The sequence below is a fragment of the Asterias rubens genome, chromosome 2, assembly GCF_902459465.1.
Source record: "Asterias rubens chromosome 2, eAstRub1.3, whole genome shotgun sequence".
Classification (NCBI taxonomy): domain Eukaryota; kingdom Metazoa; phylum Echinodermata; class Asteroidea; order Forcipulatida; family Asteriidae; genus Asterias; species Asterias rubens.
Genome location: NC_047063.1, coordinates 6,833,345 through 6,905,433, shown reverse-complemented (window position 1 = coordinate 6,905,433; position 72,089 = coordinate 6,833,345). Strand labels below are relative to the sequence as shown.

At 38.1% G+C, this 72,089-nt stretch overlaps 2 protein-coding genes and 1 long non-coding RNA gene across 4 annotated transcripts; 1 reads left to right on the top strand and 2 right to left on the bottom strand.

Moving 5' to 3' along the window:
• Positions 1–571: 571 nt before the first annotated feature.
• Positions 572–1,895, bottom strand: LOC117307331. The gene is made up of 2 exons (XM_033792052.1): positions 1,576–1,895; positions 572–1,229 (listed from the first exon to the last, which is right to left on the bottom strand). Exon 2 carries the CDS (start codon positions 1,202–1,204, stop codon positions 611–613), a length of 594 nt encoding a protein of 197 aa, XP_033647943.1. The 5' UTR covers positions 1,205–1,229; positions 1,576–1,895; the 3' UTR covers positions 572–610.
• A 3,909-nt stretch (positions 1,896–5,804) lies between these two features.
• Positions 5,805–7,580, bottom strand: LOC117303024. Its single transcript, XR_004520482.1, has 2 exons — positions 7,185–7,580; positions 5,805–6,309 (listed from the first exon to the last, which is right to left on the bottom strand). It is a non-coding gene; the product is annotated as an uncharacterized LOC117303024 (long non-coding RNA).
• A 13,733-nt stretch (positions 7,581–21,313) lies between these two features.
• On the top strand, positions 21,314–62,862 carry LOC117303658 (slowpoke-binding protein-like). 2 transcript variants are annotated; one of them, XM_033787904.1, is made up of 14 exons: positions 21,314–21,503; positions 29,751–29,821; positions 33,121–33,218; positions 36,096–36,176; positions 38,676–38,827; positions 39,208–39,318; positions 39,913–40,008; positions 41,033–41,118; positions 42,986–43,092; positions 44,209–44,312; positions 53,785–53,835; positions 56,124–56,189; positions 57,010–57,110; positions 62,007–62,862. In XM_033787904.1, the coding sequence occupies exons 1-14, from the start codon at positions 21,474–21,476 to the stop codon at positions 62,302–62,304; spliced, it is 1,452 nt and encodes a 483-aa protein (XP_033643795.1). In that variant the 5' UTR covers positions 21,314–21,473; the 3' UTR covers positions 62,305–62,862. The 2 variants fall into 2 exon arrangements, with proteins under 2 accessions (XP_033643795.1, XP_033643805.1); XM_033787914.1 differs by lacking the exon at positions 53,785–53,835.
• Positions 62,863–72,089: the final 9,227 nt, after the last annotated feature.

Here is a 72,089-nt window from a genome sequence, read left to right as displayed (position 1 = left end):
TACAACCGCACCCCACATAAACCACAGACTATCTTGGCAAGTACATGGATGAAAACAGGGTTCTCAAATGGTTAACCATTTTACACAATGTCCATTTGTAGGTAATTGCTGTCCAGGATAGCCATAAATTCACTTCGTAGATCTGGATAAGAAGTGTATGTAGAAGGGAGTTCAAGCAAGGGCCACATGTATGCACCTGTGGTGCCCTCCCAAGACCTCGCTGTTGGTTGAAGGACACTTCAATTTGTTGGATGCAGATCATTTCAGCAGATGTCACGTACCTTAGGAATTTCTTGAGCATTGCTTGATCCAATCCCTTTATGAACTCTTTCAGGTATGACAGAGATGCAGACTGATCTTGGTTTACTGGATTTGCATGTATCAGTTTGATGACCTTGCATGCAGTAGGAGTTTTACTTTCATACATTTCCTTTATGGCTGCAACATTTGGAAGAACAGCTTGTAGACCCTGTCTGGCAGTACTTGCCATGCAATCAAGAGCATATTATTTTGGCTCCTGGATGAGTTCTTTATGAGCAATGCTTATCATGATGTGTCTCAATTCATCATCACTGGGGATTGCGTGGCATTTCACTCTAGACAGTACGTGTTAGAAATCCTCTTTGTCTTCTTCATCTAGTCGCTCCCCGAGAAGAGCCTTGTCAAGTATTTGTGTATCTGTGTTGCAAAGATATTTCCTCAGCGACTGTAAGAGGATGTCTGGTGTCACTGTTGAGACCCCATTGATGAGACCTACAGAAAATGCGTATGACAGCTGAAGTGGAAATACTCCAGTATCCTGGTAGCCTTTCAACAATATTCGTCCGACTGCTTCCCACTCGTCTTGACCATAGTCGGGAAATATTGCAGGCACTCTTTCATTTTCCCCGCAAGATGCTGTTAAAAAAAAATCCCTCCAAAACGCTGAATAGGCCTCACGTGACAGTCCTCGAGCATCCGCACCTTTCTCATCGACAAATTGAACTTTGATTGGTGCATGCAGTATGTTTGGGTCCATGAATACAGCAAGAAGTTCTGGTTGAATTCGTGACCGATGGAGTGTTATGAGGTTTGCACCAGTCTCTGAAGTTTGGTTTGATAAATGTGGTGAATAAGGCGGAGGGGGTGTTGGTGAACGAGGCGATGAGTCTGGTTGTTCCCTGATTGAAACTTTAATCGCCACATCCATTTCATCCTGATCCATTATGGGTAAACCTACGGCGCAGACTCTAATGGAATAAAAGAACAAAAGAAGTTTGATAAAAAACAACCGCGGTTGCCCTCTAGAACGGACTGAAATGTTTACAAAACGCTTTGATGGAAATTATTTGTACATGAGAGAATTTCTTGTCCTGTTTCTGAATGGGTACCTTTTGACATTGCAATCATCTAATTCATTGTTCAAAGTAGGCTTTCTGAGAACAAGAAATCTTTAGAAATTTTCTCAAATTCAGTGTTTACAAGCTCTAGAAAACAACGGTTTCAGTTGCATTCGCGTGAACTGTAGCAATCAAGTGATATTTACCTTTTATAAACATTTCAGATAAAATTGCAATACAACTATGAAATACTTACGAATCGAATTCTATCCAGATTATCTTAAAAGTAGATTAATGACATGTAGCCTACATGTAACCACACTGAGTACCTGCAGGCAAGAGTAAAATGGACACCAGTCACTATTCATCAAGTAACAACCATATCAGACACATGTTGAACAGTGCATAAAATAGAAAAACGTTAATGTCAGGAAACCGTTAATGTTACCTTCAAAGCATTTTTGTGAAGTATGCCAACTTGTTTCCTAAAAATGACAAACAAATCTACAAGTATAGTACATGTACACACTAAATGTATGCACTGATGGTTGATGGCGCCCTTCCGGAGCGAAAACAGGGGGGAAAAACAACAACAAACTGAGTTTTTTACATCAAAACATTTGATACATGGAGGAGATATACATTGCCAACAAGTTACTGTCTTTGCCCCCCCCCCACCATATTTCCCAAAGGCACAAACATCGAAATAATCCCAAACAGCGCCCTATAAGTAGTGGTTAAACTCCGGTCGGCCCACACCATCCTAAGAGTATTTTGTGTCGCATATTTATACCCAATTACCACAGTGTTCTTAATAATAGGCTAAAGTAAGTTGTGAAACTGCATGTGTAACATTTGGTGGTCATGAAGACGGGCCACGAAGGCGGAAAGTTTAACTATCTTAATTCATCAACAATACCCATAAGAAAATTATTCCACAATCATACATAATTCGTTTTTGTCAATCATTTGAGCCTACCAAACAATAATAAAACAATGTAATACCTGCAGTCACTGCAATGATCCGGCCAGTACTCAGTAGTCTGCACACACGAATGACAATGCACGTACACGAGGGACGTCACGTGCACGAGGGAACGAAATATTATTTCGAGGGAACGAAATATTATTTCGAGGGAACGAAATATTATTTCGAGGGAACGAAATATTATTTCGAGGGAACGAAATATTAATTCGAGGGGACGAAATATTAATTCGAGGGAACGAAATATTATTTCGAGGGAACGAAATATTAATTTGTTCCCTCGAATTAATATTTCGAGGGAACGAAATATTATTTCGAGGGAACGAAAAAAGAAAAAAAAAAAGTATGTCCCCTTAGGGGCTCCGTAGTAATACATACAAACAAGAGAAGCAAAAGGACATAAGACAAACTTCTTTTTGAGTGTGCGATGTCATGCATGTGTACGTGAATGTACAGTACACGAGTGTGTGTGGTGTATCCTCTGCTTACCAGTTTTCACGCTATTATGCCTTTTTCTTTGAATTTGGAAAAAAATAATGATGCCATTATATCAACCGATGCCCTAATTATCTTCATTTGTTAATATGAAGTATGCAAACATGTATTAAAACTTGATGGACATTGAAATGTTCACACCACACACCGATCTTCAATGACTTCAACTGGCCCCATTTGTTTTGAGTTTTTCCTGTTTTCACGGCAAACGAGAAAGTATGATTTCCCGGTGAAGCCATACATGGAAGAAACATCTGCAGTGACAAGTGTTCTTTGAGACTCTATGTATGACTGTATAGCCAGCAGTTGCCTTCATTTTATTAAAAATATTTTTTTTTTTTTTTTTAAATTACCATGGTAACTTGCAAAAAATAAAAAAAATAAAAAATATATAAAAAGTGTGAATAATTACTGGCTTCCAAATCTGATTTTTATAAAAAATTGTCATATGTTTTTTTCTTAATATTTATAATAAAGCGTATAAATAAACAGTGATAATTGAATCAACGAGCTGATATTTAAATTTTTATATTAATAATAGTATTGATACCAGGGTTACAAAATAAAAATCTCTAAAAATATTAGAAAATGATATAAGGCACATGGCTTCTTTAAGCCTCGGTATTTTTTTTCAAGAATGCTCAGCAAAACAGTGACTCGTGTACTGTACATTCACGTAGATCAGACATAGTGTGTTAGAGTCGAGCATACTATTATGTACATACAGTGTACAAAACACACGCGCGTAAGCTTGTATGCAACAACTTTTCAATGAATAATTCATAAGCAAGACTCAGCCAATGAGAGCGAGGTATGCAAATCTTGGCCTTTACCATCCTGGAAAAAAAAAAGTCGCCTCTGGCTCCGCCGTCGGCAGGAGGGTTACGTTATCGCAACTGGTGTGTGCCCTGCGATGCGCTATAGACCTTTCTTTTGTTTACAAACATTGGGGCGAAACCAGCGCATGCGCAGTTTCTGGTTGGCAAGTTACTTTATAAAATGTCGCCTGACAGTACATAGACTTGTGGACAAGTCGTTAAATCGGCCCCACGTGCTGAGATAGTGCTCCCCCGACAACACTGCTCTCGCGCGAACTCACTGCTCTCGCGCGAACTGATGGCTCCCCGATTTTGACTCCTCATTAACGACTTGTACAAGTTGTCAGCGGTACGTATTCATGTATTCATGTATTCAAGTACAAACGCGGTATACCTTCACTGTTGCCGCGGAGACAATCGTGCAGACGAGTCCATTTTTATAAGAGGGTAGTAATAGTTTCTAATACTGTAAAGCTTGAACCGGAGGGCATCTGTGAATCTTTTTTATTTTGATTTAACTGCTTTATTAGTTGATTAGGGCCTAACTTTACAAAGTCATCTTCAAATGCATTACTATTTATCTGTTTAATATCCGTGAGCTGCCTCATGCAAATAAATAATGCCCACGGTCAATGGTAATGGTCCAATGCAATCCTTTAACCCGATGTGTTCTGCTCGGACTGTGTACACTGGACAAGTTGCAACATAAAATATAGTTTGTATTAATACTACCAGTCCCAAAATTCATTATTTGTTTACTGACAAATGTTTTTTTATTTTAAGTTTTCATCTAAAAAGTGATTTTGAAAATCATGGTCGACATGTGGAAGTTTGATATGTGAGTCTTGTGGACAAGTTTCACAGGGCAGTCGTGTGCGGATCGCAGGGATTCCGGAAAATTTCAGTAACTCTTTTCAGATGTCGATGTATTTTAAAGGTATTATAGCTAATCATCGACATACACTCTACTTGCCCAAGATATTGCAAGACAAGGTTTCATATAGCAGCTGTACTTTTGTTTTGTTTTAAGCAACTGTAACCACGAAAAATACTTCTCACTTCCAAGCAATCATAACAATTAATATAAGGCTCAAATAGGGTAAAGACACCGTGAAATGCAAAAAAGGAACAGTGACTCAAATTGTAGTTTGCCTCAAACAAAAAACAAGAAACAAATTTATTGATAAATCGATCAACAAATGCAAACCAGTGGTTGAAATAAATTAAATTGAGCAATAAACAATGAAAATACCTTCAGACTAATGGATATTGATGGTAGAAACTGTAAATAAAGAAAATGTGGAGTGTTTCCCTTGCACTTCCAGGTTGCTATATAAACATAGTGAGTAGTTGACTTTTGCAAAACCTGTTCATTACAAAACACTTTAAACAATTTACAAACTAGGCGAGTGCTAGAAGGGTTACAGCTCGATGGCCGAAGGTTCAATAGTCTGAATGTTCGATAGTCCAAATTGACAATAAGGTCCGATAGTCCGAATTGACAATAAGTCCGATAGTCCGAATTGACAATAAGGTTTGATTCGGACTATCGGACCTTATTTGGACCAGTGAACCTTCAGATCAATGAACCTTCGGACTATCGTATCAAATGTACGGGTTAATGAAACCTACTTCATTTTGGGACTAATGAACCCCCTGTTATGGGAAATTTGTGCGTTCGGACAATCAAACCTTCGGACTAACGGACCTTCGGGTGGACACCGCTAGAAGACCGTACAGAAATGTAAACAGTGGTGGATATGGGAAAACTAACTTGAATGAACATTTTAAATGGGTCTTCTACCTATGTTGCACAACCGCCTAGCCTTTATACATTATCAAACCCTCTCAGTCTGTGCTTTGGATATTTAAGTATTTGGATTGGAAAGAATAAATTTTAACTAAAATGAGCAAAATAATTGTTGGTAATTGCACAGTATAAATGTCATTCTTACATTTGGAACCATTCAGAATGCACCATCCACATCAGTCAAGAACTTTGGTGCATATTTTGATTGAATTGTCTATGACTGATCAAATAGACCTGCTTTCGTTTACACCAAACTCTTTCCAACTTGTGTTAATCTTACGACTTGAGTTGAGTCCCAGCCTTGCAACGTAACATGCAAACCCTAAGATTAACGTTTCGTGAAAACGGCTCCAGCTTTGCAAGTCTGTTCGATTTCATGTGTCACAGATTAGGAAGTATGTATCTGACGATTCATAACATCATGTGATTCGCAGCCATGTTCTTTCTCGGTTAGATTGTTGTAATGGGCTGCTTACAGAAAACCCACATGCATATTTTAAAAGAGACTTCACAGTTTGCAGAACTGGGCTGCTCGTGTTATATTTAGGTTAAATCGCCGTTGTGATGCCATGCTCCTTCTAAGATCGCTTCATTGGTTACCAATTAAACAGAGGATTGCAATTAAGATTATTTTATTTGTATGAACATTTCTTTATAAATCAGGCACCAGAGTAATTTAATGAGTGTCTAGAGTTGTATCAGTTTTTGCGTACACATCTTCACTCCAATGCAGATCCATCTCGGCTAACTTTTCCCATGACTCGCAGTAAGGCAGGAGATCAAACTTTCACAGTTTTTACAGCAGCTTAGGGGTAGGGGTGGAACGAACTTCCTTCTTAAACGAGGAGTGTTTCCCTTGCACTGTCAGGCTGCCATGTGACCCTGTGGAGAAAAGAAAGAAACACACAATGTTGACCTGAAGTTATGTTGATTGTGTAATACTATCCGTAGTATGATAGGCTAATACTTATTGCAAGCAAATAAGTTAACGTAAATGTCAGAAAATTGTGTTGTTAAAATCACACATGAAGATACCATTTTTCACGTCAGGTACCTCTCTGTGCAGACGTCTTACGTGAGCATGAATTAAGCCCAAAGTGGTGACGTCACCTAACAACACAATGTTTTGACCTTCACGTTCACGTGTTTGCTGGCATAACATGCAGCTCATAAAACCTACCTAATACTTACGGGCTAAAGTGAGGTTCGAGGCAACACCATCACAAATAAAGACTCTCATGTAATTTCAAATCTTATTTAAGTTTTAGTGTTTAAATTTTTTAAACATTTTGTTATTATGTTTTATTATTGTTTCTAAAAAAAACAACAATTATGTTTAATTATAAAAACCAACAACAACAAAAACAGTGAATTTGGTACTTTTTGCATTGCTTGAGACTCTACTCTCTAGATACAAAAGTTCCAACAACAATGCAAAACAAGTAACCTTGTGTAGAACTAGAACTTTAGAAGTAGGGGCTCAATTTTAATAACCTGTGTGTGTCGGTGCAACCGCCACTGACGACAGTGCTTTTTGTGGAACCATGGAGGTAGAAACTACCTCCATGGTGGAACAGTGAGTTATATGAATAATAACACATGTTTTGTTAAGTTTTACTTCAAAACAAAACTTGTTCTTTTAAGTAAGAAGCCCCAAACCAAGTTACCGGTAACTCCATGGAGGTAGATTTTTGCAATATTATTTGTCAACGCAAATTTATTAGTAGTTTAATTAAGAAACTTAACAGCAAGCTCACCTGTTTTGATTTCATGATGCCAACACAGTATGCACCAACCATCACCACTGCCTTGAGCAAGGCTACTGATTTCATCGAATATTCGGCCGGTGCAAATCATTTGTTTACAAAAGTGTCATTGCCTTTCATCAATCAATACACGCTGTGTGCAGTGTGTGTGTGTTGGCATGATGCATATAAATGGCGGCTTCTTCTTCTTTTTCCTTGCGACCTGTCGTCGACGTGAGCAGATCTCTTGCATGTTGCATGCCTTGAGAAAACTGGCTACTTGACAGCTGCTTCTATATCTTGTTCTTCAAGTTTATCAACCAAGTCAGACCAAGTTAAGACGAAGTTATTTATTTAATATGCACGTCAAAGTTCCCGATGAAAATCCGTACTCAAAAGTACAACCATACACACACTACGTCTAGTGTGTAGGCATAATAAATACACGCTGACAGGTTTGTTGATCGTTCATTCATACATATACATGTGACTTCCCGAACCCATCCAATACAGGGTGTACTGTTTGATAGCATATACATGTTGAATATTCATTGATTTAACGACATCGACCAATCAGATGCGTCCGTACGATTTCGGCTGAAGTGCCCATAGGCTGTGCACAAACTGATGACAACTTGTACAAGTCGTTAATGAGGAGTCAAAATCGGGGAGCCATCAGTTCGCGCGAGAGCAGTGAGTTCGCGCGAGAGCAGTGTTGTCGGGGGAGCACTATCTCAGCACGTGGGGCCGATTTAACGACTTGTCCACAAGTCTAGACAGTACATGGAGACTTTGGGCTTACAACTTAACAAGTCGCTATAGAATCGTACAGTAATTTCGTGAAGAATTTCAGATTCAGTATGTAGTCAGCGATGACAGTTGTGAGTGCTTGGGTTGTGATTAAAACAACTGGATATGTGGTTCTGCGCAACTGTGTGTATGCATGGCAGGTAAGCCCCTATCACGTTGACCTTGTTGACGTTCTTTATTAAACTTTTAACTTAGGCAAGCGGGCATTTTAAATTTGTATTTTCATTTGAATTGTTTTTAATTTCAAACTAGGCATAGGGCCATCTCTGTTATTTTGGGGAACAGCGTGAAAAATACGTAGGGACCTACACATATTTATACCGGACCACTGTTACTGTTACTTAGTGTTACTTTGGCCTAGTTGAGTATAGTTACTTTAGTACGTTGTTATTTTTGTTATATTCGAGAGCCATTGCGGTTTTTATTATGAAATATAATTGCAGTTGAATTGCAAATTGATACTGATAGTGGTCCAAATGTAGATCAGGGGAATGGTAATTTGTTCAGTTCACAATCACATATTTTGGTAATTCAATTCAGTAACATTTATTGCTGTCATTCATAAAAATAAAAAAAAAAATAAAAAAGTTTCCTCAAGCAAACTCGCCCCACCGGCCAAACTATACATACTGTGGACAATCACTCCATATCCGGATGTACTCCTAGAACTATTGCGGTTTCGTCTGCTATCGTCTCCCATATTGCGGTTTCGTCTGCTATCGTCTCCCGTTACTGGAGACGATAGCAGATGAAACCGAAATAGTTCTAGGAGTAATCCGGATGATGGTAATCTAGCTTACTTGCCCACGAAAATGTCATCCTCGGGCAAGGTCACCCCAATAAATAACATATAAACAGATCATCTCCCAACACCTGCCTATTCACAATTATTTATTTTCAATTTCATCTATGAATGAAAATAATGTGTGTAAGCAAAATAACGCTTTTCATCCATGAACCCTTTAGTATTAAGCCATTTGACTCACACCACTTCCCAGTCATGATCTTTCCGAGTTTTCATTGTAAAAAAACAAATGTTTTAAGTTTGCTTCAGTGACCATGGCGACTTGAGAAATAATTTACAGTTAATCCAAGCCAGGGGGCGACTTTGCCGGGGTCGACAATGCTAGGGGCGAGCTTGCCAGGGGGCGCCTTTGTTGAGGGTACATTTTTCGGGGCGGTCTTGTTTCCTAGGTTGAGAGTTGTCAATAGATGTAGATTTGGGCACGTAACCTATAGGCTACCAAATTAATAACAAGTCCTGCTTTTTCTTTTTGCTTTTTAATCAGCCTTGGAGAAGCGTGTAGTCTATATTGCGGCAATACTGTTCAAGTTGGAGGCAGCAAATCGGCTGGAACCAAGATTTTCTCAAAGGAACAGGGCTCAAACCATGTACTGTCAAAGATCTTCATTTTGTTAGGATTCGAGTACTTTTTCAAAATTATTTTTGTGACATTGTTCTACTCATTTCTCAAAAACTACAGCACCTCAGTAAGTAATATTTTAAGGTAGGCTTTCTATTATCATTATCTTCAAACTGTGGAAGTGTAATGTAAATTTGTGGACATTGTGTTTTGTGTTAGAAAAAGAGTACATAGACCCTTTAAACCACGTTAGACAGGTGTGGACAGATCAGGTCAGTAAAAATTAACGTGGATGTCACTTTAAAAGCCACTCTAGAAAGTCTTGATCTGTACACACTTCGACAAATTAACCCAGACGCTTGTATATTTTCTCTCCTTCCAAAAGAAGATGATAAGGAAACAGTCACCTTCAGAAAACGAAAATAACATGAAAATTAGGCGGGAACAACAATAAAGAAGGTCCAACAATGAGATCAAGCTGTGTGCACAAAAATATTAATTTCATTTATTGAAACAGTTCAAATAAATGTACAGTTTTTTAGCAAAATTTGTTTCTCAGAGAGGTTAAAGGCACTGGACACTATTGGTAGTTACTCAAACTAATTGTTAGCATAAAACTAACTTGGTAACAAGCAATTTCGTATTAAATTTTGATGGCGAAGAACCATTCAATGATCAATGTATCATATGAAAGTTGATAACTTTACCAAACAGCAATGTACCACATTGAGAGGGGCTATCTCGCCTGTCCTGCAGTTGTGCATGGAACTATAAACTAATGATGAACCCACCACTCAGTGACCTACACCCTGGGCACCCTCGCATCTACATCCTGGAAGGGCATGTCCATGCCTAGTAGGTTATCATGTGGTGGGTTCATCAGTTAATATTTCCATGCACAGCCGCAGGACAGATGAGATAGCCCCTTTAATTTGTGACCTTACTTTTTGACCAAACTATGGCAATGCATCTTTAAAAACAAATTTATTAGTGTATTACTTGCACATTTTTTTTAACAAAGATAATTTATTCCACCTTTTATCTTGAAGTCTAAATATGTATAATTTTAACAAATTATATTTTACATAATTTATAATAAATAAATTTGGATAATATGAATAAATAATTTAAAACGAATACAACCGTGTTTGTATCCTGATTTGATTTGGTTTGTGAATGTGCATGCATGATCAATTACTGTAGGGCCCTTTTAGACATCATAGAAACAAATTGAAATCCACAAATATTTGATTTATTGTGTTGTAGCTGCAGCTGAATATCAAAATCAAACCTGCATCAACCCATAATAGTAATAACCAGTTTTTATGGAGTGCTTTTCACACCCATAGGGCGTCTCAAAGCACTTCCAACATTATTCCCCCTGGTCATCACTGTGCATTAATTCAGTTCTCAAACCATCTCAGCTCCATGAGAAGTATACAGCATGTGAAACAATAACAAATAATTGTATGTGCTACTCAGCTAAATCAATCGCAAGAACCATCTCTGCTATCACAGGTATCGATTTACCCTGGGTGGAGAGAAGCAATTAAAGTTAAGTGTCTTGCTCAGGGAAACAAGTGTCACGACAAGGATTCGAACCCACACTGCTGAACAGAAGCACCAGAGCTAGTCTATTTAAACCTTGTTTCCTCTTTACCCACATAATTCTATTCGACAAGTGTTGTGATGTAGAGTAGCTGTCTGTTTGTGCTCGAAGTTTGAGATCTGATGTGTGTTGTGTAAACAATTCAAAACAGTTGATTATTACTGTAGCTTTCCTCAATTTAATTTATTTCTTGAAAGCTTTGGGAAGATATCTTCTTGCTGTGTCTGTTAGGCCATGTAATCAATGGATTCAAGCAAGACGACATGTTTTTTATCCACAAATTAAATATTTAAGAAGCACTCGATCTCATCGTAAGTCTCCTTCTCCCGACTAGGCCATCCGTCGCATTGTCTTGACCCCAAGTCGAGTTGTCCGATGGTTGAATAAATCATCCGTCGAGTTGTCCGAACCGTTGAGTTGTCTGAACCATCGAGTTGTCCGAACGGACGAGTTGTCCGGCGGACGAGTTGTCTGGTCTCCGCTCTCCTGGTCACAAGGCGGACATGGGTTCGGGTTATTACAATGGATCTTTAACAGGCTGACTAAATAATGGTGGTGATGAAGCTTTCCTGTCTAGTTTCTTCTTAGAGGGCTCTTGTGTTGTTGTTCCTGGTATTACTTCATTGCTGTATATAACAAATTAAAGAAGAAAACAAAATAAAAGGTTGTGATACCCTCTGTAGTAAAGCCTCAAAGTAGTATACAGGAAAAAAGTCTTATTCCATACATACCTATAAATTAATTATTATAATGGAAGTGTAGGAATAATAACCTAAGGAATTTAGACCCTTTGTTCATTGTTTCCACCAGGTGTAGAACCAACCGATAACTAAACTAGCCTAATCCCTTCCTTAATTAATTACCTGAACAAAATTTTGAACATGTAAAAACTAAACGTTAAATAAAGTAGGCCCCTTCCATTCTGACTTTTAAAACGAACAGTTCATTGGCAAGTGACGGTAACCCTTCTTTATACTTTGTGAGCAAAATGTGGATACATGAAAATGTGTGATACTCGTGTTGTGGGACTCTGTGTGAAAATGAAAGAAAAATGCACTATTCTCTATATAATTATCTAAAACCATTTTTGCGAGGTAGATGGAACAGGAAGAAAATGTGTGATGTCTCAAATTTATTATTATGAGAAAACTGGCAGTTCTATGTGACATTGTTTCCAATATGAATAATCCAACCATCGAGGGAAACGCTAACTAACAACATAGACTAGAGTCTGTACTTGCTAACAATAACACGGAAATAATGAATGATTTACCAGACACAAAGTGGTCACACCATGCGTGGGGGACCAGGCTGAACTCAGCACTAAATTTAGTGCTAGCACCAAATTTGGTGCTGGCGAGAAATTTGGTGCTGGCACCAAATTTCAAAAAACCTGTCAATACACCGTCATGACGAAGCAACGGCGGCGCGATAACAACCGTTACAGGCAGTAAGAGGTACTACGGTATGTTACATGTTAAAATCAATAAATCTTAAGATTTTTTTTCACAGATATCTTCCTTAGATCCCAAACCATCATACCTAGGCGCCCCTAATGAATACTTTGGCTAATTAGCTCAGCCCAACTAATTAAACATTTGCATAATATAGCCCGTATAACGCACATTCTACATACGAAAAAGCGCGCAAGTATCGAATAGTACCAATTTTAATTTGAAATGTTTTCAAAGTAAACTCAATAAATCTTAAGATTTTTTTTCGCAAATGTCTTCCTTAGATCCCAAACCATCATACCTAGGCGCCCCTAATGAATAGATTGGCTAATTAGCTCAGCCCAACTATTTAAACATTTGCATAATATAGCCCGTATAACGCACATTCTACATACGAAAAAGCGCGCAAGTATCGACTAGTACCAATTTTAATTTGAAATGTTTTCAAAGTAAAATCGATAAATCTTCAGATTTTTCTTCACAGATATCTTCCTTAGATCCCAAACCATCATACCTAGGCGCCTCTAATGAATTTATTGCCTAATTAGCTCAGCCCAACTAATTAAACATTTGCATAATATAGCCCGTGTAACGCACATTCTATATACGAAAAAGCGCGCAAGTATCGAATAGTACCAATTTTAATTTGAAATGTTTTCAAAGTAAAATCAATAAATCTTAAGATTTTTCTTCACAGATATCTTCCTTAGATCCCAAACCATCATACCTAGGCGCCCCTAATGAATTTATTGGCTAATTAGCTCAGCCCAACTAATTAAACATTTGCATAATATAGCCCGTGTAACGCACATTCTATATACGAAAAAGCGCGCAAGTATCGAATAGTTCCAATTTTAATTTGAAATGTTTTCAAAGTAAAATCGATAAATCGTCAGATTTTTCTTCACAGATATCTTCCTTAGATCCCAAACCATCATACCTGGGCGCCCCTAATGAATACTTTGGCTAATTAGCTCAGCCAAACTAATTAAACATTTGCATAATATAGCCCGTATAACGCACATTCTATATACGAAACAAGCGCAAGTATCGAATAGTACCAATTTTAATTTGAAATGTTTTCAAAGTAAAATCGATAAATCTTCAGATTTTTCTTCACAGATATCTTCCTTAGATCCCAAACCATCATACCTAGGTGCCCCTAATGAATTTATTGGCTAATTAGCTCAGCCCAACTAATTAAACATTTGCATAATATAGCCCGTGTAACGCACATTCTATATACGAAAAAGCGCGCAAGTATCGAATAGTACCAATTTTAATTTGAAATGTTTTCAAAGTAAAATCGATAAATCGTCAGATTTTTCTTCACAGATATCTTCCTTAGATCCCAAACCATCATACCTAGGCGCCCCTAATGAATTTATTGGCTAATTAGCTCAGCCCAACTAATTAAACATTTGCATAATATAGCCCGTGTAACGCACATTCTATATACGAAAAAGCGCGCAAGTATCGAATAGTACCAATTTTAATTTGAAATGTTTTCAAAGTAAACTCAATAAATCTTAAGATTTTTTTTCGCAAATGTCTTCCTTAGATCCCAAACCATCATACCTAGGCGCCCCTAATGAATAGATTGGCTAATTAGCTCAGCCCAACTATTTAAACATTTGCATAATATAGCCCGTATAACGCACATTCTATATACGAAAAAAGCGCAAGTATCGAATAGTACCAATTTTAATTTGAAATGTTTTCAAAGTAAAATCGATAAATCTTAAGATTTTTCTTCACAGATATCTTCCTTAGATCCCAAACCATCATACCTAGGCGCCCCTAATGAATTTATTGGCTAATTAGCTCAGCCCAACTAATTAAACATTTGCATAATATAGCCCGTATAACGCACATTCTATATACGAAAAAAGCGCAAGTATCGAATAGTACCAATTTTAATTTGAAATGTTTTCAACGTAAAATCAATAAATCTTCAGATTTTTCTTCGCAGATGTCTTCCCTAGATCCCAAACCATCATACCTAGGCGCCCCTAATGAATAGATTGGCTAATTAGCTCAGCCCAACTAATTAAACATTTGCATAATATAGGCCGTATACGCATTTTCTAAAATACGAAAAAAACGCATGTATCGAATAGTACCAATTTTAATTTAAAATGTTTTCAAAGTAAAATCAATAAATCTTAAGATTTTTTTCGCAGATGTCTTTCTTAGATCCCAAACCATCATACCTAGGCGCCCCTAATGAATAGATTGGCTACTTAGTTCAGCCCAACTAATTAAACATTTGCGTAATATAGCCCGTATAACGCACATTCTACATACGAAAAAGCGCAAGTATCGAATAGTACAAATTTTAATTTGAAATGTTTTCGAAGTAAAATCGATAAATCTGAAGATTTTTCTTCACAGATGTCTTCCCTAGATCCCAAACCATTATACCTAGGCGCGCCTAAGAACTTAATTGGCTAATTAGCTCAGCCCAACTATTTAAACATTTGCATAATATAGCCCGTATAACGCACATTCTACATACGAAAAAGCGCGCAAGTATCGACTAGTACCAATTTTAATTTGAAATGTTTTCAAAGTTAAATCATTAAATCTTAAGATTTTTCTTCACAGATATCTTCCTTAGATCCCAAACCATCATACCTGGGCGCCCCTAATGAATACTTTGGCTAATTAGCTCAGCCAAACTAATTAAACATTTGCATAATATAGCCCGTATAACGCACATTCTATATACGAAAAAAGCGCAAGTATCGACTAGTACCAATTTTAATTTGAATTGTTTTCAAAGTAAAATCAATAAATCTTAAGATTTTTTTTCACAGATGTCTTCCTTAGATCCCAAACCATCATACCTAGGCGCCCCTAATGAATAGATTGGCTACTTAGCTCAGCCCAACTATTTAAACATTTGCATAATATAGCCCGTATAACGCACATTCTACATACGAAAAAGCGCGCAAGTATCGAATAGTACCAATTTTAATTTGAAATGTTTTCAAAGTAAACTCAATAAATCTTAAGATTTTTTTTCGCAAATGTCTTCCTTAGATCCCAAACCATCATACCTAGGCGCCCCTAATGAATAGATTGGCTAATTAGCTCAGCCCAACTATTTAAACATTTGCATAATATAGCCCGTATAACGCACATTCTACATACGAAAAAGCGCGCAAGTATCGACTAGTACCAATTTTAATTTGAAATGTTTTCAAAGTTAAATCATTAAATCTTAAGATTTTTCTTCACAGATGTCTTCCTTAGATCACAAACCATTATACCTAGGCGCCCCTTAATGAATAGATTGGCTTATTAGCTCAGCCCAAATTTGTAAACATTTCCATAATACAGCCCGTTTGCGCATTTTGCGTCCAAAAAGCAAGTGTACGAAATCAAAATGTACATAATAAAGACCCATAACTATAAGAGTGATTAACAAACGTCAACCGCTATAGAAACAACAATAAACACTTCGATTTATCTCAGTGGCATATGAATTGCCTTTTATTTAAACTTTTTCTGTAATTTTACATAAATTGTAATAGCTTTAACTGTTATCCCAATTGCAAAGTTACTCAAAACCATGTGTCTCTTCACTCTATGTTATCCCCGTGCCAGCTATATCTTGGCAGTATGAGACTTAGAGTCACTATGCAAGCAGTTTATGAACAAAGGAGTCATAATGAACTTGAAAAACAATACCACAGTTTTAACATAAAAATCTACAGAAAAGGGACTTAACAAAACATTGTATGGCACATTGAAATATATTTCTTTCTCTTTGGAACCAAGTTCAACACTGATTTTTTACATAGATATTAAGCTGATCAGAAATTCAAAAGCATTTCACGGTGACATCATTATAAACGTTACTAATCCAGTGTCTGCTCACTATGTTGTGTTGACTATTAGACTATTATGAAGAACTAAAAGCCCGGTCCCACAGGCCCCGATAACGAGAACGACAACAAGAACGATAAAAATACACGCACTCGATTGGTTGAAATGCTCCACGCAGAATACGCCCACGCGCATTCAACCAATCGAGCGCGTGCATTTTTATCGTTCTGGTTGTCTTTCTCTTTGTCGGGGCCTGTGTGACCGGGCCTTTAGTCCATCCTTTATATTTTAGTAAATACTTAAAGTACCGGGGTAAGGCTAGACGTGGATGCAACATGCTTCGCTGAACCATTTCTCATTGGAGAAAGTCCGAACATCTCGCCTGTCATAGAATACGATACGAATGAGTCCATGTCACACACCACGGGTCTGTGGTGTAAAGTCGCTCAAATACAAAGAAATAAAACAAAGGGCGTTATTATCACAAAATAGTTTTCAACAAAGCACGCTGAAACTGGCCAAAGAGTCGTACGTTTGTTTTATCAAGATCATTTTCTATACAAAAAATGGTCAGCCTCTCTATGATGAAAGATGTTTTAACGCACACACGGTGCCCTTACTTGTTTTCTACTAATGTATATATAGTGTGTAACAGTTTGGTCACTCATAATGCTTCAATATAAAGTCAAAACTAAATGTAATTGTATAATAATTTGCAATGTATTAAAGCTTTTGAAAAACAAATAATTTTGATTTAGTTCGTATTAAATATAGGAAGATACTGTTTCTTCTTTTTTCTTTTCTTTTTTAAATCATGCGTTGTATAGCAAAACTGCTACTGTATCGGTATTTTTTTGTGTGTTTGTTTACACATTACTCTGTTCAAAAAGTTTACGTAACCCGATGTCTATTATGTGACTTCTTCGAATGACAGAGAGTGTAAGATACATTCGAAGCGTTTCATTTCGATCGTGTTGTGTAACCTTTCTTTTTGTAAGGGAAACTTGTTCAGCAACAGCACAGCAATACAGCCCACATGAGTCAGAGTCATCTTGGGTAATAAATGATTTATCGCTGACGAAGATACGATCCACCTCATTGCTGCTGCGTATGAATGTTGGCAAAACTCCCCAGTATTTTGATTTTTTCCCATAATGAAAAAAAAAACCAAAACATTTAGCGATTTGACGCAATAGTGTATCTGAGAAGGGCGACATTGAATCGTAACAACATACACATCGTTTAATCTTATCGATGACAAGAAGCCTGAAATGTGAGTTTCTAAGAAAAGGGCATAATATGATGTCGCACCAATGACCGCTGACGAAACATTTTCTCTGCACCGAACGGTATGTCGCGGCTGTCACATCTCCCGTGAGAATTGCACTTGTTTCACAGCACAATAGTGCAGCATATGTTTGACTTACTTCCTCACTTTCAGCCAATTGTTGCGTGTAGAAATCTACAAAGAAATCACTAATCCATCCCCGGTTGAAGTTTGGTGACAGTTTTATGAAGGATTGATACACAGCGGCCGGTATGTGTACATTTAGCATGGCAATATGGGCGAATGTCAAAATTTCGTTCGAAGACTTCAACTTTACTGCCTGTTTGTTTATTAGGCTCTCATCTATGTAACCCCAAACATTTTTTACGAAGATCTTCTCATTTTTGTTTACTGTGAAAGTATTACTTTGATCGAAAGGGTCCTCTTTGTTTGGGGAAACGTAACTATCGTCAAAATTGTAGAAGAAATTGGGATCTCCTCTCAACTCAGAGCTCTCTGCTGTTATTGGAGACAATCTGGATTGTGTTTTTGTGTGCCCCTCTGATGAATTGTTGTGCTTTTGGTATATCAGTATGTATGCTCCCTCATCGACAGCTTTGTTATATTCTTCGTCAGTTACTTGACGAACTATGTGATCATCGAACAACAGCTTTCTTTTGTAGCTTCTGTCATTCACATATGTCACGTAGTGGCCACCTTCAACAGTTCCCCCAACATGTACAACTACTGAGATAAGGCGATATTTAGTTGGTTCGTTTTAATTTTAGTCATGCACATTAATTGTGTGAGGTCCACAGTGTCGGGAACCTGGATTGTGGTCGTAACTTTTTCGGCTCTTGAATCTCTCCAACGAAAACGCATTAGTTGAATGAGTAACACTGAAGGTGCGTGTAATATTTTGGTAGTTACCGTTTTCACTCCAATATTTACACAATGCGTACACAACTCGTCGGGCAGACGCACGCATCTGAAAAAACTGTTGATGTTATTATCCAAACGTGAATTTGTTGCAGGAATGGTCAAGACAGTTGATTTAGTTGTGTCTACCGTTGACGCTTTTTTTCGTATAGAATGTGCGTTATATGGGCTATATTATGTAAATGTTTAATTAGTTGGGCTGAGCTAATTAGCCGAAGTATTCATTAGGGGCGCCTAGGTATGATGGTTTGGGATCTAAGGAAGACATCTGCGAAAAAGGAATCTTAAGATTTATTGATTTTACTTTGAAAACATTTCAAATTAAAATTAGTACTATTAGATACTTGCGCTTTTTTCGTATATAGAATGTGCGTTATACGGGCTATATTATGCAAATGTTTAATTAGTTGGGCTGAGCTAATTAGCCAAAGTATTCATTAGGGGCGCCTAGGTATGATGGTTTGGGATCTAAGGAAGACATCTGCGAAAAAAAATCTTAAGATTTATTGATTTTACTTTGAAAACATTTCAAATTAAAATTGGTACTATTCGATACTTGTGCTTTTTTCGATATGTAGAATGTGCGTTATATGGGCTAGATTATGCAAATGTTTAATTAGTTGGGCTGAGCTAATTAGCCAATCTATTCATTAGGGGCGCCTAGGTATGATGGTTTGGGATCTACGAAAGACATCTGTGAAGAAAAATCTGAAGATTTATTGATTTTACTTTGAAAACATTTCAAATTAAAATTGGTACTGTTCGATACATGCGTTTTTTTTCGTATTTTAGAATGTGCGTATACGGCCTATATTATGCAAATATGTAAATAGCTGGGCTGAGCTAATTAGCCAATTAAGTTCTTAGGGGCGCCTAGGTATGATGGCTTGGGATCTAAGGAAGACATCTGCGAAAAAGAATCTTAAGATTTATTGATTTTACTTTGAAAACATTTCAAATTAAAATTAGTACTACTAGATACTTGCGCTTTTTTCGTATATAGAATGTGCGTTATACGGGCTATATTATGCAAATGTTTAATAAGTTGGGCTGAGCTAATTAGCCAAAGTATTCATTAGGGGCACCTAGGTATGATGGTTTGGGATCTAGGGAAGACATTTGTGAAGAAAAATCTGAAGACTTAGTGATTTTACTTTGAAAACATTTCAAATAATAATTAGTACTATTAGATACTTGCGCTTTTTTTCGTATATAGAATGTGCGTTATATGGGCTATATTATGCAAATGTTTAATTAGTTGGGCTGAGCTAATTAGCCAAAGTATTCATTAGGGGCGCCTAGGTATGATGGTTTGGGATCTAAGGAAGACATTTGCGAAAAAGAATCTTAAGATTTATTGATTTTACTTTAAAAACATTTCAAATTAAAATTGGTACTATTCGATACTTGTGCTTTTTTCGTATGTAGAATGTGCGTTATATGGGCTAGATTATGCAAATGTTTAATTAGTTGGGCTGAGCTAATTAGCCAATCTATTCATTAGGGGCGCCTAGGTATGATGGTTTGGGATCTACGAAAGACATCTGTGAAGAAAAATCTGAAGGTTTATTGATTTTACTTTGAAAACATTTAACATACCGTAGTACCTGTTACTGCCTGTAACGGTTGTTATCGCGCCGCCGCACAGTGGGCCAGAATGGGATGAAAGTGCGCCAAAAATAAAAATCATTAAGTTTTGTGCAGGAAGATTCACCTACTTAGCTTTTCCGACCCGTAGAATCCAATGGTGATAATTAGATCGGAGTATGACGTTAGCAAAATACTGATTTTTGATTGGTCCTGATGTAATGGACTGTTTATCGCGGTAAAATTGTGACTAATTGCTTGCATCTGTGAATAATTCTAAGCAACCACGACAAGAGTTTTCAATGTTTGATGCATCATCAACAGAACTAACAACTTCAAATAATCGCTTTCTTGGTAAAGACGCCATTGTGCACTGTGGTACAGCTGACAGATACATTTAAAGACAACTAGCGGCAGTATCCCTCATCACAACATATGAGACACCAAGTACATTGAAATTTCCACTGCGCAATCAGACATGTATCATATTGCACCTTTCCGGCGAGCGCAGCCTTGCTCGGGTGTCGTGTTTCTCAGTGTAGCGCGCCATATGTAATACTCAGAAAAGGGGCGAAAACGTACAGTGATCGCTTCAGAAAAACTGCTCTAAAATCGTGTATCGCAGGTTGTCGCAGCTAAATTTGGTACCAAAATGATGCAAACAAGTTGCTCTATTAGAAATGAGTAGACTTTAGGCAGCAATCGACGGCAATCTTTAGTTTCCGTATTGCTGAACACAGAAAACGTAAATTTCATGTCAATGTTGACACAATTGTCAGTATTTATTCATAGAAAACTTCAACAAAAATAAAAACTGATTTAATTTCCATCAAATATGAACCCTAAACTAGGGCCAAGTGAAAGTTTAGCTCCGTAACTCAATGCAAGGTGTGTAATTTTGCTTTATGAAGATTTCTGCAACTATTTTCATTTTATGGCCAATTTCTGTGGATTTGCATACCTTTAAGAGGTCATGACAAGTCAATATATATATTTTTTGCTTAATTTCCCCATAAAATGGTCCCATGGGGTATAAGCAACCTTAAAAATGTTGAAAAAATTAAAACTAGCAGGGTCACGTTTCACCCTTTTTGGCGCACTTTGGTTTCGGCCTGGCCCACTGTGCGCCGTTGCTTCGTCATGACGGTTTGTTGACAGGTTGTTTTGAAATTTGGTGCCAGCACCAAATTTCTCGCCAGCACCAAATTTGGTGCTAGCACTAAATTTAGTGCTGAGTTCAGCCTGGTTACCGTACACACACCGTACCGTGGCACAGTTTGTGATTGTGTGTGTGGTGTGATGAGTCAAGGAGGGAAATCCCGCATCAACTAAGTAATACTAAATGGGCGCTCAAGTCAAGTCAAGAAGTGTCCAGTGTGTTCGGCAAGACCTCTAGCCCCTTGAAACCTGTCATAGGATGTCATACTTTTCTGCAAAATGAACGAATTTTGGAGAGATAACTATTGGGTAATGTAATGTGCGGAATGTTGTATTAATTTCATTGCTAACAAAAGACAAGGCGAAAATTGCATTCCCATCACAGTGATCAAAAAAAATGTGTCCAAATCGTACCATACCACTAGCTAGTCTTGGTTCCAAGACTATTGTAGCCTTTAGTCAAGGCGCACGCGGCACACCGGATGGCACGCACAACCCAAAAAATTTAGCGCACGAAAAAAGACTATCACCGCGAGCGGCGAAGCCGCGAAGCGCCTTTACCAACTCGTTTTGGGGCCTTATGTTTTTCTTTACATTTGCCAACGATTTTGGTGGGAGAAAATGTAATGCATAATGCATTAGCGTGGTGAGTTGCTGGCCAATATTGCAATAAGAAGCCACAATTACTTGCATGACATCGCAAGAACGTTCCATGCAAATTCGTCACATTTTCTCCCACCAAAATCGTTGGCAAATGTAAAGAAAAACATAAGGCCCCAAAACGAGTTGGTAAAGGCGCTTCGCGGCTTCGCCGCTCGCGGTGATAGTCTTTTTTCGTGCAATACATTTTTGGGCCTGTGCGTGCTATCCGGTGTGCCGCGTGTGCTTTGACTAAAGGCTAAGACCATTGGTGTTGCGCGGTCACACACAACCAACGTTCCGATTATGCACGGCAAAAACTGTACACGCTTGTAATGAACGAACGCTAGCGGGTGCTCTGTGTCTCTGATTTCCGGATCTCACCATGTCTGTGCTCACCAAGGTCTTGGACATTTGCAAATTGAAGGCGTGGCCAGACTATGTAAATGACTTTTAATGTATGCAATATTCATATCATGTGACGAATTGAAGATGACTATTCAAACTAGATCGAGTCAAAGGTCAATATGATCGGCGCTCTATTTTTAATAATCTTTGCTCAAAGTGGTTCCGTGGTCATTAGGCCTATTAAAAGGAAAACAGTGAAATTTTAAGTATAAACTACCTATTCAGATTATGTATACGTGACGATTTGAAATCGTAAATAATGGTCAAAAATCGAACGTAAGACTAGCATTCAGAGAGTCCGTGTAACGGACGCTTGTATGGCCCCACGGTGTGATGGAGCAATCGGAACGTAAGCCATTGTGGAATATCACGTACCGCCCATGCTGTGTCTCGTGGGGGTTGGAGGTGTTAAATCCTGGGCGCTATGAACTCCCAGCTTGCGGGTGTCGAATCCGTTGTTTCTTATGATCACAACGTTCCAATATGCTTCATTTTGATTCATGGCCCCCTAATTTCTTTTTGTTATGAGTTTTCAGGTAATTTTGATGATGTCAAAACGTAGGAATACCGCATTTTGTTATATTGACAGTGTTATTGTGTGAGTAGCTTAAACAAATTATGAGAGTTCATTATACGTGAATTTTAGAATTTTCAACCTCGATTTTGAACCGGAAGACAAGATCAAAATGGGCTCATGTCTGCGAGTCGTTTAACGGAGTTTTTAACGACCTTTCCGATGATGTATCGATTGTAAAAATCCATCATGTAGATCAAAAGTTATGATTTTTTGAAATAATAAACTTTGAATATTTATAACTCAAGAACGGATGACGTCATCATGACGTAACTAAAACAGTACTCCACTCCTAATGCAACTATGTGCGAAGTTTCAAATTCATACGAGTTTGGGAATAGTGCTTGTGTTAGTTCTTGTCATACTGCCGTGAGTTCCGCGGGAGTAGTCGATCGATGTCACGTCTCTGTTTCTCGGTGTTTGATCAAAACATGACCAATGTCGTCTTTTTCTGCAGTTATTTTCTCACATAATTAACAGTCCCATGAATCACTGAAGTAGGTGGCCATCTCAGCGAAACTTCGCCTTCAATTCCACATTGACCACTAAGCCATCAGAAGTGCAAAATTTGAACAATTCGACGCCGAAGATTGAGAGTAAATCGTTTTCGCAGCGTTCTGCCATGTGCCCAGCCAGCTCTATGCATATATGACGCATGGCACAGAACTTGGCACCGCGCCACCAATGCAGGCCTATATAATGCACATGTCCATACACCAAAAAAAACGTGTGACTGCATCGCATACAATGTACACATAAAATCTTTACGCGCAACCATTGGGGGAATTTCGTAGTTCTTTATACATGAATTTTTGAATTTTCAACCTCGATTTTGAACTGGAAGACAAGAACAAAATGGGGTCATGTCTGCGAGGCGTTTACAGAGTTTTTTAACGACCTTGCCGATGATGCATCGATCCATTGTAAGAATCCATCATGTGGATCAAACGTTATGATTTTTTGAAATAATAAACTTTGAATTTCTATAACTCAAGAATGGATGATGTCATCATGACGTAACCAACACAGTATTCCACTCATAATGCATATCTAACTATGTGCAAAGTTTCAAGTTCATACGAGTTTTGAAAGTGTGCTTTTGTTAGAGGACAAGGGACGGAGAGAAGAAGATGAAGAAGTAAAAAAAAAAAATAAAAAAAAAATAGAAATTAAGTTTTTGTTAATTACAAAAACAAGGTGTTCGAGAGTAATGTCTTAGTGATAAATGAAATAATTGGTGAAGACATTTCAATTGAAGAATGATCGAATTGGTGAGGATGTTTGGTTCAGGAGTTGAATTTTTTCGAGTATGAAAGTTCAATATTTGGTCAAGCTCAACTAGGGTAAAGATCTGTTTAGGCTTTAAGTTATTGAAGATGTTTCCGATTAGCAAAAAAGCAATGTATGGTTCAGGAGTTATGATTTGTTCAAATTGTCAACTGTAACTTTCGGTTAGCGAATGAAACGACTTCATGGCCGGTTGATGAAGTGCACTGAAGAAGTGGCCAGCAGCAAGTCCTCTAACAATACAACAAGTTTCACCTCAGTCAAACTTTTGGTTTGGCATACACACAGCTTTGAAAAGTGCACCTTTAAAGCAATGATGACGTCATCAAGCTAAGACTCCACATATAAGTTGCTATTGTGAGGGAGATTATGTATCATACCAATTTTGAAACAATATCAAAAACTCTACCACAGACATAGTAGAAGTATATGTTGAGATGTTTTTAATCTGCCGTTAGAGGGCGCTCTTACATTTGGTGACATAATCGGTATGATTTTTTAAAACCAGACCTTTGCCAGAGTTGTATTCTGTAATGGTAAAGCATCAAAAGGTGTATGTATCAACCCAAAAGCCATTACATGACGCCTTTTCAAAGTATATTAAAGGTACTGCCGGTTTAGACAGGTCAAAAAGTCACGAGAAGGTCACCAACATCTCCGTTTTTGTGAAGTACGTAAAGCCCTTCAATATGATGTATAGATTGTCAAATAGCTTCTTTGGTTGAGGAAATATGAACTTATGAAATATTGACGAATGTACAGAACAGACTAAGTAATCGTAAGGGAACTGTATGTTGAAAACGCCTGGAATGAATACTATTATACGCGAAGCATTGCGCTCTATGGATAAGCACTGAAGCGTGACTCAACACGTGTTGTACGTGTAAAATCTTTACGCACTACCAATGGTGGAATATTTCAACCTCAATTTTGAACCGGAAGACAAGGTCAAAATGGGGTCATGTTTGTGAGGCGTTTACAGAGTTTTTAATGACCTTTCCGATGATGTATTGATTGTAAGAATCCATTGTGTAGATCAAGAGTTATGATTTTTTGAAATAATAAACTTTGAATTTTCATAACTCAAGAATGGATTACGTCATCATGACGTAACTACACATTTTTCTTCTCCTAATGAATATCTAATTATGTGTGAAGTTTCAAGTTCATACAATCTTTGGAAAGATGTTTTTGTTAGGGGACAAGGGACGTAGAGAAGAAGAAGAAGAAGTATCAATAATAAACTAGATATAGTGTTTGTACAAACAAACACTAGGTGTTCGGCTATTGTTGGGTCAGTGTTTGAATCAATGAAAAAGTGTTGTTAATAGCTCGTCAAATTGCAAAGAAATAAAAACCAAACAGTTTTCTCGATGTGAAATAATTTTATGGTAAAGCATCAAAAAGTGTACATTTCAACCTAAAAGCCTTTAAATAATGCCTTTTCAAAGCCTTTTACAGGCACTTCCGGTTTAAAAAGGTCAAAAGGTCAAGAGAAGGTCACCAACATACCAATTTTTTTGAAGTACGTGAGGCCCTTTCATATGATGTATAGATTGTCAAAATAGCTTTTGTGGTCGAGGAAATGTGAACTGATGAATAATGACGACTGGAGAAGAGACTAACTAACCGGAAAGGAAATGTTTGTTGAAAACGCCTTGAAAACAGACTACGTACGTAAAGCCCTTTCATATGATGTAGATTGTCAAAATAGCTTTTGTGGTTGAGGGCATAGGAACTTATGCATGATGACGACTGGAGAAGAGACTAACTAACCAGAAGGGAAATGTTTGTTGAAAACGCCTTGAAAACAGACTACGTACTTAAAGCCCTTTCATATGATGTATAGATTGTCTAAATAGCTTTTGTGGTTGGAGCCTTATGCATAATGACGACTGAAGAAGAGACTAACTAACCGGAAAAGAAATGTTAGTTGAAAACGCCTTGAAAATAGACTAAAAACGAAGCTATTTATAGGAGAAGAAATAAAAATCAAAATAAATTAATAATACAAAATTTGGTCGCCAATTATTGGTCTCCCATCCAAGTACTGACCACGCCCGATTTTGCATAACTTCAGTGATCGGACGGGAACCGGTGTTATCAACGCAGTACGGTCGTAGATAATGTACAATAAATTCGATTTGAACCAGAAGACAAGGTCAAAAGGTTAAACGCCTTGAACGAAGACTATTCTACATGAAGCTTTTTCGCGCTCTATGGATAATCACTGGAGCATGACTCTCCCGCACAGCTAATACACTACACGTTGTGTGTATGCCCAAGTGTAATGTTTATGCACATTCCAACGGGGGATTTACGTTGTTCTTTAGACGTGAATTTTGAAACTTTCAACCTCTCTTTTGAGCCGGAAGACAAAATCAAAATGGGGTCATGTCTGTGAGGCGTTTACGGAGTTTTTAATGCCATTTCCGATGATGTATTGATTGTAAAAATCCCTCATGTAGATCAAAAGTTATGATTTTTTGAAATAATAAACTTTGAATTAGTGTATCTCGTCAACTGATGACGTCATCGTGACGTAACAACTTTTGCATCATCTACTGGTTATTGTCTACATGTGTGCAAAGTTTCAACTTAATGCAAGCTTCGCATCTATGCTTTTTCTTGCAGACAATCGACAGCGAGAAGAATAAGAAAAACTAAAACTAGATATAGTGTTTGTAGAAACAAACACTAGGTGTTCGGCTATTGTTGGGTCAGTGTTTGAATCAATGAAAAAAAGTGTTGTTGATAGCTCGTCAAATTGCAAAGAAAACAATACCAAACAGTTTTCTCGATGTCTAATAATTTTATGGTAAAGCTTCAAAAAGTGTACATTTCAACCTAACAGCCTTTAAATACTGCCTTTTCAAAGCATTTTACAGGCTCTTCCAGTTTAAAAAGGTCAAAAAGTCAAGAAAACGTCACCAACACACCCATTTGTGTGGAATACGTGAGGCCCTTTCATATGATGTATAGATTGTCAAAATAGATTTTGTGGTTGAGGAAACGTGAACTGATGAATAATGGCGACTGGAGAAGAGCCTAACTAACCAGAAGGGAAATGTTTGTTGAAAACGCCTTGAAAACAGACTACGTACGTAAAGCCCTTTCATATGATGTATAGATTGTCAAAATAGCTTTTGTGGTTGAGGACATAGGAACTTATGCATAATGACGACTGGAGAAGAGACTTACTAACCGAATAGGAAATGTTTGTTGAAAACATCTGAAAACAGACTACGTACGTAAAGCCCTTTCATATGATGTATAGATTGTCAAAATAGCTTGTGTGGTTGAGGACATAGGAACTTATGCATAATGACGACTGGAGAAGAGACTAACTAACCGAAAAGGAAATGTTTGTTGAAAACACCTTGAAAACAGACTACGTGCGTAAAGCCCTTTCATATGATGTAAAGATTGTCAAAATAGCTTGTGTGGTTGAGGATATGGGAGCTTATGCATAATGACGACTGGAGAAGAGACTAACTAGGAGGAAAATCTTTGTTGAAAACGCCTTGAAAACAGACACGTACGTAAAGCCCTTTCATATGATGTATAGATTGTCAAAATAGCTTGTGTGCTTGAGGACATAGGAACTTATGCATAATGACGACTGGAGAAGAGACTAACTAACCGAATAGGAAATGTTTGTTGAAAACATCTGAAAACAGACTACGTACGTAAAGCCCTTTCATATGATGTATAGATTGTCAAAATAGCTTGTGTGGTTGAGGACATAGGAACTTATGCATAATGACGACTGGAGAAGAGACTAACTAACCGAAAAGGAAATGTTTGTTGAAAACACCTTGAAAACAGACTACGTACGTAAAGCCCTTTCATATGATGTATAGATTGTCAAAATAGCTTGTGTGGTTGAGGATATGGGAGCTTATGCATAATGACGACTGGAGAAGAGACTAACTAGGAGGAAAATCTTTGTTGAAAACGCCTTGAAAACAGACTAAAGCGAAGCTATTTATAGGAGAAAAAAAAATTAAATACAAAAATAAATCGTACAAATTTTGGTCGCCAAGTGGTCTCCCATCCAAATACTGACTGGGCTCGATTTTGCTTAACTTTAGTGACAGGTGTTATCAACGCAGTATGGTACGCAGACTAAAACGATCAACACGTGGTGCAGAGCGTGACTATGCTCATCAATGCACCGCATACTTACACGTGGGGACCGCAATGCACCGCATGCTTACACGTGGTGACAAAGTACATGTACATGTAATTGTAAAATCTTTACGCGCAATCAATGGGGGAATTTTGTAGTCTTTATACATGAATTTTGAAATTTTCAACCTCGATTTTGAACCGGAAGACAAGATCAAAATGGGGTTATGTCTGTGAGGTGTTTACGGAGTTTTTAATGCCCTTTCCGATGATGTATTGATTGTAAAAATCCTTCATGCAGATCAAAAGTTATGATTTTTTGAAATAATAAACTTTGAATGAGTGTATCTCGTCAACTGATGACGTCATCGTGACGTAAGAACTTTTGTATCATCTACTGGTTATTGTCTACCTGTGTGCAAAGTTTCAACTTAATGCAAGCTTCGCATCTATGCTTTTTCTTGCGGACAATCGACAGCGAGAAGAATAAGAAAAACCAAAAAAAAACCAAAAAAAAAACCGAACAAAATCAATGAGTTGTTCGGGCTGTTGCCCGAACACCTAAAAAAACGAACAAAAACAATGAGTTGTTCGGGCTGTTGCCCGAACACCTAAAAAAACGAACAAAAACAATGAGTTGTTCGGGCTGTTGCCCGAACACCTAAAAAAAAAAAAAAAAACCGAACAAAAACAAAGAGTTGTTTGGGCTGTTGCCCGAACACCTAAAAAAAAAAAAAAAACCGAACAAAAACAAAGAGTTGTTCGGGCTATTGCCCGAACACCTAAAAAAAAAAAACGAACAAAATCAATGAGTTGTTCGGGCTGTTGCCCGAACACCTAAAAAAAAAAAAAAAAAAAACGAACAAAATCAATGAGTTGTTCGGGCTGTTGCCCGAACACCTAAAAAAAAAAAAAAAAAAACGAACAAAATCAATGAGTTGTTCGGGCTGTTGCCCGAACACCTTAAAAAAAAAAAACCAAACAAAATCAATGAGTTGTTCGGGCTGTTGCCTGAACACCTAATCAATGAGTTGTTCGGGCTGTTGCCCGAACACCTAAAAAAAAAAAAAAAAAAACAAACAAAAACAATGACTTGTTCGGGCTGTTGCCCGAACACCTAAAAAAAAAAAAAAAGAACAAAATCAAAGAGTTGTTCGGGCTGTTGCCCGAACACCTGAAAAAAACCCAAAAAAAAACGAACAAAATCAATGAGTTGTTCGGGCTGTTGCCCGAACACCTAAAAAGAAACGATCAAAAATAAGAGGTGTTCCGGGCTGTTGGCCCGAACACCTAAAAAACTGAACAATAACAAAAGGTGTTCGGAGCTATGCTCTGCTCCGAACACCTAAGAAGTATGCAGAAAGAAAAAACCCACAAATAATAGGTGTTCCGGGCCGTTGCCCCGAACACCTAAAAAGAAGAAGAAAAAAACGAACAAAAATAAGAGGTGTTCTGGGCCGTTGCCCCGAACACCTAATAAAGAATGAATGATAATATGAATATGTTTGATTCTGCAGGTTGCTGTAGTGATTGCATTGTCAGGAGTTGTCATCATACTAGTCATCATTGCGGCTGTCATCTGCTATCGGTAATTATAAGCAGACATTACAGGACTAGAACTTTCAATCTTTCATCTCATATTACCAAGGGCGATTCCATTAGTTTTTAAAGGGGGGCAAAACTTATAAATATGAACAGAGCAACTGGGGCCATATCCTCTATTGTAATTCCAGGACTGCACTGTTGATGTGTGTGTCTTAAATCATTGGAATAGTGGGCCTGCATACACTTTTTGTTTTCAATAATTGCAGATTTTATCAAACAAACTGGAAAATTTGATATACAAATGTTGCTTTCATGTCTTACACACATAACGGAACATAGTAAGCACAGAGCGATAAAAAAATAAACATTCACACACTGTGCGTGCGACGGAAGCACGCGCGAGATGTAGGTCATATTCAGGCTTTACCAGTTTGACACGGGGGTGGAGTACAATAATCATAAGAATGGGCGTTGCGTATTACTGCGCAGTTTTATGCAGTCATTGTGGTGATTTAGTCAATAAAACGTGAGATGAAGCTTATATAATTAGCTATCAGATCCAAATTTTGCAATGATTGCGTTAAACAGTATTTTCCTGTATGGACACCCCACTTTCCCAAAATGAGCTGTCCCTGTACTAAGTCAATGGCCATTATGTTTACGTTAACACGCGCTCGCACACACAACATACGGAAAGGGTTATGCTACAAGACCCATGGACAGAGTATGTTCCGTTCTAGGGCAACAGGTTACAGTTAACCAATCATCAAAATTGTTACATGAATGGACAGATAAACTGTCCAGCTTCAAGAAGCCGTTTGATCCAGGCAACTGGGCGGCGCAGTTCACAAGTTATGGCAAGTTATGTAAAACGAGTAGTGGCAATTTCGATCCCTGCCATAAGCGCGAGAAAGAAAGTCAATTTGTTTAAGTAAAAATGGCAACAAGGTCCCTATTATATAGAACTAATCAACGTACATGAATTGAAAAAGAGTAAGTTCCTCTTCAAAATACTGAACGATCCATAAAATTCGCCCGTTGCAATCTCGAGTTATTACGGATTTTGTTAGAAATTATGCATTTTAAAAGTCTTTTTTGAGCGTATTCAAAAAACGCTCAATGCAAATGAGCGCTATGTTCCGTTATGGTTGAGGTAGGGTGAGGGGGAAACGTTTAGACTCTTTTTCATCCATGAATCGGAATTCCTGTGGTGGTTTAGTGTGACACAGTTACATGTATATAAAACTTGGGCAGAATACTCACAAGTTAAACCACATGTATTATGAGTTATCCGGAAAGCGCAAAAAGAACTTACAGAGTGCATCTGTATGCCACAGTGGGACACAGGCACTACAGTATGTGGTCTACATACATGTGCAGGACGGATAACAAACCTCCAGCAAACTTTACATGCAGTGCAATACGCACACTGTTTTCAGTAAACTCCGCAATATGCAGAGATTGAACAGTGCAGTATAAGCCACTTCGGAGTTCCGAAGTGGCTTATACTGAGTGTGATACACATAGACTGTCTGATGTATAAATTCACATTGCTGATGCCATGAAATAACTAATCAGAAATGAGGATTAAAGTTTTGATTTGATGATACATGTAAATGTACGAATGTAGTTTTCAAGTTTATTATCAGAAGTATGGGTGAGTCTCAGCCACATGAACAAACATACAAAAGTATGGTTGTTCTTCATCCATAAATACCTCAGACAGTTTCGCTATTCCTATTGGTGGAGAGCGCGTCACATGAGTGTGTATAAACCTTTGTTAATGACCAGTAAAAAGTGTTGAAACATGGGTGTGACACATGCTTGCACCTGTGCTTATAAGACAGTTTCTTTATTCCTATTGGTCGATGTGCCACATCACGCGATACGTGATAAGGGAATGCTGTGCGCGTGGCACATTAAGGAGTTGTTTACCCGAGGGCCTTACCATTTCATAGCTGGAGGGGTATTTTGTTGAAAGAAATCATTGAACAATTATAATTTTTGCATTTATTTACTTTTTGACCAAAAAGTGTTGATGTTTTTTTACCGAAAAGTTATTTATGAATGGGAATCAAAGTGTGTTGAATCGGTTTTCAACTAGTGGTTTAAACCCCCTGAGGCCTGGTTCTTGATAATTTACCTCGACTTAGTCTCGGTAAAATTATCAAGAACCAGGCCTCGTTGGGTTTAAAACACTAGCTGAAAACCTCTTCACCACACATTGATTCCCTTATTTATGTTGTTATTTAAACCATTTTTTGAAATATTTATTAGTTTGGTTTTATGCAATGAGTTATGTTACCACCAACCGAATGAGATGAGTATTGTTTTTCAAGTTAAAATAGCTATTTATAGCTCAATATGTACATAGTGGATTACCACAAGTCATGGAGTGAGTACCGGTAGTGCAAAGGTCAAGATAACCTAGTCCCCTAGGTTTGAATACTGAATCATACGCCTGCTGTACAAAAAAATGTATTTCAATTCAAAACAAAGTCCTATGAACTTGCGGTCTTGTTTACAATGTCTGACTCTTTGCTTTTAGATAAGCGAATTCTAATCTGAAATTGTGTGTTGAGCTAGATATTTGAAGCCATGGCAGTTCATCAATACAAATGAACACAAAATGCGAGTCCACATACATGTAAATAACTTCACACATATGCACCTTAGTTGAAGTAGGAATGTAATATTTGAGAACCCCATTGCAGGATACACACATGCACATGCAGTGAATAGGAAATGGAATCTCTATTTTATTTCAACTGAAGCTGTTCATCCAAAGGAAAGGTTGCTGTTTTTTGTAAGGTGTTTTTCAGATACAGCAGCAATTAAAACCTTAATAAACATTCACATGACATCATATTATGTACCTCACTGCTAACATTGGATTATTTATACACACTACAACCCTACAAAGTATGTAATTGCAACAAAGAATGAATCTTACTGTGATTTCATGATGATTTTATAGATAACTTGTAGTTGTATGCCTACATGGTTGAAAAAAAAAAAAATTTATTTATGTTACATAAATATTAAGTAGCATCCAAATCACTTGATGAAAAAAAAGTGTTTAAAAAAAGGGAGCAAAAGAGTGGCCAGGACAATGGTCTTTAAAGGTGTTGGATTTAAAAGGTCATTTAAGACTTAGTCACTATACCCTTTATTCCCACACAGTCTTATTGATTTTTTGAAAAGTAAGCCAAACACTGGTTATTATAGACTAAGATCTCAGGTCTAGATGATGTTCGAAAATCGAAACTACACATCTGAAATGACCATGACTGTTCTGAATGCACTGGCGATGCTGATATTGAATGCTTCTTGGTTTTTCAGGCGTCACTCCAGATATGATTATACTCCTCTACAAGAATATTTATCACTCCCAGCAAAGCTACAGAAAGAAAAAAAGATGGAAAGAAACACAATAAGAGGTAGGCCTACGTATCATAAAAATTGAAATCATGAATATGACTTAAGATGTTATAAATGATTTATGAATATAAAAAAAGTATGCCAGACTCATATGCCAGACTGAATCAAACGTCATAATGTCATGGTCCAGTAGCTACCGTGTTTTAATCGAATCACAGCTTGTCAGACCATGGTCAGACGATTGATGCCACTAGTTTTTCTACTTTGCCACTTGATGACGTTGTGGCTTGCGGTAGCAGCCTCAAAGTAACACTCGGGTGTTAGAATCATTTTGTTGTGTCAGTGTAAAAATGATGTATCTTGGGTGACTCCGAGAAACACGCAATTTATTTAAAAAAACAACCCAACCTAGTGTTGATCAATTGTAATTGCCCCCTGTTTAGACTTGAGTTACCCAGAATGTTTTTGCATGAGACACTTTTAAAAAGATTGAGTCATTGACACGACATCACACAATTACATGAGAATAATGAAAAACTCTATCAAGAATGAGATAGAACATTTTCTCAGGCAATCTGAGTGGCAACGTTTTTGCAAAAAAGGTATGCAAGCTTGAAGTACAATACAAATTTGCAACAGAAGCACTTAACAATGAATCAACACAACAAAACTTGATTTCATCAAAATTTGGCGACGCAGTGTTTTTGCACTGTTGCGACGATATGTCACTTTTGTAGCATGTGGCCAGTACACCTGATTTAGTCAGTGAGGAGCCGGTTTTGGCAACACTAGCTCTTCCTGGGAAGATTGCACTCTTGTTGACTCGAGTCGGTGACTTGGACTCGAGTCAGACTCGAGTCACCAGTTTTGTTGACTTGCAACTTGACTTGACTTGGACAAAAATGACTTGTGACTTGACTTGACTTGAGCAAAAATGACTTGTGACTTGACTTGACTTGCGCAAAAAATGACTTGAAAGTTAAGAAGTGACTTGAATATTGAATAAATTTGATTTTATGACAATAAATTAATAATTATCAGTCGTAATTGTTGTTGAAAATAATGCGTGCGCCTATATGGACGTATGTTACACGCACATGCATACAGTATATCTGTGTACATGCACTAGTTTGCGCATAGAACAAAATGTATTCTTCCATACAATCCGTTTAGGACAGCTATGTAGGCGTGTATCGTTAGGCTTGTGCAATAGTAGCTATACAGACGGCTGGAAAAGAGGCTGTACAAGCTTGCGTATTGTATTAAGAATTTGCACAATATTTACATAAAGTATCTCAAATTCTAATGAAAAATAAATACTATTGACCTAAATAGGCTAATATGTAGCACATATAATATCTGGTTAGGCCAATAATTGTCCTTTTTAAAGCATTTTTGTTCTGAAATATTTTACTGTAAAAACATTGTACACTTCATCATTTAAGTTCTCCCTACATCACCATGCTCCCAGCATGCATTGTGCCATGGAGTTGGGAATTTACGCCGTCTATTCGTGTGTACACACACGCCGGACGTCTGGGATTCAGCTCAGCCGTACGTTGCATGTGTTCGTTTCAGCGGTACTCTTTCTTTCAGCCAGCAGCTGAAAGAATGTCGTCTTCTACACTAAAAGTTGTTACGTTTGGGTTCAGATATTATGAATGCTCCCTCAAAAAAAGGGTCGCTGTTTGTAAGATTTTCTAAGATTTTCAATTTCGTAGATGTGCTCATTTCAAGTGTGTATTTTTCCACTTTGGCTAAGTTTAGTTTTCATGTGAATAAAAAGGTCAGAGGGAATGAGCTCTCATCTCTCTGATGATTTACGGATTGAATTTATTGGCAGGTCTCTTAACAGTTTTTTTTCCTTTACTTAAGTTTGTCACAACATCATGGGGGTGAGCTTAATTCAGGTTATTATGTGACTCACTGAATTGTGACTTGATTTGACTTGAGCAAAAATGACTTTTGACTTGACTTGACTTGAGCAAAAATAACTTGTGACTTGACTTGACTTGAGCAAAGATGACTTGCGACTTGACTGTACCATTAACATCTTCCAATCAAATGTCAGAAGGAACAAAATAATGGCTGAAATATAGTATCATGACTTGCAGTGGTCCACGTTGCACGCTATGACAGGGTCCATGGCGTTTTGTACACCCAAGGGGGAAAATAGCACCAGGCAAAGCCGAGGGTGCCATTTTCCCCCAAAGGTGCACAGAACCCATGGACCCCAAATCACAGCGTGCAACAATTGTTTTGTTATACCATGTTAACATGATATTCCTCGTCTCAAAGTTCTGTTGTCGTCTTCAAACATTAATTATGACGAGCAGACGATTGTTCAAATAAGAAACCATTCTTCACTGTTCCCTCGAACCCGCGGTCGTTTCGTACTAAGCACTGGAAAGCGACCAACAGTGGGAACAATCAGGGTGATGTACACAGGTAAACATCACTCATGTTACCCGCCGCGCTGTGCAGCCGTGGTACATGCATTTTGGTTGCACGTCACGTGATTGGTACTTGACCAATGAAACCTCAATTTGTTACCAAGGTATAACAATTGGAATTGTTGACCTAGGAATATTATTCTGATCTTACAATCAGCCACAGATCACTTTCATTTTTGTGAGGTGATATTGAAAAATTCAGAAATGGCTGTTGAATATAAATGATCTCAGTTTTTATACCATGGCTTTTAAAATTTGTTCCCTTGGTAAAGTGAAAATGGTATGCCTTTTTTGAAGCATTTTTAAAACATTGTGTTTATAAGTTACATGGCAATTGTAACATCTCTTGTACGGTACATTAAAAACATGTATGGATACAGGAATTATTGTTTTTCACTGGAAATTTGTTTTCCAATAATATAATGGTATTGCAGAGATTGCTTGCTTTAAATATGTACTGAAAAGTTTGTTTTGTTATAACAGAAACAGCATTGTTGAACTGTCAGTTTTATCTCCGGGCCCATGCTGGAAAGTATACCTTTATTGAACAACTACCAGACTTGGGTAAGTGCCAAGATTATTATTGCACATGTACAAAAGACTAATCCATTAGGCTCCGGTCACGGTGCATGTGTGAGCAAGAACACTTGAGGCTCTCCAACCCCTTTCTGCACAACTCGGTCGCGCACATCAAGCATACGCACTCAAATGTCAGACTTTATTATGTCTGAAATTTGGTTGCACAATGGGTTGTGATTGGTCAGTACGCATTACGCAATGGGACGGATCTTAATGGATCGGTCTACTACAAACCATGCTTAGTTATGGAGAAAAGGATGAGGCCACTATTTCCAACTAGTTTTAGTAATAGGTTTGATGGAATTTGAGTCAAAATGTAGTCTTGACTTCTGGTGAGGGTGATGAGTGTAATGTACTAATGTATAGGTGGATTGTGACAGTCTTATACAGATGGTTTGAAATATACAAACATATTATGTCTTGTTGGTGGACAGTTTGTCTCATAATAATATGTGGATCAGTTTGATTATTTATTTTTTGTTTTATTTTTTTTTTTTTTTATTCTTCGGACAAAACATTAAAACAAGCACAGGACATCCAGGGAAGGGCAAAAGTAAAAAAACTATCATCAAAAAAGATGTGCCCTCAAATCATGTAAGCAAATTGAGATTTCCATCCCAGCAATAATTAAGCAAACTATACATGAAGACGCGATGTACATGTACATGTAGCGTAGCTACTTGTTACTGAGCAGCAGTGTGTATAAACACAACCAGCAATTGTTTTGTGGTGTATATTATTTACAATGTTATTAACAGACAATGTGAATTAAATTTGGAGGTCTTGAAATCAAGCATCTAAAAGCTCACAACTTTATGTGACAAGGGTGTTTTTACTTTCATTAATATCTTGCAGGTTTGTTATTTTATGCATTTTATGTTGAGATACCCCAAGTGAGAAGAATCCAGTGACCAGTGTCTTTAACATTTAAGGTGTTATAAAAACCTGAACAGCTGACAACATATTGTGAACATGATTTCTGTGTGTGATTCCTGGAGCCATCTATATTTCCTCTGTTACCTCAGGAAAGTAGAACACTCCACTGAGGGAACTCTTTGACTTGGTCGAGGGTTGTATTCCGCTTTGCAACATGCAACTTCACATTATGCAGCAGTTGATTCAGGTTTAAGAACTTGTAACCATTTATTTAAAGAGTTTAGGTACCCTTTGTAGGACACAATGTCCACAGATATGCACTAAACTTCCCTTAAAATTGTACTTACTTCGGTACTGTTATTTTTAGATGTCAAAAAACAACTTTTGTCTCAGTTTTAGCATTTAAAACGTATTACCAGTTTGGGTATTTAATACTAAAAAACTACAGCACCTAAAATAGTAATATTTTCAGGGAAGCTTTCTACTATCACTATCTTCAAACTTTGTAAGTTTAATGTAAATCTGCGGACATTGTTTTGTGTTACAAAAAGTAGCCAGACCCTTTCAAGCCAATAACAACATATTAAAAAGTAGCCAGACCCTTTCAAGCCAATAACAACATATTAAAAAGTAGCCAGACCCTTTCAAGCCAATAACAACATATTAAAAAGTAGCCAGACCCTTTCAAGCCAATAACAACATATTAAAAAGTAGCCAGACCCTTTCAAGCCAATAACAACATATTAAAAAGTAGCCAGACCCTTTGAAGCCAATAACAACATATTAAAAAGTAGCCAGACCCTTTCAAGCCAATAACAACATATTAAAAAGTAGCCAGACCCTTTGAAGCCAATAACAACATATTAAAAAGTAGCCAGACCCTTTCAAGCCAATAACAACATATTAAAAAGTAGCCAGACCCTTTCAAGCCAATAACAACATATTAAAAAGTAGCCAGACCCTTTCAAGCCAATAACAACATATTAAAAAGTAGCCAGACCCTTTCAAGCCAATAACAACATATTAAAAAGTAGCCAGACCCTTTCAAGCCAATAACAACATATTAAAAAGTAGCCAGACCCTTTCAAGCCAATAACAACATATTAAAAAGTAGCCAGACCCTTTCAAGCCAATAACAACATATTAAAAAGTAGCCAGACCCTTTCAAGCCAATAACAACATATTAAAAAGTAGCCAGACCCTTTCAAGCCAATAACAACATATTAAAAAGTAGCCAGACCCTTTCAAGCCGATAACAACATATTAAAAAGTAGCCAGACCCTTTCAAGCCAATAACAACATATTAAAAAGTAGCCAGACCCTTTCAAGCCAATAACAACATATTAAAAAGTAGCCAGACCCTTTCAAGCCAATAACAACATATTAAAAAGTAGCCAGACCCTTTCAAGCCAATAACAACATATTAAAAAGTAGCCAGACCCTTTCAAGCCAATAACAACATATTAAAAAGTAGCCAGACCCTTTCAAGCCAATAACAACATATTAAAAAGTAGCCAGACCCTTTCAAGCCAATAACAACATATTAAAAAGAGAAGTACACTATGAGAAGCACAGTACTTATTTTGTTGTTTTGTTATGTTTTGTTAGGGAGTCGTGTGGACAGACATTGGTTTCTTGTGCGTTACAGATCACAAAGTAAAAACATGCTTCTTAGTGTATGTAACCGAGCAACAAACTGCTCTATACCGTTTAACAGCAATACGCATAAAGTGTTACGGGAGTTGCTAAAGTGTATTAAGGTAAGGTTAGTGTTCAACCTTTCATACAAACAAATCAAGCATCTGAAAGCACAAGCCAACTATTTGTGACAAGGGTGACATTTCTTTCACTATTATCTCTCAACTTGGAGGGCCAATTGAGCTCAAATTTTCACAGGTTTGTTATTTTATGCATATGTTGAGATACACCAAGTGAGAAGACTGGTTTTTGACATTTACCAATAGCGTCTAGTGTCTTTAAATCAACGATGAGTTTGATTTCATACAAATGTGACTTTATTTGGAATGGATTGATTGAAATGGATACCCCTTTTAAGAATGTGTGTTTGTGATTGAGAGCCTGTTTCTAGGCCATTAAGCCATTTCAAGTTATGTTATTGAATCTGATGGTTATGTTTCAGCATCCCTATGTATGGCCGGTTGTAGATGTCGATCTACTGGAAGAACAGGAGCTTGTTGTGCTGATACAGAACTACAATCCAAAAGGATCTTTGAAAGATTACATCTATAATGTAAGATAAAGGCTACCTTACTCTCTACTTAAAAATGATTTATATATCTTCATCCAGTGCAGAAAACTGCATGGTGAGGCAAAGTATAGCAACTTAATAAACTATAGGCATATACAAAAGGTTCGTTGTAACTCACTCTTTGTTCTACGTAGAACACAGAGTGAGTTCAGAACATGGCACATGGGCTGAAAATTGACAGTTGCAAAACACATCGGGTTAAGACCAAAGAGTCCAGAGTAATAGCAAAGTGCAGAGAATTTATTAGAGGCAGACAAATGTATTTGAAAAGGCAAGTCTGCATAGAAAGTGTACAACACAAGTGAGTCAATATGGCATCAGATATACAGTGCAAACTGAGTGCATAGTTAAAAAAAAAAATTTGAACATTTTTGCAAGTACCAGAACTTGGTAAATTCAGCAACCAGTAAGTGCAGAACACAGCTTTGCAGAGCAGTAATCAGGAACTTGACAAGTGGGAACATTTGTAAGAAAAGTATTTTTCACAAGTTGTAATCCCTTTTCAGCAAACATAGAGAGATCATGCATTTCCAGTATAAAATTATGCAAATTATTCTCTATGTTTGATAAATATAGGAAAGACCTGAGAGAGATTGGGATTGCAAGTATGGTGTGAAGGGTCGAGGTCTAGCTATCAAAGAGATTCAAATGTTTGCCAGACAAATTCTGGAGGTGAGTTTACTCTATTGTTTGTAATGCGTAAATGTCAAAGTTTGCAAGATAGTGTGCAAAGTAATTTTGCTTTATTTCAATATATGATCAAATCTTTTTTTTTTGTGGGCAGAAGGTAATGTGAATAAAAGAAATGAATGAGAATACCTGAGTATATTATAATTCCTTTGTTGGAAATCTCTATCTGTTATTGGAAATATTGGTTTTTTAATAATAATAATAATAATAATTATAACAAAAACGAAAACTTATATAGCGCCAAAGTCTGCCTAAATAACTCTCAAGGTGCTTCACAGAGAAACAATTTAAAAAACAAAGACCAAAAAACACTAAACTAAGTAATTAATAAACAAATCTAAGAAATTCAAAAACAGCAATACAATTATAAAACACACTAAAAAGTCTGGAAATGAACCATCCTCAAAACCTGGACCAGCCAGTAGCGGTATTTATTTTGCCACATTTATATTCTACCATATTTATTTTTGTTAAAAAACCTTTTCTTGTAAACTGATGGTATTTTTTCTTCCATTATTTTCTCGCAACTTCGACGACCAATTTAGCTCAAATTTTCACAGATTTTATGCATATCTTGAGATACACCATGTGAGAAGACTGGTCTGTGGCAATTACTAAAGGTGTCCAGTGTCTTTATAACTGAACCTTCAAACTCATTAAACAATTGAACCTCAATATGAAGACGTCGCCTGAACATTGATGTCATTGTGTTGTAAACATAATTCTGATCCTCAGTTTGGATTTCTACACATAGCGGAAATTTGAAAAGTAACACAGATCTGGCTCAAGTTTTACCTGGTCTTTTAATTCAAAGTGGAAGATGAAGCAAACACACTGTTGAATCTGGAATCATGTGATGAACCATGAGGTCATTTAAAAGATTCAATTCAAGGATCAGCAACACAAACACCTTGTTTTTGTGATGTCACTAAAACTGGAAGTCTAGCTTACTTTTGAAACTTTATAGTGATTTTGACAGATTGCTTAATAAATATTGTTTCCTTAGGCACTGCTTTATCTGCAGGAGGGAGGACTGCCACAACATTGCCATGTACAGGCAGGCAATGTCATCCTCGATAAAGGCACTTGCAAGTAAGTTAAAAATCCCTGCCAGCAAATATTCACTCCTTCTCACTGAACCAAAAATCAAACAGACAAGAAACTTTGTGGTAAATCCATCAACTTAAAGGAGAGAATCTGAACAGTGTTTACTTCTGTCCTCTGCTGGTCATGCAAGAAGCTATTGATAAAACCTAGTAACCTAGAGGAATAAAGCTAAACCTAGTAACCTAGGGGAATGAAGCTAAACCTAGTAACCTAGGGGATTGAAGCTAAACCTAGTAACCTAGGGGAATAAAGCTAAACCTAGTAACCTAGGGGAATGAAGCTAAACCTAGTAACCTAGGGGAATGAAGCTAAACCTAGTAACCTAGGGGAATGAAGCTAAACCTAGTAACCTAGGGGAATGAAGCTAAACCTAGTAACCTATGGGGAATGAAGCTAAACCTAGTAACCTAGGGGAATGAAGCTAAACCTAGTAACCTAGGGGAATGAAGCTAAACCTAGTAACCTAGGGGAATGAAGCTAAACCTAGTAACCTAGGGGAATGAAGCTAAACCTAGTAACCTAGGGGAATGAAGCTAAACCTAGTAACCTAGGGGATTGAAGCTAAACCTAGTAACCTAGGGGAATGAAGCTAAACCTAGTAACCTAGGGGAATGAAGCTAAACCTAGTAAACTAAGGGAATGAAGCTAAACCTAGTAACCTAGGGGAATGAAGCTAAACCTAGTAACCTAGGGGAATGAAGCTAAACCTAGTAACCTAGGGGAATGAAGCTAAACCTAGTAACCTAGGGGAATGAAGCTAAACCTAGTAACCTAGGGGAATAAAGCTAAACTTAGTAACCTAGTGGAATGAAGCTAAACCTAGTAACCTAGGGGAATGAAGCTAAACCTAGTAACCTAGGGGAATGAAGCTAAACCTAGTAACCTAGGGGAATGAAGCTAAACATAGTAACTTAGGGGAATGAAGCTAAACCTAGTAACCTAGGGGAATAAAGCTAAACCTAGTAACCTAAGGGAATGAAGCTAAACCTAGTAACCTAGGGGAATGAAGCTAAACCTAGTAACCTAGGGGAATGAAGCTAAACCTAGTAACCTAGGGGAATGAAGCTAAACCTAGTAACATAGGGGAATGAAGCTAAACCTAGTAACCTAGGGGAATGAAGCTAAACCTAGTAACCTAAGGGAATGAAGCTAAACCTAGTAACCTAGGGGAATGAAGCTAAACCTATTAACCTAGGGGAATGAAGCTAAACCTAGTAACCTAGGGGAATAAAGCTAAACCTAGTAACCTAGGGGAATGAAGCTAAACCTAGTAACCTAAGGGAATGAAGCTAAACCTAGTAACCTAGAGGAATGAAGCTAAACCTAGTAACCTAGGGGAATGAAGCTAAACCTAGTAACCTAGGGGAATGAAGCTAAACCTAGTAACCTAGGGGAATGAAGCTAAACCTAGTAACCTAGGGGAATTAAGCTAAACCTAGTAACCTAGGGGAATGAAGCTAAACCTAGTAACCTAGGGGAATGAAGCTAAACCTAGTAACCTAGGGGAATGAAGCTAAACCTAGTAACCTAGGGGAATGAAGCTAAACCTAGTAACCTAGGGGAATGAACTGTATGAGATGTGAAGCTAAAGGGCTGACACACAAAGGTGCTGGGCCATGGCCATGAAGTCACTAGAGTAGGTGGGGTAGCTCAGATAAGTGTACTGAGCATAGTCTTTCTCTATCCAAACATAGGACAAACATGATTATCAAATTGCCCTTCATGCAAAGTCTAATGCACGTGACGTCCGTATTGAAAAAAAAATCACTGCCCACCAGTGCTATTATTATTATTTTTTTTTTTTGCCTTTTCATTTTGGTGCTTGATGAGTAGTAGTTTCCTTTGTGCACAGATTATCAGGGTATGAAAACATTCTTCTTGGGCATACCTCTCGACTCTTCCCCAACCTGTGCAAGAAACTCAAGCAGATCCCACAAGCTTTTGACACTATTGCCTTTGGTAAGTCGTAACTTGTAGACAAAGTGCAGAATATGCTTATTCAAAGACCACAGTCTTTATTTAGATCTGATCAAGTTTTATGTGTGATAGATAGATTCACAATGAGAGTTACATTGGTGTCAAGTGTACACAAATCAAAGTTTACTTTGTTTTTGTGTGTTTGTGATAAAGGAATATTACAGAATTGGTTTTGCTAACAAAACAGTTGCTGGCAGTGTAAGTACTTTATGTAATCCACCATATACATAAACTGACAAACCTGTAGAAGTTTGAGATCAAGAAAATAGGGGAAAATAGGGTCACAAGAAAATAGGGGAAAACCGATTACATATTTTGCATGACATTGATGCAAACGAAAAAATGAATAAAACGTTAAATTATTTATTTCTCATCAATTATGACATTTCAGGCTGAAACGGTTCAAGGGATTGTTTCTACTTTCATCATCATTAGACCGTGTAAGTTTGATGTAAATCTGTGATCTTCACGATTTTGTTTTCTTACCAATTCTGTATTGTTCCTTTAAGCATCTTTAACTCTCATTTTACAATTGGGGTACATGTACTAGAAGCTCTACCTCTTCCATGCATGTTGAAGTCTCAAATTAAACAAATAAATTTGGTCATAGGAAAGTTTTACAAACTTGTCATTAAAGCAACATTAGAAATCCCAGATACGGTACATCTTTATGCAAACAATTTCAAGCTAGAGTAGCTAAGAAATGTAGTATTTATGTTTAAAAAGGCAGTGGACATGATTGGTAATTACTGAAAATAATTATTAGCACAAAACCTTAGTTGGTAACAAGTAATTAATGGGAGAGGTTGATAGCATAAAACATTGTGAGAAATGGCTCCCTCTGAAGTGGTGTAGTTTTCAAGAAGAAGAAATGTTCCACGAATTTGATTTTGAGACCTCAAAATTAGCATTTGGATCTCGAAATCAAGCATCTGAAAGCACACAACTTCGTGTGACAAGGTGTTTTTTCTTTCATTATTACATGTATCTCGCAACTTCGACGACCAACTGAGCTCAAATTCTCACAGGTTCGTAATTTTATGCATATTAGTTCTGTTTTGAAGCTTTGTCATCCTTGGAATGAATAAATGCTTGCAGGTCATTTGGTTTATGAGATGGGAGCTGGTTCAGCCCTGGAGGATACAGTGATTATACCTGATAGGACACACTTTAGACTATTGAAACACCAACAAGTTGTTCAGGTTAGCCATTTTCATTCTTAAAATAAGTTATCACAAAAGCGCGAGTGGAATACAGAAAAATATAGCACTTCTGCGTCCCATATCCAACGAGGCTGAAGGTCGAGTTGGAAATAATAATATGAGATGCAGTTGCGCTGTATTTTTTCGTATCCCATTGGCACGCGTGTTATAACAAATTTATCTTCCAATCCCAGTGCAATGTGCAAAGTTTAAAATTTAAGAATGGTATTTCGTGACCAACAGCATGCGCGCGCGCATAGTTTAGAATTTAATTTGTACTGTCCCTTTTCGACACCCACAATTGCATTGTGCAATATTAAAACTGTGAGTAAGTTAAAGGTTTTTATACCACCCTCCAGTTCGAGCTTCTGATTGGTGGATTGCACGTACTGGAAGTTAATACACATTACTATACCTCATACATATTCATGACCGAGATAGAGAGAGTTCTCATTGGTCCATGCGTCATCACGTGCCTGGTGTTAATTTTGATAATAACCTAGCGTGCAAGTGAGTATTCATGCAAGTGGTCAATGCACATGACAAGTAATAGCTCCCCGGGTGCTATTCTACTTGTCATGGGCTTTACGATCGTGGTACTGTTGTACACACGCACGAACATCGCTCTAGCGACATCCATAGCATTCACAAACTTATCATGGTTCATTTTATTTCACAGTCAGAATTTTCCCTTGCTATGAACAACTGAATTATGTATTTAGTATGGTAAAACTAATATAGCATGGTTTATTGTGACCAATCAATATGAGCTCCCCTTGGTATTGGAAGTTGACAAACAATTGCTGCTGGTGTATTGCTACTACACAACTAAAAATGGGGTAAGTTTACAAAGTGGTCCGGTCCGACGTCTTTTCCAGCGCTGTGCAGTAAACACTTCGAGCCGTCGTGCTTCAAATATCGCGCCTCGATTGACGTCACGAACAGCGCCCTCTCGGGTCGGGTCTACTTTTAAATTTGTTAATAAAAGGGTAACTAAATTTTTAGAATCTTAGTAAACTGTTTATTCATATTCTACTCATCAAAACACATTTTTTAGTGACAAAAGCTTTATTTTGACAAAATACCACTTCCAGGTGACTTTAAGAGCCCATATTTTAATAACAACAGCTGTATAGGGCTAAAAAAGGGTATGCTATTTAAGTTGTGGCCCTAGGTTCATAATTTGGCTGCATTGGGCCCATGCGTGTTTCAATGCATTAAAATATTGATTATACGAGCACGGTAGTAGCGAGAACACGGTTATAACGAGGTAGTTTGGGCGACCCTTTACGAGCAAAACATTGTTAAAAACCCTTTTATAACGAGAACAATTCAAAAACCAACAAAGGAAATACCTGTATAGCCTGTCAAGTCGTTATTTGTGGCTTTTAAGACATACAATAGAGGTATAAGTGGACGCTACCGCTAGCAACACTAATCTGAAACCGAGAGTCACGAGTCAGCAAGCAAGATTGTTAATTCCAGACAATGGTGGGATGGGAGGTTTGCATGGTTAAAACAATGGAGAAATCTTTAGAAAAGATACTGATCCACTGAGTTTATAAGCGCAATATGCATTTTCAGAAGAAAAAAAACACCCGCAACTTACAAGCAAAACTAGTTGCGTGATCAATATTATTGAATGCAAAAGGATACCTGGTATCCCTCATTGGCAATGAACCATCTAACATGACACAGGTGTTTACCAATGAAAATCAAGTTTCTGTTTTGTGTTAACAGCAAGATTTTCCCTGGTATCTCGCGTTAGCAATGAACCATCTATTATTACACTAGTGGTTACCAAAGCAAATCCAGCTTTTATTTTATTGACTGCTACGGCCAAAGTTTTTCACAGCGTGTGCAATATGATTGCAGTAGCAAGATTTTCACTGTTATCTCGCAGTAGCAACGAACCATCCAGCATTATACAGGTGGTTACTGATGAAAACCAAGACTATTATTTGTTGCATTATTGGCAATAAACTGCCGGCGACTAAAGTTTTGCAAGGGAAATCTCCCAAAACAAGAATGCAAGTTAAAATCTCACACATTTTTTCAATCTTGTAAAATGTAAATTGATTTTAAAATTGAATTTAAAACTAAACTAACTTAATTAAAACAGTTTTTTAGCCTAATTTTGTGCTTGTTTGTGCAGTACATCACACACTACACTATGCACACAGTATGTCCATTGCAGCTCCGCCATCATGCATCTGTTCGGCCATTTATATTATGCACGCACTTTGTGCATGGTTCAATGATTATTACCGCGAACGGATACAACGAGGTTCGGATAATACAAGGAAATTGGGCCAGTGTGGCGAACCTCGTATTAACGGGAGTCGACTGTACCAGTATAAACTGCCAGACAAAAGTTTTGCTGCATTTTGCCCAACAGACATCCCCACCCCCTGGGCTAAACATTGTGGGAACCACCTGAAACCATGTTGACTATTATATGACCAAACACTATTCATAATACCAGTATCCACCAGACAAATGTTTTGCTGCATTGGGCCCGCCGAACACCCCCACCCCCGGGATTAAACAATGGAGGAACCTCCTGAAACCAAGTTGACATTACCAATACCAGTATCAACCGTCAGACAATGTTTTGCTGTATTGGGCCCGCCAGACACCCACACCCCCATGACATGGGTAAAACATTGGTGGAGAACCACCTTAATAAGGGAATCAATGTGTGGTGAGGAGGTTTTCAACTAGTGGTTTAATCCCAACAAGGCCTAGTTCTTGGGCTGTCTGACGGGCCTTAAAGAATAGTGTTTTGTAGGCACATTAAGTAATTTCAACTTGGTTTTAGGTGGTTCCTCCAATGTTAACCCCAGGGGGGCGGGGTGTCTGGCAGACCCAATGCAGCCAAATTATGAATCTAGGGCCACAACTTAAATAGCATACACCTTTTCAGCCCTATAGCTGGTATCATTATTTAAATATGAGCTCTTAAAGTTTGAAAAAAATACCACCATGACGCACGCGGTCGGCCGGGGGCGGAGCTCCAAAAAGGGGAGGTTTTAGCATATTTTAAGTATCTTGGAAAGGATATGGAGTATGGATTTAATTTTTGGTGTGTGCACTTTAGCCATACTGGAACAGTTAGACAAAGTTTTATGTAAATTTGAGCTGATTTGAAAACTGGGTAATTTCAACCCATAGGTTTGTACACTAAATATATGGGGGAGGGGGTGTCTGGCAGGCCTTATGCGGCAGAAAATTTGTCTGGCGGTTGATATTTTTTATTTAGTATCATGTTAATGACCATTTCCACTTTGTTTCAAGTGGAACCTACAATGTTTGATTCAGCCCATTATTTTGCCTCTTTGCTGGGGGTCCATGCGCCACACGCAGCGGGGGGTCCCCGGCAGACATCCATATCTGTCTATTATGTCAGGTTATCAACTAAATGTTCATGCACTCAAATATTGGTACCTCGTTCCTTTAACCAAAGTGCTCTGGGCTGCAGGACTATTATTAGTCCAAGATACATCAGTCGTGATACACTGATGCATGGAAATTTTTGCAATTAAGTGAACATTCATATAGAATGGTCAAGCCCTCACACCAAACCCTGAAAAACAGGGTGTAGGTCTTCCAGCTGTAGGTCTTATGGCTGTAGGTCTAATGGCTGTAGGTCTTATGGCTGTAGGTCTTATGGCTGTAGGTCTTCTGGCTGTATGTCTTATGGCTGTAGGTCTTATGGCTGTAGGTCTTCTGGCTGTATGTCTTATGGCTGTAGGTCTTATGGCTGTAGGTATAATGGCTGTAGGTCTAATGGCTGTAGGTCTAATGGCTGTAGGTCTAATGGCTGTAGGTCTAATTATGGTTCTAGGTCTTACAACTGTAGGCCTATGTCTTAAGGTCTTATGGCTGTAGGTCTTACAACTGTAGGTCTTATGGCTGTAGGTCTTACAACTGTAGGTCTTATGGCTGTAGGTCTTATGGTTGTATGTCTTCTGGCTGTAGGTATTCTCGCTGTATGTCTTCTGGCTGTATGTCTTATGGCTGTAGGTCTTATGGCTGTATGTCTTATGGCTGTAGATCTAAGTATGGTTCTAGGTCTTACAACTGTAGGCCTTTAAGGTCTTATGGCTGTAGGTCTTATGGCTGTAGGTCTTATGGCTGTAGCTCTTATGGCTGTAGGTCTTATGGCTGTAGCTCTTATGGCTGTAGGTCTTATGGCTGTAGGTCTTATGGTTGTAGGTCCTATGGCTGTAGGTCTTATGGTTGTAGGTCCTATGGCTGTAGGTCTTATGGTTGTAGGTCTTATGGCTGTAGGTTATACAGTTGTAAGACATATACAGCCGTATGTCTTACAACTGTAGGTCTTATGGCTGTAGGTCTTACAGCTCAAGGGCTTAACTTAACTTAACTTAACTTAAATGCATTTATAAAGCGCTTTAACACTGTTTCAAAGCGCTGTACAGTCAAGAAAAACATTAAAATGCAGAATTAAAAAGCATGAGCAAAAATAGCAATATGTTTTTTTCTTAAATACGCAACAGCTAAAAAAGTAGCAAAAATTTAGTAAAATAGCATTAAAAGCAGTCATATTATACAGAATAAAAAAATAAAGAAATAAGCGTCAGGCGGACCCAGAGTAAATTCACCCCACTATACTGATAAAAAGGAGACAAAATTGACAAAAAGGGTAAGATCTCCTCTGCGACCGCAAAACACACACTAAAAAGTTTACATGACAAATGGTCAAATAAATTATAGCAAACCACAAAATTTAAATAGTGAAATTGTAGTCAGAAATTCCGACTCAAATCCTATAAAACTGGCCCAGAAAATAAGTAATATAGGCATTATTAAAAAACAGACATGCTGAAAAAATAATGTTCATAAAGTGGAGATCAGTTCAGTTTAAAAAAAAATAGGTTTTCAACTTTCTCTTGAAACATGAAACCGTTGCGGCTCCACGAATGTCCTGGGGTAGACTTTTCCACAATCGTGGCGCCGCAAGTGTGAAAGTTTGGTCACCATAGTTAGTTTTTGTGCGAGGTCCATGTTCAAAGAGAAGTTGTGAGGCAGAACAAAGATTGCGTTCGGGAACGGACGGATATGGAAAGTAATAGTCACAGATATACTTGGGCGCGATACAATTTTTTGGAATTTTTTGGAAGGCCATAGAGAAGATTGTTGCAATCTAACCTTGATGAGACAAGTGCATGTACTAATCGCTCTGTTGAGGCTTGATCCAGGTATTTCCTGATCTTTCCGATTTTGAAAACACCAAAGGATGTTGGTCTTGTGGCTAGGTCTTATGGCTGTATGTCTTATGGCTGTATGTCTTACAACTGTAGGTCTTATGGCTGTAGGTCTTACAGCTCAAGGTCTTGTGGCTGTAGGTCTTACGTAGGTCTAATGGCTGTAGGTCTTACGTAGGTGTAATGGCTGTAGGTCTTACGTAGGTCTAATGGCTGTAGGTCTTATGGCTTTAGGTATATTTTTCCAGAGAAATTGGACAGTAACGGAAATCCAGAGCCCAGCACCCTGGAAACAAGCAAGATGGCACTCACTGCATATGGCGGATCCAAAATCAAGCAACTGGGCACAGTGAAAATTCCCTGCATGTACAACGACACAAAGCACAACTGAAAGATACATGCAGCGGTCAACTCGTCCACTTCGCTGACCCATCAGTGACGACAACTGAATCACCAACACCACATCGTTCTCCAAAGTACATCCACAGAAATACACCACTTCTCGAGAGGCCGAATATCGGGAGTAAATCTGACCTCCTTGAAATGTATCCCGATTGTTTCGATGGCACTGTTGGCTGCTTTGAGAACTTTAAATACCACATCACTCTCGATCCGGAAGCCAGACCGGTTATACACCCACCACGTAGGGTTCCCTTGGAGATCAGAGATAAACTCAAGGGAGAGTTAGATGAGATGGAATCCAAAGCGATAATCATGAAAGTTTCCAAGCCAACAGACTGGGTTAACTCACTGCGTCTATGTCTAGATCCCAAGGACCTCAACCGAGCCATCAAAAGAGATCACTACCCTGTGCCTACTCTCGAAGAAATCACACCTAAGCTATCCGGTGCTAAAATGTTTAGCAAGCTTGATGCCAGAAACGGCTATTGGAATGTCGAATTAGATGAACAATCTACGTACCTCACCACATTCAACACCCCTTTTGGCCGATACCGATTCTTGAGAATGCCCTTTGGTCTCAGGATGAGTCAGGATGTCTTTCAACAAAAGATAGACGAAACCTATCGTGGCTGTGAAGGCACTGTGGGCATCGCTGACAAGTATTCGGCAAAAGCGCAAGAGACCATGACATACACCTTCATGAAGCTATGGAAAGCACCAGACGTGCAGGGATCAAGTTGAATGCCGAAAAATGCATCATCAAAACGACTGAATGTAGTTTCTTCGGACTGATATACTCACCCGATGGAGTGAGGCCCAACCCAGATAAAGTAAAGGCGGTTGAAATGATGCAGCCCCCAGGTGACAGAAAACAACTGCGAACCTTCCTAGGGCTGGTCAACTACATGGGCCCATTCATTCCTCAATTAGCTGAACACTCCGCATCACTGCAGACACTCCTTCGTGAAGATATTGAGTACATCTGGTCTCCATCACACACAAAAGTGTTCAACTCCATCAAAGCTCTGATAGCATCAGACACCACACTCGCTTACTACGACCAGAAGCAGCCTGTGAACTGCAAGTTGACGCATCAACCAGAGGTCTAGGAGCAACCCTAGTGCAAAAAGATCGTCCGATAGCATTTGCATCAAAAGCTCTCACACCAGCAGAGACACGATATGCAAACATAGAGCGAGAATTACTAGCAGTCCTATCCGGATGTGAGAAGTTTCATACTTACCTGTACTGTAGAAGATTTCTCGTGGAAAGTGACCACCGCCCACTCCAGCATATCCACAAGAAAAACTTAATGCAGGCCCCACCACGACTACAGCGCATACTTCTGCGTCTACAGGCTTACGATATAGAAATACGCTACAAGCCTGGTAAAGAGATGGTCGTTGCGGATGCACTCTCACGACTCTCCCCATTGAAAAAGCATGAGATACCAGAGATGAAAGTCCATATACACCATGTCGTGAGCGTGACACCAACAAAGTTGGAGCTGATAAGGCAAGAGACAGCCACAGACATGACCCTCCAGCTGCTGAAACAACAAGTCACAGACAGCTGGCCTGACAGCATCAAGAAAATACAATGCTCCATCAGACCATACTGGTCAGTCCGAGATGACGTAGCCATAGAAGACGGCACAGTCCTGGTTGGCAGTAGAATTGTGATTCAAAATTCTCTGCGACAGAACATACTACAACAGATCCACAGCGGTCACCAGGGCATCGACAAGTGCAAGCTGCGTGCAAAATCTTGTGTCTACTGGCCAGGTATATACAAAGACATTGACAATATGGTGACAAATTGCCATGCATGCCAGAAATACCAGCGTTCTCAACAGCGTGAACCAATGATCAGTATGGAAATCCCACCCCGTCCATGGCACACCTTGGGAGCAGACCTCTTTCACCATGACAAGGTCTGGTACCTGATCATCGCAGATTATTACTCCAAATTTCCGTTTATCCGCAAACTTGACAACCTCACTGCAAGCAACATCACAGGAGTTTCACGTGTGCTCTTTGCCGAACAAGGCATCCCAGAGGTTATCTTATGTGGCAATGGCACGCAGTTCACCTCTTCCCAATTCCGAGCCCTAGCACAGCAGTACGGATTTCAGATCCAAACTTCTTCACCCTACTACCCCAGAGGTCATGGATTCATTGAAAGACATATCCAAACAGTGAAGAGAATCCTCACCAAATATCGAGAGTCAGGGGACGATCCCAACTTAGCCCTCCTAACTCTCCGTGCAACTCCACTCAAGTCAAACCTTGCATCCCCTGCTGAGCTACATCACCCCCCACCAGATCGTGACGATGTGCGAGATATACTGCAGGCAGACCAGTCTTCGCAAACGCAATACTACAACAGACGCTCTACCAGTACCCCTATCCAAGAACTCCTCAACGACCAACCCATCTAAATCCAAAATCCGATTAACAAAACCTGGAGCCAAGGTAGAGTTATGAGCAAATCAACTACTCCTCGATCCTACAATGTGGAAACGGAAAGTGGAAGTCAGCTCAGACGAAACAGGATTCATCTGCGACCAGCTCCCCTGAGTTCTACCAAACCAACTCCTGTTCGCAATGCTCCTTCACAACCCCAGAGCAGACCGCTTTCTAACCGCCCCTCAGGAACACCGACAGTGACGCGATCAGGCAGGAGAGTGAACAAGCCAAACAGACTTGATTTGTAACAACATACCATCATGTTACTAAACACAACAAATAAACACACAATCAGACACACAGTCATACAATAAAGAACAGTTTAATTTGTAAGTTTAATCAACCTGGACTCTTATAAACAGAACAATGTTTCTCCGGAGGACTGAACTTTTTAAGGAAAAACTGGACTAATGAACATTTGATTTAAAAGATTTGAGATTAATCTTTAAAGAAAAGGGGATGTCACATTCACACATGCATACATACAGGACTAGCGCCCTCTAGAGTCTAACCCCTACTCATGTACCCTTTTCATCAAGATGGCAGCCAAGTGTTAACGTGATTAAAACTACCAAAGTTCATGATACAAGCTGAGTCCCTCTCTCTCTCTAAATGCCAGCAGGAGGCATTACAGTTAGTGCTGAGAATGGAACTGGACCTGAGACTATCGAGACAGTTACTCCACCTTCAAAGTTCAAGTTCAACTTCATTGCAGCGGGATACTACTACAACAAGTAAACAGCAGAAACTATTTCACAAACAGTCTGTTCACAACAAATGCATCACAATTATTTTGTATCAACACATTTTTGTAATAATAATTGTCATTATACTTTAAAATTGTGATTCTTGCATCTTACATAATGTGCATTTGGCACGATTGGAATGTTAATATTTAGCCCTGAAAACAATCCTTACAACAAAGTACGTGCGCAATGCTCGCAATCTTTGACCAAGTTTAAATTCAGCTGCGCCAACCACTTAAAATGTCCTAGCTACAACACTGTTATGGCTGTAGGTCTTATGGCTACAGGTCTTATGGCTGTAAGTCTTATGGCTGTAGGTCTTATGGCTACAGGTCTTACAACTGTAAGTCTTATGGCTTAAGGTCTAATGGCTGTAGATCTAATGGCTGTAGGTCTTATGGCTGTAGGTCTAATGGCTACAGGTCTTACAACTGTAGGTCTTATGGCTTAAGGTCTAATGGCTGTAGATCTAATGGCTGTAGGTCTTATGGCTGAGTTCTAACAGCTGTAGGTCATTTGGGTTTAGGCTGTATAGTCTCTTCTCTTAATTGCTAAAGGATAACAGTATCAGTCATTGTCCAATACAAATGACAAGAATTATAGGATGATTTTTTTTTTTTTTTTGAAGGTCCTGGAATTTATATTTGATGTAAACGAAACCTATCCAAGTTTAAAAGAGGTAAGAATATTGTTAACAGTTATTTACATTTTCAATTATTTTTTTTAGTGAATGACAGCTTTATTGGGCTCAGATGTCAATGTCACCAAACTCTTCCTAATTTAGGATAATATTTAGCCTATATCCAAAGATGTTAGGACACATTGAGCCTTTATCATATGTTGGGACGAGTTACTAGACCTAACTGGAGATAGTATTAGTCCTAGTGTTTGGTGAAGTCAACTGCTGGGCACTACTGTAAAGCGCATTGAGGTGGTTATTGGGAAATGTGCTATAAAAGAAATTGTTATTTTCATTATTAACATTATTTTTATTTATTTTCCAATTTCACATATAATTAAATCTACAAAATTTCAAAGAATTGATACAGAAACGATAAAACTAATAATAATAACTAGTTTCTATATAACGCTTTTCACACCGAAGGGCGTCTCAAAGCGCTTCCATCATTATTACTTCTGGTCACTGGGCCTTAATCATTCCTTAACCTGTCTTAGCTCCCTGGGGAGTATACAGCCTGTGCAACAAATATGTGGCACAGTGAACTAATCAATCACAGGTACCTACCCATTGGTGGAGAGAAGCAATTATAGTAAATGTCTTGCTCGTGGAAACAAGTATCACGACCAGGATTCGAACCCACGCTCCGCTAAACAGAAGCATCATACATGTACATACATGTACATACATACAAAAATGTTTAATATACCACCATTTCATCAAGACCACAGCGGTTTGTGATGAAACAGAGAAACAAATCAACGATGAGACAAAATGCAAGTTGAACCAAACAGCAAAACAATCATTGTGGGAACAGGTGTGATTTCAGATGCTTCTTGAAAATATGAAGTGAATCAGCAGAGCGAAGAGATGGGGGAGACTATTCCAAAGTTTAGTGGCGGCAGAAGAGAAGGATTTGTCAGCAGCTGAAGCAAGAGAGCCGTGGTTTATTTTGTGTTCAATTCAACATGACGGGTAGTATCCTTTGATGACTGCAAGCCAACTCTTCCTGGTGTTAACAAAACCAAGCACGATTTTAAATATGTTGGGCCCTGATCATTAAGGCATTTGTAAACGAAGCACAGGGTTTTATTAAGGCAGTGGACACTATCGGTAATTACTCAAAATAATTATTAGCATAAAACCTTTCTTGGTGACGAGTAATGGGGAGAGGTTGGTAGTATTAAACATTGTGAGAAACGGCTCCCTCTGAAGTGGAGTAGTTTTCGAGAAAGAAGTAATTTTCCACGAATTTGATTTCAAGACCTCGGATTTAGAATTTGAGGTCTCGAAATCAAGCATCTGAAAGCACACAACTCCGTGTGACAACATTAATATCTCGCAACTCCGATGACCGATTGAGCTCAAATTTTCACAGGTTTGTTATTTTATGCATATGTTGAGATACCAAAGTGAGAAGACTGGTCCTTGACAATAGACTGTGCAAGTCTCGCACCCACTGGAGCGAGAAAACACGACAACTGAAGAACTTTATTTTTTTATCAATCAAATCTTTGCTTTAATTTATTCTTAATGCCGAATCTGAACAACAAAAATACCCTGTAGAGCTTGTTTTAATTAGTTTTAGCTTTTTAAACAAATACACAATTATCGGTTAAAGTCTATGTATAGACAAAAGTAAAACTCTGGGACAAGGATGTTTGTTTGATCTTAAATTTTTTGAAACCCCTTTTGTAAATCTACGCCCGAATGTGAAAACTACTCAATTGTAAATCTACGCCCGAATGTGAAAACTACTCAAAGCTGGTTTATACGCAGACGCACGATGGTCACAAGGGCGTTAGATAAACGCGTGACACAGTTTAAAGAGGAAGCCGACGCCTAAACGACCAATGGAATGGCTTAAAATTTTCACCCCGCGCAACCAAAACAAGCGTCTGCGTAAGTTTCGTGATCGGAGATGGGCACAAATTCTTGATTTTTACCAAGTAACCTGACCTGAGGTCAAGTTTAAATATCGGTTTTCTTCGTTATTATGTTGACAAAATCTCCCCAACGTAAAACTCCATAAGGTTGGGACCACAATGGAAGTTCAAATCGGCGCGAGACTTGCACAGTCTATAGCCAATAGTGTCCAGAGCCTTTAAGATTATATTATGAAGTCATTCAATATTTAAACATTTTGTGGCTGGTGGATCAAAACAATTTTGAATCTGTTTACATTGACTATTCAGAATGGCCCCTCAACTGTTAAATGTATACTTTGCTTAAATTTATTAAATAACTCTTTTTAATCAGATATAAATGTATTGCATTCAATTTTGCAGGTTGTGGAGCATGAATTTTTTCAAAATATTAAACTGAAGGCTCTTGAAAGGAAACCAGCAACTGAGGTACATGGATGACGTTCCATCAAGTAAAATTTGTTTTTAAATTATAAATATAAAATGATAAAAACAGGTAAATTAAAACAACATCCATGTTTTTTGTATTAAACACTTGTAAGTACTTTTCTATTGTATTTTGCAACACATTTATAAGAGGGAAAATTCCTGCTATTTTAGATATATTACCTCACGCAAAGTATCTGAAAATGGTTGAGAAATATTGTCACTTTTTAACTGTCATGTCGTGAACATGCTAAAAGACTGTTTCATCACTAAAGTGCTAGCTCATTGGTACCAGTTAACTTGCCACAACTGAATCCAATGATGGCTTTCAGTAATGGGTGACTTTCTGCGACAGAAGAGGGCAGCAGACTTACCGGGTAAATCCATTGTTCTCAGAACTATGCGCATGTTCAGAACTACGTAAACAATGGAAATTTACCCGATAAGTCTGCTGCCACCTAGCGTTAGAGAGTCTCCTATTGGCTCATATTTATTTAATTCTTGCAAGTTTCCTGCTAGAGAAAGTTGTGTGGAATCTATGGATAACACGTTATATATGGAACCACATGAATTGTAGTAGAATGATGTTTCAGTGATCACCTCATTTATATATTATGTATTGACTCCAGACTCTATAGTCTGAAGTGGTAACTTGTGATCACGCCATCTTTGTACCATACAATATTCAAATCTAACTCGCAAATGGTTCATTGTAGGAGAATGGTGTTTCAGCGAACACCTCAGGAGACTATACTTTTCTACTCCTACCAGTTTGTTATATTTGAATATATATATTTGAATATATATTGTATATTGACTCCAGATTCAGCTAACGTCTGCAATGAGATCACTCCTTAAGGCAGTCAAGAAGGGTCGTATTCTCAAGAGTCGATCATTTAGACCAGCATCTTCCAAACATACAAGGTAAATCAACTACACACAAGTGTTTGCTCTTTTAATTCAGTTTGTTTTTTAAACTTCAATTCTTGGTTTGTAAAGCTTTGATGATTCTTTTGGTTTTAAGTTTCTTATTTCTAAAAACCCAAATAACTACCGTTTTTTCCTGCGGATAAGTCGCTCGGCGGACAAGGCGCAGGACGCTAAAATGACCAAAAGAAATTCAAACGTCAGCAGACAAGGCGCACCGCCGCACAAGGCGCACCGCCGCACAAGGCGCACCGCCGCACAAGGCGCACCGCCGCACAAGGCGCACCGCCGCACAAGGCGCACCGCCGCACAAGGCGCACGTTTAACCGCACACAAGAGAATGCCTGGCGCCACCCGGTGTCAGTACATTGACACAAAGACGTAATTTGTTGCCTTTGAGAACCAACCTTTGTATACCGACCTTCATCCAATCAACCAACGCTGTATATTGTTAATAACATAAAGTCTGGCCCAATCAGCGGGCAGAAACCAGAGTCCACGCACTGTCTGAAGTTAATTTTATTTGCAACATGAACACAATGCCTCCCTAGCCTGGACATCCGACGTCCCACAACGAGGATCCTTGCTGATACAGATACATTTCAACTAGCCTGAACGTCTGACGTCATTCTTCGAGGCTCGTGAATAACGCCAGAGACCGGCCTCAAAAATTGCAAAAGCGGCGTGTAGTTTGACCTCTGACCTGAGTCATTTCATATTATAGATACGCAGTCAAATTCCATTGCGGACTTGAGAGCAGTGACTATTTGGGCATCTATGTCACTGCACGTATCCAATGATATCATTGTATCCAATGGGAATTACTGGATCTAGCGGCAGGGACCTGTCTTTAGCGGATAAAGACAGGGGCCCAGTCTACATTTCAACGACAGACGGACGTAGCGTGTGTGTGTAGTAATGTATCCGCCGGCCGGGATGTCGCTGCATGCACATTAATATGCACATGTACACTGTGGATTGCGCTGCTCAATCTCGAGATTTCACAACAGATGTTGGAGACATGTGGGCACCGTATTGAGCGATGTTCGCCGACGGGTTGCGCTACGCCCTTGCATTTGCGCTGCCTCGAAATGCGCCAAAATTCCCATGTGACTGTGCGGATCCCAAGCATGCCCAGACATGGCGAGTCTTGTCTCAATGCGTTTTTCGCTGGTTCGCGTAATTTTTACCAATAGAGGGCGTTTAACCTCACGCTATTACATTGTTCCAAAACGTCCTCTAGCGTTCAATTTTTCTTGTATTTATTGTCCCACGCACAGTAGCAACGACTATAGGCGTGATATCTGCTTTTGTGTTGCGTGATTAAATTTACAGACCTCGGAACGGTCGCATTTTTGGGTTATTTTCTGTGTCATTTTGAGAGATTTTCGAGTCTGAACTTGGACATCCTTGATTTTACAGGCAAGTTTCATGCAAGGGCAAACATGATTTTAACAACCGTTCCTACCCGAAGTTTTGAAGCACTAAAATAATTCAATAAAATAAAATGTGGTTTCTTCCCTACTTTTTTTGGCTAGTGTTGTATTATTTTATTTGGCCTTACAAACAAATACAAATCATATCCTAGTAAGATAATGCTACGTTCCTATAATACTTTTTAAAAGCAACTGCTAAAAAGAGGCAATAACTATTAATACGATTTGAACGTTTATTGTAACAATAATATAAAACTCTTGTCCTACCAAAGATGACAGTTAAGTTCCCAAAGCACTTATCAATCACAAAGGTCTAAAAAGAGGCAAATACAAAAATAAATTATTACCCCATCCTTGTAAAATACGTTCCGCCTAAAGCACACTTCAGAGATCGTTGTTCTCTCAATAAAAACCCTCAAAGTTTACCACACAATAGCGGTTGGGTGAATGACGTTTGTATGAAGTTATTGACTGTCAATCGTTTTCGGAACGAATACCCGGCCACACAGAAAAACGTTTGTACACCGCCGACGTCTGTTTGACTGAAAGCTAGACGCATTGCGGCATTAATGGAATGATGGGGAATAAACACGTTGCAGCATTGTTGGAATAATTGGACCGCATTATTGAGTAAGGATTCTTCACACAGAGATCGTTGATTTGAACTGGACATGAAGGTATTTTTTATTTCACGCAGTGATCATCAAAAAAAAATCAATCGTCAGCAGACAAGGCGCACCGAACGATAAGACGCATCAATGTTTTTGGGGTCTAAAAAGTCAAATTAGACGCGTCTTATCCGCAGGAAAATACGACACTCTTTATCCCTTATGCAAATTTAACATCTTGTATATCGTTGCGGTACCCGCTGCGAAAACATAGGATTCAAACTACCTCTAGCTACCGGGCAACCTCGGTAGTCTAGTTGGTTAGACACTGCTCTAGAATTGCAAGACATCATGGGTTCGAAACCCACCCGAGTAACATGCCTGTGATATTTTTACACAGGACTCGGTAAAGTATACAGTGCTAAGTGAAAACAAAACTTCTATTCTTTATCCCCAATGCAAATTTAACATCTGTTATTAAGTTTCTGTTTACATTTTTTCTACACAAGACAATCCAAGCAACAATCCAATAATCTCATATGTAGTTCTGAATATAAGTATTAACAATCTGTTCTCTCTCAGATGTAGCAAAACATATGTTATGCGACAATGTTAGTTGAAATTCAGCAGATGAAGATGTGCACATGATAATTTCACTCTAGCAGTGAACAGGCATGCATGTTGACTCCATACTTACTAGAACTAATACTTACTCTCTAACTGTGAAAGAGTTAAAAAGCACTCTTTGAACAGCCATATGAGGGACAACTCTTTTTCGAGTGTTCTTCCACTCTTTATGGGTGCGTTCCCTGGGTCGACCCTGGTGTTTGTGTTGCGTGTCTTTTTTCCAGGACAAACGTGTGCAGATAGTTACCCACGCTCGTCCTGGAAGAAAAAAAACGCCACACACCGGGGTTGACCCAGGGAAGCTATACGAACGCACCCTTAGATTGAAGTTTGCATCTTTTGAGTGATTTGTCACTCTGTCCTGGACTGAAACCCCTCTAAAAGAGTGAAATAACCGCCACTCTTTTGAAAGAGCTATTTCTTTGAGGGGTACAACTCGAAATGTAAATAGTGGTGTTTTTTACCCTTTTACATTTCGAGAGTAAGTTGGTTTCAATTGGAGTTGCAGATTGGCTTGCACTAGAGACTAAGTACACACACAAATTGCAGATTGGCTTGCACTAGAGACTAAGTACACACACAAATTGCAGATTGGCTTGCACTAGAGACTAAGTACACACACAAATTGCAGATTGGCTTGCACTAGAGACTAAGTACACACACAAATTGCAGATTGGCTTGCACTAGAGACTAAGTACACACACAAATTGCAGATTGGCTTGCACTAGAGACTAAGTACACACACAAATGATATCAGTTTCAGCAAGCTGGTGTGCACAGTATTAATAAACAGACATTATGTAATGCAATTAGCATCAATTCAAATTCAAACTACATAAGTGTTCCCATAACTGTTGATGTTCAGAGCACATTATTCTACCTCCATGATTATACTGATATCAGAAATTGCACTTTGTGCACAAAAATGTGGTCCTTCAACACTGAGTACAAAATTATGCTAAAAAAATGTTGAGGCAAAGCAAAACTTAGAAATTTGCCCATTCATGACTTGGTTTCTTAGACTGAAATTATTGAAGCTTACATGGTTAGTAACAATTGACCACCCTATAAGTATTAGAAGCATAAGAAGCTGGATCCTCGCATCATTCCTGCATAACAATGATGAGATTATGTTACACTGAAAGTTGAATTATACACTTCTTCATCATGCATTTAATGATACACTGAAAGTTGAATTATACACTACTTCATCATGCATTTAATGATACACTGAAAGTTGAATTATACACTACTTCATTATGCATTTAATGATACACTGAAAGTTGAATTAGACACTACTTCATTATGCATTTAATGATACACTGAAAGTTGAATTATACACTACTTCATTATGCATTTAATGATACACTGAAAGTTGAATTATACACTACTTCATCATGCATTTAATGATACACTGAAAGTTGAATTATACACTACTTCATCATGCATTTAATGATACACTGAAAGTTGAATTGTACACTACTTCATTATGCATTTAATGATACACTGAAAGTTGAATTATACACTACTTCATTATGCATTTAATGATACACTGAAAGTTGAATTATACACTACTTCATCATGCATTTAATGATACACTGAAAGTTGAATTAGACACTACTTCATTATGCATTTAATGATACACTGAAAGTTGAATTATACACTACTTCATCATGCATTTAATGATACACTGAAAGTTGAATTATACACTACTTCATCATGCATTTAATGATACACTGAAAGTTGAATTATACACTACTTCATTATGCATTTAATGATACACTGAAAGTTGAATTATACACTACTGAGAGACATTTCAAAATTGGTTTAAAGGCAGTGGACACTATTGATAAATATTACTCAAAATAGTTATTAGCATAAAACTATGCAGGTAACGAGTAATGGGGAGAGATTTATGGTATAAAACATTGTGAGAAAAGGCTCTCTCCCACAAATTTGATTTCTAGACCTCAGAATTAGATTATGAGGTCATGAATTCAAGTACAAAAGGGTGTTTTTTCTTTCATTATTATCTTACAACTTAAACGACCAATTGAGCTCAAATTTTCACAGGTTTGTTATTTTATGCATAATGTTGAGATACACCAAGTGAGAAGATTGGTCTTTGACAATCACCAATAGTGTCCACTGTCTTTAAAGAAAAGAATTGAATGTTTCAAACAACTTTTGAGGTGACTTTGATCTGTTTCTTTGTTGTCCAGGCCAAGACGTTCATCTCCACAGCCATCTCTTGAAAGCAATCAGGCAGAGACAACCCTATCCACAGAGTCACATCTTAACAACATCCCACCTCCTACCAATGAGACTAGGATCAGCCCCAGCATTCATTCAACCCATCCTGTTATTCCCCCACCCCCTCCTCTGATGACTGTAAAGGTGATTACTTCTAAACCTAGCCAGCTAGATGTTCCATCGGTCTCCAGAGAAAGGAGTGCTCTTCTTAGTGATATTCAAAAAGGCACCGCTCTTAAGAAAACAAGTAGAATTGAAATGGCATGAAAGGCTTATGCGGATTGGTTTTGTGATATAGACTAAAATGTTTTCACTCGTCTTTCCACTATGCATCAAGCAAAGTCAATAATCAACTATGCACATGTCTGTCTGTAACTTATGCCTTAAAATCATTCAAAATGTGACACACAGTTGTCCCTTTTTAAGGGTACATAATGCACACACAAAGGTGTGGTGTACATTATGAGTTGTTTAAGAGAAAAACAAATTAATGAAAGAGAAAAATATCTTCAAAATGTTTTATACTTTGTGTAGAACAATCATTTAATAAACTAAAATGAGTAGTAGTACCAATTATTGTTAGTGCTAACGAGATTAGAATGATTGAGCTCCCTTGCACCAAAAATGCTTGCAAAGCATTGTCCTTCTGGCCACAAGGACCCAATTTCATGAAGCATGTAAGCACACAAACTCACTATAAAGCTCAGAAAAATATTGCTGAACAGAAAATGCTTACCAGCTCAAAAAGTCCATCTATCCCTTGTGGGAGTGTGCCGAGTTCCCTTGATCATTAAAAACAAAAACTAAAAAAAACAACAAACTTTACATTGTTGTGACTGGTGCCCAATTCTTTATAGTATGAAGTATGCTAAGTATATCTTTATCAAGATGGGCTCTGGTTTTGGCCAAAGGTCGGCTGTGAGGAGTGGTCAGAAGCCAACAACATGATTCTTCAAAAGATTAATCGCCTTCGATTTTTATCTTCACATCTGACAAACAATGCATTTTACACAGCAGGGAATGGGCTGTATTAAAAAAAATACTTTTAAAGGCAGTGGACACTATTGGTAATTGTCAAAGACGAGTTTTCACAGTTGGTGTATCTCAACAAATGCATAAGATAACAAACCTGTGAAAATTTTAGCTCAATCGGTCGTCGAAGTTGCGAGATAATAATGAAAGAAAAAACACCTTGTCACACGGAGTTGTGTGCTTTCAGATGCTTGATTTCAAGACTTGGGGTCTCGAAATCAAATTCGTGGAAAATTACTTCTTTCTCGAAAACTACTCCACTTCAGAAGGAGCCATTTCTCACAATGTTTTATACTACCAACCTCTCTCTATTACTCGATACCAAGTAAGGTTTTATGCTAATAATTATTTTGAGTAGTTACCAATAGTGTCCACTGCCTTTAAGTGCATAACTATAAGCCTTCCACTTGTTGAATTTAAACTGACTAAGCAGAATTTGAAAAGTTGTGCTAAAGGGTCAGCTGATACTAAGACTGCAATAAAAGCAAACAAGACACAATTTCGAATTGCTACCACATTGTTATAAATCTGAAAAATCATGCATTCAAATACAAACAACAAGTCCGAAGACTAACAATTTTCAGTTTACAAACATCATTTAAAAGTTCCAGAGATTTGGTAACATAAAGATTTTGATTGTAAATATACGATTATAACTTTTGTAATTAGGAGCAATAAAGACACTTCTTGAGTAAACTGTTTTTGTGTTGATACACATTTTTAACATATTATCAGGCTGACCCCCCCCCTATCATTTGAAGAAAGAAAAACACAAAAAATTGAACTTCAAATAAAGCAAGAAAGAATACGACAAACTAAAAAGGAAAATGATGGATGTGATTTTTGTTACCATCAAATTCTCAAAGAAATGGAGATATAACCGTAAAGTATCGCCCATATTGCAGAGGGCAGGTGAACACCCATGATTCGAACCCAGTCGGGAGCCCCTCCACTGGGCCACTGCTCCTTTTAACTAATCATGTGTTTGAAATCAATTTTTATCTTCGTATCAACAATTTGAAATTAAAACTTAGTAAAAGAACCCAGTACCTTTGGGTATGGAGTCGGGAGCCCTTCCACTGGGACATTGGTCCTTCTTACTAATCATGTGTTCCAGTATAATTTTGATCTTTCGTGTCAACAATTTTAAATTTAAACTTAGTAAAAGAACACCCATGATTCGAACCCAGTACCTTTGGTTAAGGAGCTCGTAGCACTTCCACTGGGACACGGATCCTTCTTACTAATCATGTGTTCGAGTTTAATTTTAAACCTTCGTATCAACAATTTTAAATTAAAACTTAGTAAAAGAACACCCATGATTCGAACCCAGTACCTTTGGGTAAAGAGTCGGGAGCCCTTCCACTGGGCCACTACTCCTTCTTACTAATCATGTGTTTGAGTTTAATTTTAAACTTTCGTATCAACAATTTTAAATTATAACTTAGTAAAAGAACACCAGTGATTCGAACCCAGTACCTTTGGGTATGGAGTCGGGAGCCCTTCCACTGGGCCACTGCTCCTTCTTACTAATCATGTGTTCGAGTTTAATTTTAAACCTTCGTATCAACAATTTTAAATGAAAACTTGGTAAAAGAACACCCATGATTCGAACCCAGTACCTTTGGTAATGGAGCCCGGAGCACTTCCACTGGGCCACTGCTCCTTACTAATCATGTGTTCGGGTTTAATTTTAAACCTTCGTATCAACAACTTTAAAATAATACTTGGTAAAAGAACACCCATGATTCGAACCAAGTACCTTTGGGTATGGAGTCGAGAGCCCTTCCACTGGGACACTGATCCTTCTTACTAATCATGTGTTCGAGTATAATTTTAAACCTTCTTATCAACAATTTAAAATTAAAACTTGGTAAAAGAACACCCATGATTCGAACCCAGTACCTTTGATTATGGAGCCCGGAGCCCTTCCACTGGACCACTGCTCATTCTTACTAATCAAGTGTTTGAGTTTATGTTAAACCTTCTTATCAACAATTTTAAAGTAAAACTTAGTAAAAGAACACCGATGATTCGAACCCAGTATGGAGTCGGGAGCACTTCCACTGGGCCACTGCTCCTTCTTACAAATCATGTGTTCGAGTTTAATTTTAAACCTTCTTATCAACAATTTTAAATTAAAACTTAATAAAAGAACACCCATGATTCAAACCTAGTACCTTTGGTTATGGAGCCCGGAGCCCTTCCACTGGGCCACTGCTCATTCTTACCAATCAAGTGTTTGAGTTTATGTTAAACCTTCTTATCAACAATTTTAAAGTAAAACTTAGTAAAAGAACACCGATGATTCGAACCCAGTACCTTTGGGTATGGAGTCGGGAGCCCTTCCACTGGGCCACTGCTCCTTCTTACAAATCATGTGTTCGAGTTTAATTTTAAACCTTCGTATCAACAATTTTAAAGTAAAACTTAGTATAAGAACACCCATGATTCGAACCCAGTACCTTTGGGTAAGGAGTCGAGAGCCCTTCCACTGGGCCACTGCTCATTCTATGTGTTCGAGTTTGATTTTAAACCTTATATCAACAATTTTAAATTTAAACTTAGAAAAAGAACACTCATGATTCGAACCCAGTACCTTTGTGTATGGAGTCGGGAGCCCTTCCACCGGGCCACTGCCCATTCTTTCTAATCGAGTGTTCGAGTTTAATTTTAAACCTTCGTATCAACAATTTTAAATTAAAACTTAATAAAAGAACACCCATGATTCGAACCCAGTACCTTTGTGTATGGAGTCGGGAGCCCTTCCACCGGGCCACTGCTCATTCTTACCAATCAAGTGTTTGAGTTTATGTTAAACCTTCTTATCAACAATTTTAAAGTAAAACTTGGTAAAAGAACACCGATGATTTGAACCCAGTACCTTTGGGTATGGAGTCGGGAGCCCTTCCACTGGGCCACTGCTCCTTCTTACTAATCATGTGTTCGAGTTTAATTTTAAACCTTCGTATCAACAATTTTAAATGAAAACTTGGTAAAAGAACACCCATGATTCGAACCCAGTACCTTTGGTAATGGAGCCCGGAGCACTTCCACTGGGCCACTGCTCCTTACTAATCATGTGTTCGGGTTTAATTTTAAACCTTCGTATCAACAACTTTAAAATACTCGGTAAAAGAACACCCATGATTCGAACCAAGTACCTTTGGGTATGGAGTCGGGAGCCCTTCCACTGGGACACTGATCCTTCTTACTAATCATGTGTTCGAGTATAATTTTAAACCTTCTTATCAACAATTTAAAATTAAAACTTGGTAAAAGAACACCCATGATTCGAACCCAGTACCTTTGATTATGGAGCCCGGAGCCCTTCCACTGGACCACTGCTCATTCTTACTAATCAAGTGTTTGAGTTTATGTTAAACCTTCTTATCAACAATTTTAAAGTAAAACTTTGTAAAAGAACACCGATGATTCGAACCCAGTATGGAGTCGGGAGCACTTCCACTGGGCCACTGCTCCTTCTTACAAATCATGTGTTCGAGTTTAATTTTAAACCTTCGTATCAACAATTTTAAATTAAAACTTAATAAAAGAACACCCATGATTCGAACCTAGTACCTTTGGTTATGGAGCCCGGAGCCCTTCCACTGGGCCACTGCTCATTCTTACCAATCAAGTGTTTGAGTTAATGTTAAACCTTCTTATCAACAATTTTAAAGTAAAACTTAGTAAAAGAACACCGATGATTCGAACCCAGTACCTTTGGGTATGGAGTCGGGAGCCCTTCCACTGGGCCACTGCTCCTTCATACAAATCATGTGTTCGAGTTTAATTTTAAACCTTCGTATCAACAATTTTAAAGTAAAACTTAGTATAAGAACACCCATGATTCGAACCCAGTACCTTTGGGTAAGGAGTCGGGAGCCCTTCCACTGGGCCACTGCTCATTCTATGTGTTCGAGTTTGATTTTAAACCTTATATCAACAATTTTAAATTTAAACTTAGAAAAAGAACACTCATGATTCGAACCCAGTACCTTTGTGTATGGAGTCGGGAGCCCTTCCACCGGGCCACTGCCCATTCTTTCTAATCGAGTGTTCGAGTTTAATTTTAAACCTTCGTATCAACAATTTTAAATTAAAACTTAATAAAAGAACACCCATGATTCGAACCCAGTACCTTTGTGTATGGAGTCGGGAGCCCTTCCACCGGGCCACTGCTCATTCTTACCAATCAAGTGTTTGAGTTTATGTTAAACCTTCTTATCAACAATTTTAAAGTAAAACTTAGTAAAAGAACACCGATGATTTGAACCCAGTACCTTTGGGTATGGAGTCGGGAGCCCTTCCACTGGGCCACTGCTCCTTCTTACAAATCATGTGTTTGAGTTTAATTGTAAACCTTCGCATCAACAATTTTAAAATAATACTTGGACATTTTGTATCAACAATTTTTAATTAAAACTTAGTAAAAGAACACCCATGATTCGAACCCAGTACCTTTGTGTATGGAGTCGGGAGCGCTTCCACTGGGACACTGATCCTTCTTACTAATCATGTGTTTGAGTTTAATTTTAAACCTTCGCAACAACAATTTTAAATTAAAACATAGTAAAAGAACACCCATGATTTGAACCCAGTACCTTTGGTTATGGAGCTCGGAGCACTTCCACTGGGCCACTGCTCCTTCTTACTAATCAAGTGTTCGAGTTTAATTTGAACCTTTGTATCAACAATTTTAAATTTAAACTTAGTAAAAGAACACCCATGATTCGAACCCAGTACCTTTGGTTATGGAGCTCGGAGCACTTCCACTGGGCCACTGCTCCTTCTTACTAATCAAGTGTTCGAGTTTAATTTTAAACCTTCGTATCAACAATTTTAAATTTAAACTTAGTAAAAAAACAATCATGATTCGAACCCAGTACCTTTGTGTTTCGAGTCGAGAGCCCTTCCACCGGGCCACTGCTCATTCTTACTAATCAAGTGTTTGAGTTTATGTTAAACCTTCTTATCAACAATTTTAAAGTAAAACTTAGTAATAGAACACCGATGATTCGAACCCAGTACCTTTGTGTATCGAGTCAACGGCCTTCCACCGGGCCACTGCTCATTCTTACTAATCAAGTGTTTGAGTTTATGTTAAACCTTCTTATCAACAATTTTAAAGAACACCCATGATTCGAACCCAGTACCTTTGGGTATGGAGTCGAGAGTCCTTCCACTTGGCCACTGCTCCTTACTAATCATGTGTTCGAGTATAATTTTGAACCTTCGTATCAACAATTTTAAATTTAAACTTAGTAAAAGAACACTCATGATTCAAACCCAGTACCTTTGGGTAAGGAGTCGGGAGCCCTTCCACTGGGCTACTGCTCCTTCTTACTAATCGTGTGTTCGGGTTTAATTTTAAACCTTCGTATCAACGATTTTAAAATATTACTTGGAAATTTTGTATCACCAATTTTAAATTAAAACTTAGTAAAAGAACACCCATGTTTTGAACCCAGTACCTTTGTGTATGGAGTCGGGAGCGCTTCCACTGGGACACTGATCCTTCTTACTTATCATGTGTTCGAGTATAATTTTAAACCTTGAGTCCTTCCACTTGGCCACTGCTCCTTCTTACTAATCATGTGTTTGAGTATAATTTTGAACCTTCGTTTCAACAATTTTAAATTAAAACTTAGTAAAAGAACACCGATAATTCAAACCCAGTACCTTTGTGTATGTAGTCGGGAGCCCTTCCACTGGGACACTGCTCTTTCTTACCAATCATGTGTTCGAGTATAATTTCAAACCTTCGTAACAACAATTTTAAATTAACACTTAGTAAAAGAACACCCATGATTCGAACCCAGTACCTTTGTGTATCGAGTCGAGAGCCCTTCCACCGGGCCACTGCTCATTCTTACTAATCAAGTGTTTGAGTTTATGTTAAACCTTCTTATCAACAATTTTAAAGTAAAACTTAGTAATAGAACACCGATGATTCGAACCCAGTACCTTTGTGTATTGAGTCGAGAGCCCTTCCACAGGGCCACTGCTCATTCTTACTAATCAAGTGTTTGAGTTTATGTTAAACCTTCTTATCAACAATTTTAAAGTAAAACTTAGTAATAGAACACCGATGATTCGAACCCAGTACCTTTGGGTATGGAGTCGGGAGCCCTTCCACTAGGCCACTGCTCCTTCATACAAATTATGTGTCGAGTTTGATTTTAATCCTTAGTTTTAACAATTTTAACCTAAAACTTAGTAAAAGAACACCCATGATTCGAACCCAGTACCTTTGGTTATGGAGCTCGGAGCACTTCCACTGGGCCACTGCTCCTTCTTACTAATCAAGTGTTTGAGTTTATGTTAAACCTTCTTATCAACAATTTTAAAGTAAAACTTAGTAATAGAACACCGATGATTCGAACCCAGTGCTTTTGGGTATGGAGTCGGGAGACCTTCCACTAGGTCACTGTTAGTTCTTACTAATCGAGTGTTCGAGTTTAATTTTAAACCTTCGTGTCAACAATTTTAAATTAAAACATAATAAAGAATACCCATGATTCGAACCCAGTACCTTTGGGTAAGGAGTCGGGAGCCCTTCCACTGGGCCACTGGTCCTTACTAATCGTGTGTTCGGGTTTAATTTTAAACCTTCGTATCAACAATTTTAAAATAATACTTGGACATTTTATATCACCAATTTTAAATTAAAACTTAGTAAAAGAACACCCATGATTCGAACCCAGTACCTTTGTGTATGGAGTCGGGAGCGCTTCCACTGGGACACTGATCCTTCTTACTAATCATGTGTTCGAGTTTAATTTTAAACCTTCGTATCAACAATTTTAAATTAAAACTTAGTAAAAGAACACCGATGATTCGAACCCAGTACCTTTGTGTATGGAGTCGGGAACCCTTCCGCTGGGACACTGATCCTTCTTACTAATCATGTGTTCGAGTTTAATTTCAAACCTTTGTATCAACAATTTTAAATTAAAACTTAGTAAAAGAACACCCCTGATTCGAACCCAGTACCTTTGTGTATGGAGTCGAGGACCCTTCCACTGGGCCACTGCTCATTCTTACTAATCATGTGATCGAGTTTAATTTAATACCTTAGTATTATAAATTTTAAATTAAAACTTAGTAAAAGAACACCCATGATTCAAACCCAGTACCTTGAGTATGTAGTCGAGAGCCCTTCCACTGGGCCAATGCTCCTTCTTAATAATCAAGTGTTCGAGTTTAATTTTAAACCTTCGCATCAACAATATTACCAATTTTTAATTAAAACTTAGTAAAAGAACACCCGTGATTCGAACCCAGTACCTTTGGGTATGGAGTCGGGAGCCCTTCCACTGGGACATTGGTCCTTCTTACTAATCATGTGTTCGAGTATAATTTTGATCTTTCGTATCAACAATTTTAAATTTAAACTTAGTAAAAGAACACCCATGATTCGAACCCAGTACCTTTTGTTATGGAGCTCGTAGCACTTCCACTGGGACACTGATCCTTCTAACTAATCATGTGTTCGAGTTTAATTTTAAACCTTCGTATCAACAATTTTAAATTAAAACTTAGTAAAAGAACACCCATGATTCGAACCCAGTACCTTTGGGTAAAGAGTCGGGAGCCCTTCCACTGGGCCACTACTCCTTCTTACTAATCATGTGTTTGAGTTTAATTTTAAACCTTCGTGTCAACAATTTTAAATTAAAACATAATAAAGAATACCCATGATCCGAACCCAGTACCTTTGGGTAAGGAGTCGGGAGCCCTTCCACTGGGCCACTGGTCCTTACTAATCGTGTGTTCGGGTTTAATTTTAAACCTTCGTATCAACAATTTTAAAATAATACTTGGACATTTTGTATCACCAATTTTAAATTAAAACTTAGTAAAAGAACACCCATGATTCGAACCCAGTACCTTTGTGTATGGAGTCGGGAGCGCTTCCACTGGGACACTGATCCTTCTTACCAATCATGTGTTCGAGTTTAATTTTAAACCTTCGTATCAACAATTTTAAATTAAAACTTAGTAAAAGAACACCGATGATTCGAACCCAGTACCTTTGTGTATGGAGTCGGGAACCCTTCCGCTGGGACACTGATCCTTCTTACTAATCATGTGTTCAAGTTTAATTTTAAACCTTCGTATCAACAATTTTAAATTAAAACTTAGTAAAAGAACACCCCTGATTCGAACCCAGTACCTTTGTGTATGGAGTCGAGGACCCTTCCACTGGGCCACTGCTCATTCTTACTAATCATGTGATCGAGTTTAATTTAATACCTTAGTATTATAAATTTTAAATTAAAACTTAGTAAAAGAACACCCATGATTCAAACCCAGTACCTTGAGTATGTAGTCGAGAGCCCTTCCACTGGGCCAATGCTCCTTCATAATAATCAAGTGTTCGAGTTTAATTTTAAACCTTCGCATCAACAATATTACCAATTTTTAATTAAAACTTAGTAAAAGAACACCCGTGATTCGAACCCAGTACCTTTGGGTATGGAGTCGGGAGCCCTTCCACTGGGACATTGGTCCTTCTTACTAATCATGTGTTCGAGTATAATTTTGATCTTTCGTATCAACAATTTTAAATTTAAACTTAGTAAAAGAACACCCATGATTCGAACCCAGTACCTTTGGTTATGGAGCTCGTAGCACTTGCACTGGGACACTGATCCTTCTTACTAATCATGTGTTCGAGTTTAATTTTAAACCTTCGCATCAACAATTTTAAATAATACTTGGACATTTTGTATCAACAATTTTTAATTAAACTTAGTAAAAGAACACCCATGATTCGAACCCAGTACCTTTGTGTATGGAGTCGGGAGCGCTTCCACTGGGACACTGATCCTTCTTACTAATCATGTGTTTGAGTTTAATTTTAAACCTTCGCAACAACAATTTTAAATTAAAACTTAGTAAAAGAACACCCATGATTCGAACCCAGTACCTTTGGTTATGGAGCTCGAGAGCACTTCCACTGGGCCACTGCTCCTTCTTACTATACATGTATTCGAGTTTAATTTAAAACC

What these genes read in the sequence shown, in the direction of transcription:
- LOC117307331 (XM_033792052.1), bottom strand. Translation starts at nt 1,204, where the DNA reads ATGGATCAGGATGAAATGGATGTGGCGATTAAAGTTTCAATCAGGGAA.
- LOC117303658 (XM_033787904.1), top strand. Translation starts at nt 21,474, where the DNA reads ATGAACGAATTTTGGAGAGATAACTATTGG. An exon ending in GCGGCTGTCATCTGCTATCG is followed by an intron (nt 29,822 to 33,120) that starts GTAATTATAAGC and finishes TTGGTTTTTCAG; the next exon opens with GCGTCACTCCAGATATGATT. An exon ending in CTCGATAAAGGCACTTGCAA is followed by an intron (nt 41,119 to 42,985) that starts GTAAGTTAAAAA and finishes CTTTGTGCACAG; the next exon opens with ATTATCAGGGTATGAAAACA.